The 61542-nt window shown below is 43.0% G+C and overlaps 1 protein-coding gene across 2 annotated transcripts; it reads left to right on the plus strand.

The window, feature by feature from the left end:
- The first annotated feature begins 7479 nt into the window (after positions 1-7479).
- On the plus strand, positions 7480-45279 carry spi1b (Spi-1 proto-oncogene b). 2 transcript variants are annotated; one of them, XM_048545111.2, is made up of 6 exons: positions 7480-7762; positions 7849-7942; positions 18407-18639; positions 34490-34646; positions 42469-42584; positions 42917-43098. In XM_048545111.2, exons 1-6 carry the CDS (start codon positions 7739-7741, stop codon positions 42977-42979), a joined length of 687 nt encoding a protein of 228 aa, XP_048401068.1. In that variant the 5' UTR covers positions 7480-7738; the 3' UTR covers positions 42980-43098. The 2 variants fall into 2 exon arrangements, with proteins under 2 accessions (XP_048401068.1, XP_048401066.1); XM_048545109.2 differs by lacking the exon at positions 42469-42584 and having other exon boundaries at positions 42917-45279.
- The last annotated feature ends 16263 nt before the right edge of the window (positions 45280-61542 follow it).

Here is a 61542-nt window from a genome sequence, read left to right on the forward strand (position 1 = left end):
GGGAAATGTTAAACTCCCGCTGAAACCCTCTAAATATTAATCTAGTGGGGAAAAAAACACTTAATATTTACAGGGGTGTTTAATATTTAAGCTCCCAGGAAGCCCCTGCAAACAGAAACTCCTGGGACTCTCATGAAAAATTAAACTCCTGGGAATTTTCCTTAAATATTGACCTCTCAGGAAACACTAAAAATATTAAAACTCATGGGAAACTTCTGAAAATATTATATGCCTGGAAATTGCCGCAATGATTAGATGCCCAGGAACACCCTGTGAATTCTAAATGACTAGGAAATCCATCTAAACATTTACATCCCCAGAATCCTCTCTAAACGTTAACCTCTTATGTACCTCCTTCAAACATTAATCACCTGGGAATCTCTAAGTATTAATTGCCTGGGAAACATGTATAAACATTCAACTTGCCATGAAGGATATAAATAGGGTGAATTGCAGGTGTCCTTTTCCTAGAGTGGGGCATTTCAAGAAAAGGGAATATATTTTTAAGGTGAGAGGAGAAAGATTTTTAAAAATAGACAGGAAGGGCAACTTTCTTAACAGAAAGTGGTTTGTGTTTAGAATGAACTTCCAGAGGTGGATGCGGTGTTAAAAGGACATTTGGATGAGTACATGAGTAAGAAATGTTTAGAGGGATACGTGCAGGCAGGTGGTACTAGTTTAGTTTGTAATATGTTCGACGTGGACTGTTTGGACTGAAGGGCCTGTTTCTAAGCTGTATGATTCTATGACTATAACTCCAACGAAACCAGAGTACATATTCAAATAAAACAAAGAACCGTCTAATTTGGAGATCTGAAACATACAAAAACAGAAATTGCAGTAGGCCTAGCAGTATCTGTGGAGAGAAAAGATAGTCAACATTTTGAGTCCTGTGACTGTTCTGAATAAGAGTTAACTCTGTTTTCTCTCCACAAATGCTACTAGACATACAGAGTTTCCTCAGAAATTTCAATTTTTGTTTGTCCCTGTGAATATTAAACTGCTGGATAACCCTGGCACTCCCTGTAAATATTACACTCTAAAGAAGTCCCTGTAGACATTAAACTTTTGGATAAAATCCTGTAATTATGAAACTCCTGGGAAATCCCTGTAAATATTAAGCTCCCACAAAGTCACTGTAAATATTAAATCCTTGGGAAATCCCTGCAAATATTAAACTCTGGATAAAACACTGAAAATATTAAACGCCTGGATAATACCTGTAAATATTAAATTCCTGGTGAAACCCTCTAAATATCAATCTCCTGGGAAAACCCTGTCGGTATTAAACACCTGGGAAACCACTTTCAATATCAAACTCCTGGGCATCACATTAATATTAATGCAAGGGATAAACTGTAAATATTAAAGCCTTCCATTCATACTAAACTCTAGGGGGAAACACAGTAAATATTAAACCCCTGGGAATCCTATGAAAATAGTAAAGTCCTGGAAAATCTCTGTAAATATTAAAATCCTGTTGAAACCCTCATAATATTAATTTCCTTGGAAAAGCACATAAATATTAAAGTCCTCATAAACCTCAGTAAATAATAAAGCTGTGCGTAAAAACCCTGTCAACATTAAACTCCTGGGCAACTCCTATAAGTATTAGTCTCTTGGGAAACCCCTGGAAATATTAATGTCTATGAAAAGCTCTAAATATTATATGCCTGTGGAATTCCCTGCAAATACTAAACACCCAGGAAAACCTGTAAATATTAAGATCCCAGGGAAGCCCTGTAAAGTGAAACTCCTGGGATTCCACTGTAAATAATAAACAGCCAGGAAAACCTGTAAATATTAAACTCCTGTGAACCCTCTGTAAATATAAACCTTTCGGGAAACATTCAAAGGTATAATCATCAGTTCACTACTATCAACATCCCCTTCCAAGTCCACATCCACTTCTATCTAGAACGACAAGGGCAATAGATACATGGGAACACCACCCCCTGAAAGTTATCCTCCAAACGTCTCATCATCCTTCGAAATATATTGCCGTTCCTTCAGTATTGCTGGGTCAAAATCCTGGAATTCCCTCCCTAACAGCATTGTGGGTCAATCCATAGCACATGGACTACAAGAAGGCAGCTCACCACTGCCTTAGGAATTTGGAATGGGCAATAAATCCTGGCCAGCCAGCAATCCTATGAGTGAAAGAAGAGTGCAAGAACTGCCAAATTCCAAATGACCTGATAATAGCCAGGTTTTCAGCTCAAGCCTTTGAATGCAGAGGAAGAGCTGTTGCTGGCCAATGGCAATGGCGTTCAGTGGGATTTTTCTGGACGAAGCAGTGTGGATCTTTCTCACTTGCTGATGAAACCCCTAATGTCTCAGTATGCTTCCGCTTGTGCTTCCTGTACTTTCCTGTTATTCATGTATCAGTACCAATCCTTAAAAAGTTCACTCTCTTGCCCTTCTCTAATCTGAGTGATATTGAAATTCACTATGAACATTACGAGTGATTCCACAGCTCTCATGTTGTATTCATTTCTTACTCAGGTCAAAAATTTGTGCTTATCTTCACATCCAGTCTGTGCTGTATTAGGAGTTGTGTCACTATTGATCAACTGCAGTGCAGGCTCACAGTGGCTTGATTTTTCTTTATTCATTCATGTGTGTGTGCCTGCTACATTTATTGCCATTAAACTAGCATTTATTATCAATCCCAAATTGCCCAGAGGGCAGTTAAAAGTCAACCACATTGCTGTGGCTCGCTAGCCTGATTCCATAAATGGATTAATTGTCTTCTGAGGAGAGCTGAATAAGTTGGACCAGTGCTCATTGGAACATATATAAGAATGAGAGGAGACATTATTGAAACATTGGAGATTCTTAGAGGACTTAACAGGGTAGATGCGGAGAGTTGTTTCCCTTTAGGGAGACTTTATAACCAGAGGGCATAACCTCAAAGTATGGAGTCACCCATTTAAATGACAAGGAATTTCTTCTGTCAGAGGGTTGTGAACCTATGGACTTTTTTTTTGAATGGTGGAGCAGATTCTGGGCTGACTGGTCTCTTTCTGGTCCACTCCTGTGTCTTATGGAGTCACATGTAGGCCAGACCAGGTAAGAACAGTAGATTTTCTTTTGTAAGAAAATTAGTGAACCAGATGGGATTTGCAACAATCGACAATATGTACATGCTCACCATTGGACTAGCTTTTTTTTGTTATTCCAGTTTTTCTTAAATTTAAAATTCACCATCTCCCATGGCAGGATTTGTACCCATTCTGGATTACCAACCAAGTAACATTTTCACAACACCACTACACAACACGCACACACACACCTTCTTCTAGAGTTAATCTGAGTGCAGCAGCTTTGGCCATCAAACTCCAGTTCTACCTTCCAAGCTGAGACCTGCCCTAGTATGATCAGGGCTCAGGTTAGGAGGTATGCAGAGTGAGTGCGTGACAGCTCTAAAGCAAAGAGCTTCCAAGGTGGCATCTTGAGCTTCCAAGTTCCTTTAGCTTCTGTTTACCAGAAAGCATCACCTTTGTAAAGAAGTTGAATTGAGTGGTAGGAATGACTAGGCAAATTGGGAAGGAGTTTTTTGTCATTTGCAATGTCTGTTGACAGTGATGAAAAAGACCACACATCATTCTACTGGATAACACTTGATCTAATGACCTCCCCCAACAGTTAGCAGCTGTTTGGGTATGAATATGGCAACCTTGTAGATTTTAGGTGCTACTTAAACATTTCATATTCACTTGCTGCTGGAAGTATGACCAAATTCTCTCAAACACATTGGGATATTTTCTGTATCAATTTGTCAGGACTTCATCACTCAAGCAGCTGTTGAGCTAGAAATTCTCTGAGGACTTCATCTGGAAAGAAAAGCACTGAGCTACTTCATCTTATTTTGTACCTTTTAGAAATTACCAGGGCAACAGGAGTGTGCAGTTGTCACTATCTCTCTTTGGCCTGTGTGAGGAATACAAGGACACTATGAGGACTTGGCATTGCAACGTAGGCTGAGACAGGAGAAAGAGTCAGGCAGACAAGGTGGATATATCATCTCACAAGTACAGAGGTGTACCTCTCTCTTTGTCCCAAATCTCTGAAACTTCCTGCAAACCTTTGCTGTGAACTCATTAATGAACCCTCCTGAATATACAATACTAGATTCAAAATAGCCTGCCCCTTAGTTGGTTGATTGTAATCAGGATTTTGAAAACTAAATTGCATGTGTACAATGACACATCTTGAACATTATTGCTGCAAATTTGCTTCCCCAGTCCAAATGTAGATTAATGCCCCCTATTTATCAGCTACATTTGACCAAAAATTGAATTAGTGTCAATTTCAAGGGTATTCCCTGTGGTTTTTCTCTTTATGATCTCTGGACTGTTATCTAACACTATTCTCCATTACTCAACCTCAAGTACTCAACACGCCTGCATGCTGTGGTGCCCTCCCCAGCTGTAGAAGTGCTTGCCACTACTGGGACCTTCCAAGATTCATACACCCACCACCGTGTGTAAATCCCGACTGTACTCCAGTTCAAATACCGCTAGCCAGGAGCAACTGAGCATACCAATTTGCTGACAGGGATCTGTGAATATATTATTAAGATGCTCAAGCCTCCACCCTTATTGTGCAAGTTGTTCTCTCTCATCTCATAGAGGGATAAAAAATAGGAGCAGGAGTAGGCCATTTAGCACTGTCCTACCATTCACTAAGATCATGGCTGATCATCTAACTCATTACCCTTTCCCATTCCTTTTCCCCATATCGTTTGATCCCTTTTGCGATAAGAACTTTATCTATACTTTAATAGAATCGCTACAGGTGGAAGAAGGCCATTCAGCCCATCAGGTCCACACTAAGTCTCTGAGGAGCATCCCACCCAGAGCCATCCCCCTGCCCTATCCTTATAATCCTGCATTTTCTATCGCTAATCCATCTAGCCTGCACAATTTAACATGCCCAGTCCACCTAACCTGAATATCTTTAGACTGTGGGAGGAAGCTGGAGAAACCAGGGGAAGCCCACACAGACACAGAGAGAATGTGCAGACTCCACACAGACAGTTGCCCGAGGATGGAATCAAACCCAGTCCCTGGCACTGTGAGGCAGCAGCACTAAACCACTGAGCCACTGTGCGGCCCCTATTTTCTTGCAAGTTTTCAATGTTTTAGCCTCAACAGTTTCCGGTGGCAGAGAATTTCATAAGCTCTCCACTCTCTGGAGGAAGAAATTCCCCCTCATCTCAGTCCTAAATGGCCTATTGTTTATCCTTAGATATGACCCCTGGTTCTGGACTCTCCCATTATTGGCAACATCCTTCCTGTGTTTACCCTGTCTGGTCCTGTTATAATTTCATAGGTTTCTATGAGATACCCGCTTATTCTTCTGAACTCCAGTGAAAATAATCCTGACTGATTCAACCTTTCAAAATCAGTCTTGCTATCCCAGTAATCAGTCCCGTAAACCTTTGCTACACTTCCTCCATACCCTTAGATAATATGAGACCAAAACTGCACGCAGTAGTCCAGGTATGGTCTCTCTAAGGCTCTGTACATTTGCAGCAACATTTCCCTGCCACTGTACGCAAATCCTCTCACCATGAAGGTCAACATATCATTTTCCTTCTTCATTGCTTGCTGCAACTGCACCACTACTTTCATTGAATCCTGTAGGCAGCAGCCCATGTGCAAAGTCTCTGCTTTAACAGGCCATCAAGACATTATGCCTTTCTCCACCTCTCAGGAAGAAGACATGGACCCCTTAGAAGGGCACAGCGTAACATAGAGGACGCTAGGTGGAACGCCATGCCCAGTTCTACATACACACACACATATTGCCCAATGTAGTCCAAAAGAGAAGCATTGTCAAGGCTATTCCCTGCACCCTCCCCCATCTTGGAATGGAAAGTGTCTGCAGAGTTTAACCTTTCTTTAATGGCTTGGCGACAGTTGTGTGATGTTATGTTTCAACAAAGATAGTTTATGTTTATACATTGAAAACCTTTAGCTAATAATCTTTATTTGAGGAAATTGTTTTTGTAATTATCTAGCTTTTATTTATTGTCCATAGAAACTTGGCTGACTTGTTTCCAATAAGTCTATTAATAAACACATTGAAAACTCAACTGGCACAGCACTGCATTCAGGCTGAAACTGCCAGTGGGATTTATTTGCACACTTGATAATTACATGGAAGCAGAGAAACAAAGTTGATGCTGAGCAATGCCATACTCCAACAATGTAAGATTTTAGAAGTGCTGCCTGACTTGATTCTAATACCGAGCTGTCTGCAGTATGGGCAATATCACTTTCCTTTAAATTCAACATTTGCTGTGGGACAACTGAATCCTCATAACTGGGATTTAATATATGGAATGATAAGAATATGATAAGTAGAGGAAATTAGCAAGAGTGTACATTAACAGGATGCTTGTAATGTCAGGAGTGTGCTATCTGGATCTGCATAGTATCAGAAGAATGTAATGACAAACTGTGACCTAGAAAAGTGTATGCAAGTAGTGAAAGAAAAAAATACAGGAGAATTATATTCATAATTTGTAAAAGTGAAAGTTCAGAACTAGTAGCTCAGCAGTCAGATGACAGCTGGGATTGTATAAACCAGAGGAAAGTAAACGTTAATACTGTTCTGTTGGAAGTGTTTTTTGGAATAAGGTGCTAAATCTAGGCCACATCTGCCTTTTCAGGTAGATATAAAAGATGCCTTAGCACTTTTGCGAAAAGAGGAGGGAACTTTCCCAGGATGTCCTGGGCGATATTTATTCCCCAACCAAAATCACTAAAAACAAACGTTGATCTAATTTCTTAAGGTGGGATTTTGTCATGCACAAATAGGCTGTTATATTTCCTGCAAACAACGAAGCAGAATTTCACTGACGTTTTCACGGAGAATGTGGTGAAGGTAGGTTCACTCCGGTGGATAGAGTCTGGAATGTAGTATCTGAGAGTGTGGAGATGCCATTTTAATTATTAAAACAGTACTGGAAACATCTGGAGAGAAAGAACAATGCAGGCACACTTGAGAAGGGCAAGGAAATGGGCCTAGCTGACTTGGTGTGCCAAGAGCCGCACATAAATGATTGGCCGAATGGCCTCTTTCAGTTTTGTGAGCGTTCTCTGTTTCTATGCAATGCCTCCCATTCTCTGGGTTGCAAATGTGGTGCCCCCTTTTTTGGGCAGGTTGAGTGTAATGTGTCGTCTCTCAAAGCAATCTTTCCCTTCAGTAAAGCCACCTTCATCAGCTGAGTACTTTCAGCAATCTCTTTTGCTGCAACCCCGGGGGGCAAGGAGAGAAACCCAACAAAGTTTCTTTCTATTAGCTAGTCCCAGAGAGTAAAGTTGTTGGTGAGGACCCTATAGGACAGCTGAAGCTTGGTGCTGCCTTGTACTGTAGGAGCAGCCGCTAAGGGGTGCTTGTGTCTGAGCTAGCGGGGTGCTTGCTGTGGTAGAGGTGGAGTCTGGTAACAGCAGCGTTGATCATGAAGTTCCTGTTTGACGGGTGCCGGTCCCCAACACCCTGGAAAAGAACAGTTTCTCACCGTCCACTGAACAAGCTCGGCACCCTCGCATTTGTGGACAGCTACAGGGAATCTCTTACCTCACTTTGCAAACCCGTCACTGGGGCAACGGGACGGCAAAGTGGGCACACTCTACCTGCTACTGGAGACCCTTGGAGGAAAAGTCATAGAGTATGTGCCTGGCTGCCTGAAGTCCGCAGAGGAACACGCACAGTCAGTTCGGCTATGGAAGGCTATCTGATTGCTCCCGTAAGTAAAAGTTTGTCACTCTCTGAAATCATGAGGTCCGCTGCTCTGTGGCTGGAGGTAATTGGGACTCTTTTTTAAACTTGCAGTACCCCGAAGATATTACTCCTTACGACAGCGAGGTGTACAGACAGCCCCATGAGTATTACACCTACCTGGGCAGCGATGGGGACAGTCATAGCGGTGAGTTAGCTCCTCTCTTTACACCCCAGCTCTGTACGGGATTTCTTCCTCACTGTTCGATAGCACCGCTAAATCGGTTTGAAACTGACCTTTTCATTTTTCGATAAGGCAGACAGGAGATACTTTCCAAGCGCTGATACCGTCTCCTTTTCACACAGAATCTGCGGTTGAAGGGAGTTGCTGCTCCTGTTGGCAGACTGAAATGACCGACTTGTCTCTTTCCCGCTGCGCCAATTCCTTCAAAGCGCAGAGAAATTCCTCTTCACGAGGATCTGCTCCTTAGCCCTTTGGCACAGCGTTACATAGCGAACGCAAGGTGGAATGCCATGCCCCCTTCTACATACACACGCATATATTGCCCAATACAGTCCAAAAGACATTGGAAACTAAACTGGCACAGAACGACTTTCAGGCTGAAACTGCCAGTGGGATTTATTTGCGCACTAAATAACGACAGGGAAGCAGAAAAACAAAGTTGACGCTGAGTTGATTATTCCGGCAATGCAAGACTTTAGAAGTGCTGCCTGGAAAGGTGTGGATAACAATTCAACAATAATTTTCAAAAGATAAACACTCAAATTAAGTGTGTGTAGGATTTGAGAGCAAGGGTGTGGAATAGCTAGATCTTTCAGAAAAGCACGCAGGCGGAATTAGCTGATGTGTGCAGCTTCAGTCTGTGAATCTATGGAAACTGCTCCAAAAAAAACAGAAGTAGAGAGTTGGGTATTTGCGAGTTAATGCACATGAATGTTGTGGCGCAAGTTTTTTACATAACTCATTCTGTTGCAGAAAACAAGACGTTCGTTAATACAGGACCGTTCCATCCACTAGATCCCGCTAAACCCTGTCAAGAATATTTTTAAAAAGTTAAAAGGGGCCTTCTAAATAGTCAGGTATTCAAGGATATTAATCACTTCCACCTCTTGGGCAGATTGGAGTCAGTAACAGCTCTGCGGTCGTCCAGAGTTTTGTTTGCTTTTCACATCTACGAGTGAATTCTGCAAGTCAGAGCTGCTAGTGAGAAATGTTGCGTGTAGGCCGGCAGTTGGGAAAGTGATAATGGGAACTGCAGATGCTGGAGAATCCAAGATAATAAAATGTGAGGCTGGATGAACACAGCAGGCCCAGCAGCATCTCAGGAGCACAAAAGCTGACATTTCGGGCCTAGACCCTTCATCAGAGAGGGGGATGGGGTGAGGGTTCTGGAATAAATAGGGAGAGAGGGGGAGGCAGACCGAAGATGGAGAGAAAAGAAGATAAGTGGGGAGGTAGGAGGGGGGATAGGTCAGTCCAGGGAAGACGGACAGGTCAAGGAGGTGGGATGAGGCTAGTAGTTAGGAGATGGAGGTGCGGCTTGGGGTGGGAGGAAGGGATGGGTGAGAGGAAGAACAGGTTAGGGAGGCAGAGACAGGTTGGACTGGTTTTGGAATGCAGTGGGTGGAGGGGAAGAGCTGGGCTGGTTGTGTGGTGCAGTGGGGGGAGGGGATGAACTGGGCTGGTTTAGGGATGCGGTGGGGGAAGGGGAGATTTTGACGCTGGTGAAGGCTTGAATGCAGACTGTAGTCTATTGGGGATGATCCGGGTCTGTAGGCAGGTGCTGAGGAAGGTGATGTGGCTGTGGTACCTGGTTTGCTTCAGGACATGGTCGAGCATGTCCTGAAGCAAACCAGGTACCACAGCCACATCACCTTCCTCAGCACCTGCCTACGGACCCGGATCATCCCCAATGGACTACAGTCCGCATTCAAGCCTTCACCAGCTTCAAAATCTCCCCTTCCCCCACCGCATCCCTAAACCAGCCCAGTTCGTCCCCTCCCCCACTGCAACACACAACCAGCCCAGCTCTTCCCCTCCACCCACTGCATCCCAAAACCAGACCAACCTGTCTCTGCCTCCCTAACCTGTTCTTCCTCTCACCCATCCCTTCCTCCCACCCCAAGCCGCACCTCCATCTCCTACCTACTAACCTCATCCCATCTCCTTGACCTGTCCGTCTTCCCTGGACTGACCTACCCCCCCCCCCCCCCCCCCCCAACCTCCCCACCTATACTCTCCTCTCCACTTATCTTCTTTTCTCTCCATCTTCGGTCCGCCTCCCCCTCTCTCCCTATTTATTCCAGAACCCTCACCCCATCCCCCTCTCTGATGAAGGGTCTAGGCCCGAAATGTCAGCTTTTATGCTCCTGAGATGCTGCTGGGCCTGCTGTGTTCATCCAGCCTCACATTTTATTATCCCGGCAATTGGGAAAGCTGTGTGCGTGACATTTGCACAGTATTGTAAAGTTATCTACAATGGGGACAATATTGAATTTGACTTCTAGAAGATAACAAAAATTCTGTAAATGTTTGTGGATTGACGTCAGCTCAGAAATGCCCAACAGAGCTGACTTTGTAAAGTTGAACAGAACCGACAGTCTCACCAGCACCTCCACCGGGAGGGTGTATGAAGTCCGACTGTACAATTGGTAACCGAGCAGGAACTGCTTTTCTTAATATTCCAGTCTGTATTTACATCGCAACCACTAAATAGACATCATCAGGCCGTTGTCACTTTACTGTTTGTGGTATCTTGCTGTGCTTCCTATACAATACTGGTGATGGCACTTGACACTACGTCATTGGCTGCGAGGCTATGGCTTAAGGATGCAAAGAATTATGCAAGTCTCTTTCTATTTTTGATAATTAATTTCAATCGATAGCACCAGAACCTTTAGCGTTTTCGATCAGGAGTTGTTCAATGACTATGTCAGTCATCACAAACCTGCCACTTTTCAAACACTAGCATTAAAAAGGCACCTCTTCAAGTTGGATGAAAAGTTTATAATGTAACCTCACCTTGAATGATTTACTTTGAAAGGCAGCACTTATAGAAGGGTACTCTGCAGAAAGTAGAAAAATCCAATGCACAGCAAGGAGATGAATAAACTGATGATACAAAAAGAAGACAGCAGAGAGAGGCCATCAAGGAGGAAATGTGCAAATTAGAGTTCAACGATAAAGAACAGAGAACTCTGATTTCAAGGGACATAAAGGTTAGGATTCAGGAAAAAATGAGAACAAATAGCAGAGTTCCTGGAGAAGTAAGTAGAGAGAAACTTAAAAAGGAAATTAGGAATGCTAAGAGAGTGTATGAGGAAGCATTGGTGAATAGAATAAAGTAAAAACCAAAAGGTTTTTATATAAATGGCAAAAGAATAGGGAAGGTAAAAAGGCCCAATGGTGTTACTACTAGACTACTAACCCAGTGACCCAGGTCATATTCTGGAGACTGGGGTTTGAATCCTGTCATGGCAGATGTAATTTAAATTTAATTAATACAAGAAATGGAATGAAGAGTGTAATGGTGACCATGCTGATTTTCATCTGCCCTTTAGGGAAGGAAATCTGACATCCATACCTGGTCTGGCATACACATGACTTTGACCCACAACGATAGGGTTGACTGTGAACTATCCTTTGGGCAGTTAGGATAGGCAATGACTGCTGGCTTAGCTAGCAATGCCCACATCCTATGAATTAAATTTAAAAAAAACTAATTAGGGAAAGATTAGAGCCAGGAGAGAAAATTGTATTTGGACCCAGAAGATGTGGGCACAGTCTTCAATGAATACTCTGTGCCAGTTTCTCAATGGAAAAGGACAATGCAGATATAGACATCAGAGCAGAGAGTTGTGAAATATTTGAAGAAATTAACATAAAGAGAGGGGAGGTACTGTCAGGTTCAACAGTTTTAAAAATGGAGAAATATGGAAGTCCAGATAAGATCCAATATCAGAGGCCTAGGCAGTAATTTTCAAATACTCTCTAGCCACAGGGAAGGTACCAGAGGATTGCAGGACTGCTAAAATTGCCCCACCATTTAAAAAGAAAGGGATAGACCAGGAAATGATAGGCCAGTCAGCCTAACATTGGTAGTGGAAAAGTCATTATAAAGTATTCTGAGGAACAGAATATATCTGCGCTTGGAGAGATGCATATTAATCAGGGATAGTCAGCATGGATTTGTTAAGGGAAGGTTGTGTTTGACAAATTAGATCAAATTTGCTAGGAATTGATGAAGGTAATGCATAATGTATGGTGTACATGTGGTTTAGCAATTCTTTTGACAAGGTCCCTCATGGCAGATTGGTCAAGAAAGTTAGAACCCAAGGGATCCAAGATTAAGTGGGAGATTGGATCCATATCTGAGTGGAAGGCAGGAAGCAAAGAATCATGGTAGAAGGATGTGTGACTGGAAGTCTGTTTCCATTGGGGTACCATAGGGCTTGGTGCTGGCACCCTTGCAGTTTATGGTGTCAGAGTCATAGGGCACAGAAAAGGCCCTTTGGCCCATTGAGTCTGCACTGACATAATTATCACTAAAGGCACACTAAACCCAATTGCCTGCACATGCCCTATATCCTTGAATATTATGATATTTCAAGTGCTCATTGAAATATTTTTCATAGGTTGGAAGGTTCCTGACCTCCACTACCTTCCCGGGCAGTGCATTCCAGATCCTCACCATTCTCTGAGTAAAAGTCCCCTCTGAATGTCCTGCCTCTTATCCTAAAATTATGCCCCCTTATGATTGACTCCTCAACCAAGGGGAACAACTGCTTCCTACTGCTCCCTGTCCGTACCCTCATAATCTTATACATGTCAATCATGCCCTCTCCCCTCAGTCTTCATTGCTGTAAAGAAAACAACCCAACCTTATCTAGCCTCTTCTTGTAGCTCAATTTCTCCATCCCAGGCAACATCCTGGTACAACCTCTAGTGCTATCACATCCTGTAGTGAGATAACCAAAACTACACACTGCACTTCAGCTGTGGCCTAACCAACACTTTGTACAACTCCAACATTACCTTCCTGTTCTTAGATTGTATGCCGCAAATGATGAAAATGACTGATGGCATACGTTAATGATTTGGATTTAAATGTAAGGGGCACAATCAAGATGTTTGTGGATTTATATGCATTGGTAGGGTGATAAGTAGTGAGTAGAATAGCTGTAAACTGCAGCAAGGTATCAATAGACTGGTCAGCTGGGCAGAGCAGTAGCAAATGGAATTCACTGTGGAAAATCATGAAATAATATACTTGAGGAGGACTGACAAAACATTTCACTAGGATTCTAAAGCATTGAAGATCAGAGGGACCTTGGTATGCATATTCACAGATCCTTGAAGAAAGAGCAGGAAGGGCAGGGGTGGCACCATGGCTCAGTGGTTAGCCCTGCTGCCTGATAGCACCAGGCGAGCCGGGTTCAGTTCCACTTATGCATAACCTTCTGTGTGGAGTTTGCATGTTCTCCCCGTTTCTGTGTGTGTTTCTTCCGGGTGTTCCGGTTTCTTCATACAGCCCAAATATGTGCAAGCTAGGTAGATTAACCATGGGAAATGCAGGGTTACAGGGATAGGTTGGGGGTGGGTCTGGATGGGATGCTTTTCACAGGGTTGGTGTGGACTCGATGGACTGAATGACCTGCTTCCACACTGTATAGATTCTGTGAAAGGGGATGGGTTAAAACTGCATATGGGTTACTTGCTTTTATTAGCCGTGGTATAAAATACAGAGCAGGGAGGTTATGCTGCCACAGTATAAAATGCTGGTTGGCCACAACATGAGTTCAGTGTGCACTTGTGGATATCACATTATAGGATGGGTGTGATTGCACTTCAGAGGGTGCAGGGAAGATTTACCAGGATACTGCCTGAGCTATGATAAAAGATTGGAAATCGCTGGGGTTGTTTGCCTTGGAGCAGTGAAGGCTGAGAGATGACCTGGTAGGAATCTGTATAAGATTATGAGGAGCTTAAATAGGGTGGATAGAAGGCACTTTTACCATTAGTAGGAGGGTCAATAACCAGGGACCTAGTTTTAAGGTAAGAGGTAGAAGGCTAGGAGGAGAATTGAGGACAATATCTTTCACCCAACGTGATGGGAAACTGAAACTCATTGCCTGAAAAGGTGTTGACTCAGAAGCTGTTCTAATATTTAAACAGTATTTAGATGGTCACTTCTGAAGTTTTAAGCCAAGAGCTAGAAAATAGAACTAATGTAATCAGATCTTTGTTGACCAGCGTAGATACGATAGGCTGAATAACCTCCTTCTCTGCTGTAAATGTCTGTGAGTGTGTCCTGAAAGGGCCATCCTACTTTTAAAACAGTGCCTGCTGGTTTAGGATTCACACACAGAGGGAAATATCTTTTCCACATCTACCTTGTCAACACCATTGAAGATGTTATACACTTCAATCATACCACCCCTCACTCATCTATACCTCAGTGGAAACAAACCCAGCCTGTTCAGCCTTTCCTCATTGGACCACCCAGAGATTCCAGGGATCAATTGGTGAAACCTTTCTGAACCGCCTCCAACACATATACATCTTTCCTTAAATAAGGAGACTAAAATTGCACACGGTATTCAAGATGTGGTCTCACCACTGTCCTGTATAACTAAAGCACATCCTTTTATATCAAATTCCTGTCGTAATAAAGGATAGCATCACACTAACTTTCTTGATGACACACTGTACCCATATATTAACTTTCTGTGACAGGTACACTGGAATACTAACCATTCTCCTCTAACAGGATTGTATTTGCTATCTTTCAGTCAAATGGAATTTTTCCTAAATCTGGGGAATTCTGGAAAATTAATACCCATGCATATACTACTTCACTGGCAATCTCTTTTCAGACTCAAAGATGAAATCCATTTGAATCTGGAGACCTCTCAGTCCACTACTGCAAGAGTTTGCTCAGTACCACTTCCCTAAATGATTGCAATTTCACTAAATTTCTTTCTCTGTTTCAGCTCCTGGTTTACAGCTATTCATGGAAATACTTTTGATTCTCTAAAATGAAGACAGAGCAAAATAGTTGTTCATTTGATCCACCATTTCCTTATAAACTACTATTAACTCCCCATTCTCGCATCCCAGAATACCAACACTCAATTCACTTTTTCATTCCTTATGTAAATAACTATAGAATGTATCTATGTTTTTGTTCCTGGCCAACCTCTACTCATATGCTAATTTCTTCCTCCTGATTAACCTTTTAATCATTCTGTGCTGTTCTCTATATTTTGACCAATTATCAAATCTGCCACTCATCTTTGCAAAGTTAAGTGCATTTTCCTTTAGCTTGATTCCTTCTCCAGCTTGTTCAGTTCTCTGCAGGTGCTGCATTCTCCCCTTTGACTTTTTCTTAGTAGCAGGAAAGGTGCTTAATCCAGTGGCTCTCGGAAGTATGCTCAGAACTTCCCATTATCTCGACAACCTCTTCTATTGAGCGGCCACCATCCATAAAGATGTCCAGCGTCAAGGCAGCACGTCAGTGCAGCTTTCTTCAAGCTGTGACAACTCGTCTTAAAGAGCCTGGCCTTGTGTTGTCCACCCACCTCTACTACAATGAAACGTGGATCATTGACAGTTATCAGAGTAGGAATATTGAGAGAGCTTCCACATGCAGTACCTACATTGAATCCATAGAATTGGGAATGAAATGCAGGGACCACTGGGCTAACTGCAAGGGTCTTCCACAAAGCTGCAACCACCAGCTTCTAAATCCTGCTTCTGAAGAACTAACTTCAGTGGATGGAACATTGTATCAGAGGGTCCTCCCCTCTCAACTCTCCATTGACCAATGCTCAAAGGATGGCCAAAGGAAAAGGGATAAGGATATGCTGAAGTTCAGCCTCAAAGCTCAAAGGCATTAACACCACTGACAGGGCCAGCAGCTTGCTCCTCCACTTGGCTTGGCGCTTCTGTATCCACCAAAGTGCAAGTCACTTTGACGCTTCATAATTTGACCTCAAATTGGAACAGCAGTGGCAGAGGAATGGGAAGGAGACCAACCCTCAGCTCAGCATTCCATTTTCCCACCAGCAACACAGCTCTTCTATGGACAAACCTGTGACTCCAATAACTTCAGTAAACTGAAGGACTTCTAACCTGGCAAACATCATCCTTGGTACTGATGAACCACTGTCAAAGATGATGTATCCTGAGTGTTCTGAAATAGCATCTTAAATGTCTGGCATTGATGTATTCCCAAGGCAATTTGCCAGATCATTTCAGTTAACTCTGGTTTCATGTCCACATAGTTTCCATTATTAAAAATATTAATCTTAGCTCCAATCATCTCCCTTTCAAACTGGATATAAAATTCAGTCAAAACTAGGATACATAGGGATGCCTGAACTCTGAGGCCATTATTTAATGTGTTAAATTGCACAATGCCAAGACTAATATAATGTGCTCTCCAATTTGTTCCAAAACATGCTGTTATAAAAAAATTCTCCAAAGCGTTTTGCTTCTACATCTTGATCTCCTGAACAAGGTCACCTCCAACTATTGCGCCGAGCGGTCAACTAATAGTGCTATCCCTTCACCTTTTACCTAACTCCGTATTGTTGATTGATTGATTTATTGTCATGTGTACTAAAATACAGTGAAAAGCTTTGTTTATGAGCAGTACAGGCAGATCACAGCAAGCAAAGGATGTACAGATCAAAAAGACTTAGAGGCGTACAGGTTGCATTGCAGGTTACATTATTTGAGATTAGAGTCCATTCAACAGTCTGATAACAGCCAGAAAGAAGCTGTTCCTGAACTTCCTCATTCATGTGCTCAGACATCTGTATCTTCTGCCCGGTGGAAGACATTGTAGTAGATCATTACCAGGGTAAGATGGATCTTTGATGATGTTGGCTGCCTTTCTGCAGCAGCGAGCCATGTAAATAGAGTCCATGGATGGAAGGTTGGCTTCCATGATGGTCTGGGCTGTGCACACCACTTTTGTTGTTTCTTACAGTCCTGGGGGGAGCAGTTGATGTACTAGGCTGTTGTGCAACTGAACATTATGCTTTCAACGGTGCACCTGTAGAAGTTGTTGAAGGGCCTTATGGGCATGCCAAATTTCTGGGAAGTCCAGGACAGTTTGTTGGTTATCGTCGCTCCAAGGAATTTGCTGCCGTGCACTCTCTCAGCCTCAATTCCATTGATGTAGAGGGGGGCATCTTCTCCTCCTTTCTTTCTGAAGTCGATGATCAGTTCTTTAGTTTTGCTGATGTTAAGAGACAGGTTGTTTTCATTGTACCACGTCACCAAGCCCTGTATCTCCCTTCTGTATTTTGACTCCTCGTTGTTAGTTATCCATCCCACTACAGTGGTGTTGTTGTCAGCGAACTTGTAGTTGGCATACATTCAGCATTTGGCAACACAGTCATAGATATACAGGGAGTACAGTAGGGGGCTGAGTGTGCATCCTTGGGTGGGGGGGTGGGGGCGCTCCAGTGTCGAATGTTACTGTGGAGGAGGTGCAGTTACCTCTCCTCACTGATTGCAGCCTATGGTTCAGAAAGCTGAGGATCCATTTGCAGAGGTCGGAGCCAAGACCAAGGTCACGAAGCTTTGAGATCAGTCAGGATGGAATATTGGTGTTGAAGGCGGAGCTGTAGACAACGAGCAGGAATCTGATGTAAGTGTCTTTTTTGACAGATGTTCCAAGGATGAGTGCAGGGCTAGGGATATGTCATCCTCTGTGGACCTGTTATACCGGCAGTGAATACAACCATCCTGCTTCTATCTTATCTATTCCCTTATATATACGCTTCAATATTCTGGATCCAATCCTTGCCATCCTGAAGCCAAGTCTGTATGATGATGATCATATTGTATTTGTTTCCTTCAATGCACACTATCAATTTGTTTACTTTGTTATGAATGATATGTGCATGCGGATACAGAGCCTTTAGTTGTCATTTTGTTATTGAGTAACATCTCGACTTGATTGTTGGTGTATTCCTAGTTCTTTTTTTCCCTTTCTGCCCTTTCCTGCCATTCTCTGATCCTCATTTCCCATTTTATAATTTTCCTTTCATCTATCACACCTTTCCAGACAAAGGGGATACGGTAAAAGGATGGTGCAAAAATGCAGGACAGGGGTGCAGTCCGGGCAGAGGGATTGATTCTGGATGTGGGGAGGGATTGGTGGTGAGCTTCAGGCAAGAAAGTGGACTCTGTGTGGGGTATGTGGTGAGCTCCAGGTGGGCGGGTGGCCTTTGGGTGGTAGGGATTTGGGTAGTAAGCTCCAGGCAGGAGGGCAAGTCAGGAGAACAACTTGGGATCGTAGAAGACACTAATTGTGTGCTATTTCTCTTGTTCTGTCTCTGTGTGCCTTTTGCCTTTCACTGTCTATCTCAGTGACGTTCATCTCTCTAAACCATCCTGTGTCTCTATTTTTATTCTCTGTCATACTCTCTATCCATCTCTATCTCTCCCTCCCTTGCTTTCTCACTCCCTCACGCTCTGTTTGTGTCCTCCTGTGTTTCACTTTCTTACTTTCTGTCTCCCATTTACATTTCTCCAGCTCTCTTTATCTGCCTGCTTCTTCTCTGACCCTATTTCCCTCTCACTGCTCCATTGTTTAATTCAGTTCCTTTCTCATTTCTCTACTCCCACTAACAGACTGGGATTACACTGGTGGCCACATCCATGGAGATTTTGAGCCATTTGTTGACCATCACTTCACCGAATTACAGAGTGTTCAACCCCCCCAACTGCAGCAGCTGTACCGACATATGGAGCTTGAACAGCTACACGGGTTAGAATCCTTACCAGCAACCAGCATTCCCATTGGAACAGCGATACATTACAATAAAACACAGCCTTCAGCAACCAGTGGCTTCACATCTCCCCAGGTATGTTGCACACTCAACAAGGAGAGAATATTTTACTGTCTTCTATCTTCATTGGAGCTGTTGGGGATTATTCAGATTTTCACATAGGCACCTCTCTTTACCCACCTCTTCCTCAACTTGCCGCATTACTACCTCATATTGATTTGTCCCCATTACCTTCTCCAATCTGATCCACTCCTGGATGAGCCCCCTAACATTTTTTACAATGCACTGGCATTGCAGGTTGTAAATTGAGCCCTGCTGTTCCTGGAGTTATACTAAATGTTCATGTTTTCTTCAAGGTATCCACAGTACCCCAATTTTCCTGACTTTCAGACCAAAGTTGATAGACAGCACAGATGGGGTTATTGAACCGAACAAGAATTATTTTTTTTGTAAGTAATTAGCCTTTAAGTAGGGTAAAACAATATAAACCATTGGTGTATAACATTACTAACTAAAATTGTAATCCGTGATAAACTCAACCTTACATGGAATCAGAGACAAACAAATAGGGAAAAGAGATTATTGGCAGAGGGAGAAAAACTGGAATGTCAGGTTGGTGGTATGTGCTTCCCAGTTCGGAGGGTGATATGATCCTTCACTGGCTAGCCAGACTTCTTGCTGTTCTGGATGCTTTTACTGGTTTGTAAGAAGGTCAGATTAACAGAATTTCTTGAAAAATGCCTTTGATTACTCAATACAAAAGCCACAGCTTATAACTGCTGCAGGAAAAGTTACTGTTTTCTTCATGTTTAAACTGGGCTTTTGACTGCAGAGAACATACAGTTTCTGCTCACTTCTTTCCCCATCGCTTTCTCTCTGTATCTCTGTAACTTGTTTCCAGCTCCAAGCTGCTCATTCACCTGAGCACCAATCACACAGTTGTTAGAAACTAATGCTCTCAGGCATCAAAAAGAATGCCAGGCCCATAAACTGAACAGCATCTTGTTGCGAGCCAGCTCCAACAGAATGATGAAACTCTAGGCTTCCCTTCGTGTGCAATTACTGCTTTTTCAAACCATTGTTTGCTTGATTTTTCCAAAGAATATTTGTATTTCAAAATATATAGCGCCCTTACAAAAATAGGTTTTAAAACAGTCATTTGTTATTTCAGTCTACAGATTTCAAAAACAAAAATAAAGAGGTAATACTTACAGATTCATTAATAGAAGGCCATCCCTGTGATTAATATGAGTCATTAAGATGCACTTGTAATACCTGATCAGCTCTATATTAGATTGTAATCTTTGAAATATGGCAATCCCTGCGTTTGATGTGAATACATTGTCAACTCTATATTTAATGTGAAACAATATTTGACTTGATTCTTTAATACATGGTCATCTGTATGTTTGATCTAAATCGTTAATACATAGCCATCTCTGTACCTGATGTGAATCTTAATACAGGGTCACTTCCATGTTTGATGTGAAACTTTAATTCATGGCTGACTCTATGTTTGACATGAATCTTTAACACATGGTCAGATTGATGTTTGATGTAAATCTTGAATGCATTGTCAGACCTGTTGTTTGGCATCAATCTTTAGTGTATGATGTGAATCTTTAACACATGGTCAGTTCTGTGTTTGATTGGAGTCTTTTAATACATGATCAGATTGATGTTTGATGCGAATCATAAACTCGTGCTCAGCACTGTGTTTGATGGAAATGCTTGTAACATGGTCAGTTCTGTGATATGAATCTTAATACACAATCAGTTCAATGTTTTACGTAAATCTTTAGTCTGCAGTCAGTTCAATATTTTATTTAAATCTTTAATCCATAGTCAGTTCAGTGCTTCATGTGAATCTTAATACAGGGTCAGTTCCATATTTGATGTCAATCTTTAACACTTGGACAGCTCTGTGTTTGACATGAATCTTTAAATGATGAAAAGCTCTGTTTTATATGACTACTTAAGACATAATCAGCTGTATGATTGATGTAAATCTTCAATACATCATTAGCTGTGTCTTTGACGTGATTCTTGAACATACGGTTTACATCTGTATTTCATGTGAATCTTAATAAGGGTCAGTTCCATGTTTGACATCAGTCAACATGTGGATAGCTCTATGTTCGACACAAATCTTTAACTAATGAAGTGTTCTATGATTGTTGTGATTCTTTCATACATGGTCAGATCTATGTTTATAGTGAATCTATAATGCATGGGCAGCTCTGTGTTTATTGTAAATCTTTAATAAATTGTCAGCTCTATGATTGATGTGAATATATAAGACATTATCAGCTGTCCATTTGAAGTGATTCTTTGACACACAATTACGTCTCTGTTTGATGTCATTCATAAATATATGGCCAGCTCTAAGTTTTACATAAATCTTTACACAATTGTCAGCACTCTGATGTGAATTTACTACAGGGTCAATTCCATGTTTGACTGCAATTCTTAACATGTAGACAGCAGTAATTTTGACACGAATCTTCAAATAATGAAAATTTCTATTTTTTATGTGAAAGTTAATATATGGTCAATTCCATGTTTAACATCAATCTTTAGCACGTACAGTTCTGTGCTTGATGTGAATCTTCATGACATTGTCAGCTCTATGTTTGATATGAAACTTTAATATAGGGTCAGTTCCATAGTTGTCATTAAACTTTAGCACATGGACAGCTGCATATTAAATGTGAACCCTTAATACATTATCAGATTGATGTTTAATGTGAATATTTAATAAATAGTTAGCTTTATGTTTCATGTCAATCTTCAACATATATTCAGCTCTATGTTTGATGTGAATCTTCACAGCATTGTCAGCTTTATGTGGGATACAAATCTTTAATGCAGGATGAGTTCCACATTTTATATCAAGCTTTAGGACATGGACAGCTGTACATTTGATAAGAATGTTTAATATGTGGACAGATGGAAGTTTGATTTGATTCTTTAATACATTTTCAGTGCTATGATTAACACATGGTTAGCTCTATGTTCGATGTAAATCTTTAAAACATTAATAGCTGTGATTGATATGAACCTTTAGTATACGGTCAGCTCCATGTTTAACTTGTGTCTTCAACATACGCTCGACTCTATGTTTGATGTGAACCTTTAAAACATGGTCAGCTCTATGTTTGATGTGATCCCTTAATGCAGGGCCAGCTATAATTTGATGTCACTCTTTAAGACATGCTGATTTTGTTGTTTGATATGAATCTATAATAAAGGGTCGGCCAAAAGTTTATCTTAAATGTTTAATAGGCAGTCAGCTCTAAGTTTGACATGAGTATTAAACACATGATCCGCTCTATGTTTGATGTGAATCTCTAATGCATAAACAGTTTGATGTTTGATATGAATCTTAGTGCAGGGTCATTTCCATATTTGATATCAATCTTTAACACATAGTCAGCTCAATGTTTGATGTGAATCTTTAATACATTGTCCATTGTATGTCTGATGTGAATCAGTATGTGGTTTTCTTTCTGGCTATCATCTGGTTGATGTGATTCTTCAATAGATTTTCAACTCTACATTTGATGCGAGTCTTTTGTATATAATCAACTTAATGTTTATTGTGCAACTTTAAGACATGGTCAGCTCTGTATTTGAGGTGAATCTTTAATACATGGTCAGCTCATGTTTGTTGCAGATCTCATAGATGATGAACTGTATTGTTGAGAGAATCATTTGCTTGGGGGAGAAATCACAGAAGTAGATGAGTATATTGTGCACAAGACAGGCAGATGTCAATGCAACTGTACAAGGCACTGGTGAGAGCACATCTGGAGCAGTTTTGGTCTCCTTATTTAAGGAACAATTTCATCTCATTGGAGGCAGCTCAGAGAAGGTTCACTTGGATGATCCCTGGTTTGGAAGGATTGTCTTATGAACGAAGGCTAAACAGGCTGGCACTCTACTCACTGGGGTTTAGAACAATGAAATGTCATCTCATTGAAACATTTAGGATTCTTAAGGGGCTTGACAAGGTAAATACTGAGAGAATGTTTACCCTCATGGGAGAGTATAGGAACAGAGGGCATAGTCTCAGAATAAAACGACACCAACTTAAGACTGGGATGAGGAGGAATTTCTTCTCTTGGAGCTTTGTGTGTCTTTGGAACTCCTTGCCTCAGAGAGTTGTGGGGGCAGAGTCCATGCATTCATTGAAAAACAGACAGATAGATTCTTAATAAGGCAGAGAACCAAGAGTTAAAATTAAATAGCAGAAGAATGGACTTGAATTTTGGATCAGCCATGATCCTCCTGAAAGGTGGAGAGAGCTCAAGGGGCCAAATGGCCTATTCCTGTTCCTAACTCTTTTGGTCTTATGGTCTATGATTGATGTGAACCTTTAATACATGGTCAGATCTATGTTTGATATAAAACTTTAAGACATCATCAATTGTATGTATGATCTGAACTTTTAAGCAGAACGTGTTTCTAACCATTGAAGGTATCTGATGCCCTGTTTCATAAGAGGTGGCAATCGGTGTGGGTGTTCATGCATTTCCTGCTACAATGGAAATATTGCTAAAGTCAGGAAGTCCTACAGTACCAGCTGAACCCAGGATATTGCCAAGCCCAGGAAGTGCACAGCAACAGTGAGTGTTACTATTGACTCTAACATCCAGAGAGACATGTGAAATACAGACATTACAACAGATAATCCACCTGCTCAACCTCTCCTGTCCCTGTCAGCATTCTTCTCAATGTGAATAGTTCTAAACACACTAATTTATCATCTTCCATGTCCCCATTTTGTACATCCATCCAAATATCACAGCCCAACAGCTGATAAAGTATTCATCTCAGACATTGTCCCTGGATGGGATATTGTTAGACTAGGTGAAGAGGGAAAACTCTGGCAGATGAATTTCAATGTAAGTAACTGTGAAGTTATTCATTTTAGACTGAGAAAGGATAGAACATAATTCTTTTCAGATGGTACAAAGTTAAATATGATGAATGTCTAAAAAGATTGGCTTTCAGCTACATATATCTTTAAAATATCATAAACAGATACAGAAAATAATTAAGGTGGCTAATAGAATGCTGGCCTTTATATCAAAAGGACTAGAGAACAAGGATGCAGAGGTTATGCTGCACTTATACAAAATCCTGGTTAGACCCCACTTGAAGTACTGAGCAGATACAGGCCCAAACCTTAGGAAGGTTATATTGGCCTTGGATAGAGTACAACATAGCTTTACAAAAATAATACCTGGGCTTCAGGGGTTAAATTAGGAAGTCAGATGATACAAATTAGGCCAGTTTCTCTAGAATTTAGAAGGTTAAGGTGTGATCTGATTGAAATCTTGAAGACATTAACAGGAAAAGACAGGGTAGATAAAGATTAACTATTTTCACTGGTTAGGGATTCTAGAACAGAGGGCACAGTCTGAGAATTAGGAGACCATTCAGGAGGGTTGTTAGGAATCACTTCTATACAGAAAGGCTGATAGAGGTTTGGAACTCTCTTCCACATATGGCACTAGATGCTGGATCACTTGTTAGTGTTAAATCTGAAACAGGTGATATTTGTTCAGCAAAGGTATTAAGGGATGTGGGTCAAAGGCAGGTATGTGTAGTTAAGCCACAAATCAACTATGATTTCATTGAATGACTAAACAGGCTCAAGTGGCTGAATGGCCTACTCCTGTTCCTATGTTCCTTGGTTCCTAAGGAAGTGAATCCCACAGCTTCACATGTCTGTGTGGGCATCACCTTCTCATGTCTTCTTTTGTAACCTCTCTCCGTTTAGTATCTGTCAATTGTCCCTCATTTTTAGCACTTCTACAACCTCAAATTGACTGCTTATACCACTCCTTCTCTAACATCACAGGAGGATTACAGTGCAGAATGGGGCCATTTGGTCCACTTTGTCCCTACCAGCACTTCAAATGAGGTTATGGTTTAGTACTATTCTCCTGCCTTCTCCCTATAACCCAACACAAGCCTGCACCACAATTTCAGACAGTACATTCTAGACCCTAACCATAGAGTCATAGAGTCACAGAGTGGTGGAGCATGAAAATAGATCCTTTGGTCCAACATGTCATTGCCAACCAGATATCCTAAATTAATCTAGCCCCATTTGCCAGCATTTGGCCCATATCCCTCTAAACCCTTCCTGTTCATGTATTTTTCCAGATTCCTTTTAAATGTTGAAATTGTACCAGCCTACACCACTTCCTCTGGCAGCTCAATCCACACATTCACCACCCTCTGTGTGAAAAGGTTGTCCATTAGGACCCTTTTAAATCTTTCTCCTCTCATCTTAAACCTATGCCCTCTAGTTTTGGACTCCCCTACCCTGGGAAAAGACCTTGGTTTTTCATCCTATCCATGCTCTTCATGATTCTAAAAGACATCTATAAGGTTCACCCCTCATCATCCAAAGCTCCAGGGAAAATAGCCCCAGCTTATTCAGCCTCTTCCCATATCTCAAACTCTCCAATTCTGTCAACGTCCATGTATATCTTTTCTGAACCCTTTCACATTTCACAACGTCCTTCCTATAGCAGGGAGACCAAAATTGTATGCAGAATTTCCAAAAGTGGCCTAACCAATGCCCTCAAGTGAACCTACTTCCACTACACTCTCAGACAGCACATTCCAGACACTAGACAATAGAACATAGAACATTACAGCACAGTACAGGCTCTTCAGATTTCAATGTTGTGCCGACCTGTCTTACCAATCTGAAGCCCATCAAACCTACACTATTCCATGTACATCCATATGCTTGTCCAATGACGACTTAAATGTACTTAAAGTTGGCGAATCTACTACCGTTGCAGGCGAAGCGTTCCATTCCCTTACTACTCTCTGAGTAAAGAAACTACCTCTGACATCTTTCCTATATCTTTCACCCCTCAATTTAAAGCTATGCCCCCTCATGCTCGCTGTCACCATCCTAGGAAAAAGGCTCTCCCTATCGACCCTATCTAACCCTCTGATTATTGTATATGTCTCAATTAAGTCACCTCTCAACCTTCTTCTCTCTAACAAAAACAGCCTCAAGTCCCTCAGCCTTTCCTCGTAAGACCCTCCCTTCATACCAGGCAACATCTTAGTAAATCTCCTCTGCACTCTTTCCAAAGCTTCCACATCCTTCTTATAATGCGGTGACCAGAACTGTACACAATACTCCAAGTGCGCCTACACCAGAGTTTTGTACAGCTGCAGCATAACCTCATGGTCCCGAAACTGGATCCCTCTATTAATAAAAGCTAAAACACTGAATGCCTTCTTAACAACCCTGTCAACCTGGGTGGCAACTTTCAAGGATCTGTGTACATGGACACCGAGATCTCTCTGCTCATCTATACTACCAAGAATCTTAGCATTAGCCCAGTACTTTGCCTTCCGGTTACTCCTACCAAAGTGCATCACCTCACACTTGTCCGCATTAAGCTCCATTTTCCACCTCTCAGCCCAGCTCTGCAGCTTATCTATGTCTCTCTGTAACCTACAACATCCTTCGTCACTATCCACAACTCCACCGACCTTGGTGTCGTCTGCAAATTTACTAACCCATCCTTCTACGCCCTCATCCAGGTCATTTATAAAAATGACAAACAGCAGTGGACCCAACACCGACCCTTGCTGTACACCACTAGTAACTGGTCTCCGGGATGAACATTTCATCAACCACCACCCTGTGTCTTCTTTCAGCAAGCCAATTTCCGATCCAAACTGCTATATCTCCCACAATTCTATTTCTCTGTATTTTGTACAATAGCCTACTGTGGGGAACCGTATTGAACGCCTTGCTGAAATCCATATACACCACATCAACCGGCTTACTCTCATCTACCTGTTTGGTCACCTTCTCAAAGAACTCAATAAGGTTTGTGAGGCACGACCTACCCTTCACAAAACCGTGCTGACTATCCCTAATCGAATTATTCTTTTCTAGATGATTATAAATCCTATCTCTTATACCCTTTTCCAACACTTTACCAACAACTGAAGTAAGGCTCACTGGTCTATAATTACCAGGATTGTCTCTACTCCCCTTCTTGACAGGGGAACCACATTTGCTATCCTCCAGTCGTCTGGCACTATTCCTGTAGACAATGACGAGTTAAAGATCAATGTCAAAGGCTCGGCAATCTCCTCCCTGGCTTCCCAGAGGATCCCAGGATAAATCCCATCCAGTCCAGGGGACTTATCAATCTTCACACTCTGTAGGATTTCCAATATCTCTTCCTTGTGAACCTCAATCCCACCTAGTCTAGTAGCCTGTATCTCAGTATTCTCCTCGACAACATTGTCGTTTTCTATTGTGAATATTGTCAAAAAATATTCATTTAGTGCTTACCCTATCTCCTCTGACTCCACACACAACTTACCACTACTATCCGTGATTGGCCCTAATCTTACTCTCGTCATTCTTTTATTCCTTAAATACCTATAGAAAGCCTTAGGGTTTACCCTGATCCTATCCGCCAGCAACTTCTCATGTCTCATCCTGGCTCTTCTGAGCTCTCTCTTTCGGTCTTTCCTGGCTACCTTGTCACCCTCAAGTGCCCTAACTGAGCCTTCACATCTCATCCTAACATAAGCCTTCTTCCTCTTGACCAGAGATTCCACTTCCTTCGTAAACCACGGCTCCCGCACTCTGCAGCTTCCTCCCTGCCTGACAGGTACATACTTATCTAGGACACACAGGAGCTTTTCCTTGAACAAGCTTCACATTTCTAATGTGCCCATCCCCTGCAGTTTCCTTCCCCATCCTATGCCCCCTAAATCTTGCCTAATCTCATCGTAATTGCCTTTCCCCCAGCTATAACTCTTGCCCAGTGGTATACACCTATCCCTTTCCATCACTAAAGTAAACATAACAGAATTGTGATCACTATCACCAAAGTGCTCACCTACTTCCAAATCTAACACATGGCCGGGCTCATTACCCAGTACCAAATCTAATGTGGCTTCGCTCCTTGTTGGCCTGTCTACATACTGTGTCAGGAAGCCCTCCTGCACACACTGGACACTAACCACTAATTGTGTTAGCTTTTCCTCATATTGCTCTTGTTCCATTTACCAATTAGTTGAAATCTGTACCAGTTTGTTTTCCATCCTTCCAACACAATTAACTTTTTCTTCCTCTCTACCCTGTCCAGACAAATCATGATTTTGAACAACTCAAGCAAATCACCATATGTTTTCTCATGAAGGGTCTAGGCCCAAAACGTCAGCTTTCCTGCTCCTAAGACGCTGCTTGGCCTGCTGTGTTCATCCAGCTCCACACCTTGTTATCAAGCAAATCCGTCTCAGCTTTCTCTTCTCCAACAAAAACAGTCCAAGTATGTCTGATACATGGTGCGTGTTGTATCTGCAGGTAGTTAGAGAAAACAAGACTTTGAAGAAGGGCTACCTAGGTGCTGTCTCCTATTTATAGCATAAACCCCCTCTTGAGTTCAGAGTGAAACCTGTTTTTGCTCTGGTAGAATGTTTGCAGGAACTTTTCAACATTGTATTTCCCGAGCAAGATGCAACTGCCAAGACATCAGTAAGAACCACGCTTGATAAGTCACTTGACCACAAATACTAGAATATCAGAATGACAGATTTTTGAATATTCTATGCTTTTTTTTTACCTTCAAGAATAACCTTGATGGGCAGAAGGATTTTTTTAAGCAAACCTTTCTTATTTGTTTTTTCCAAAGATGGACCTTGTATGTTTTGGATTATTTAGAGGAAGGACAGGTATGCTTCCGTATTATCGGCTGTGTATGTTAAGCAGTTATTGTACCATCATTAAATAAGTCTTGTTTTGATAATAACCACATAATTACATTTACAAAAAAAGCCTGTTTGGTTGATGTTTTGATTTAAAACCTTATGTAGGTAAGGTATTTAATTGACTATCTTGGTAACAGGAAAATGTATTTTTCTTTTATGTTGTGACTGAGGAGGAGTGAAAGAGGAGCAAGAATACATTCCTCCAGCCATGATTATCTTTTTGTAGTTCTGTGCTAGCCCCTTGCATTTGGTAATGTGTACAAGGTTTGTATTGTGCACAACATTTAAAATTGTGAACAGTGCAGCAAAGGCATAGCGAGAAGCATGACATGAAACTCTTAATTATTCCATGGGAAAGATAAATTGTCTACTGTCACCAGTCAGTAACCTGGTGGGTCTGCACAGAACAACGCAATACCATTCGTGTCGTGGGGAACTCAATGCTTCACTTACTCCATCCCAGATCCTCTTCTAGTTTTGTAGACACTCAGAGAGCATAGAGCTGTGCAACACAAGAGTGTTGTGCCAAACATGACGTCAAATTAAACTAATCCCTTGTGCCTGTCCTTGGTCCATATCCCTCCATTCCTTGCATATTCATGTACTCATCTAAAAGTCCCTTAAATGCCCCTATCACATCTGCCTTCGCTACCATCCCTAGCATGCCCCCTAGTATTAGACATTTCAACTCTGGGAAAGGAAATTCTGACCATCAGCACTATCTATGCTTCTCATAATTTTATAGACTACTATCAAAGTCTCCCCTCAGCCTCCGCTGCTCCAGAGAAAAAAACCTGGGTTTTTTTAGCCTTTCCTTTTATCTCAGACCCTACAATCCAGGCAGCATCCTGGTAAACCTCCTTTGCACCCAGTCCAAAGCCTCTACATCCTTCCCGTAATGTGGTGACCAAATTGAATGTCATACTCGAAGTATAGCCTAACCAAAGTCTTATAAAGCTGCAACTTGATGTCCTGACTCTTGTACTGAATTCTCCCACCATTAAAGGAAAACATGCCATATGCCTCCTTCACCACCCTATCCACTTGGGTGGCAACTTTTGGGGAGCTACGGCCTTCATCCCAAAATCCCTCTACATCAGTGCTGTTCAGGGTCTTACCATTAACTGTATAATTTTCCTTAACGTTTGAATTCTCAAAGTGCAGCACCTTGCATTTACCCAGATTAAATTCATCTTCCATTTCTTCACCCATATCTGCAACTGATCTATATCCTCATGTATGCTTTAACAAACTTCTACACTATTCACAACTGCACCAATCTTTATACTGTCGACAAACTTACTAACCCCCCATCTACGTTTTTGTCCAAGTCATTTACATATACATCATAAACAGCAGAGGACCTAGTATGGATCCCTGTGGAACAGCACTAGTCACGGACGTCCAGCCAGAGAAACACCCTTCAACCACTACTCTCTGCCTTCTATGGGCAAGCATATTCTGAATCCCAGCGATCAAGTCACTGTGGATCTCCTGTATCTTAATCTTCTTCTGGACGAGCCCACCATGAGGAACATTAGCGAAAGCCTTACTAAAATTCATGTAGACAACATTTTTTGTTCTAGCCTCATTGATCACATTTGTCACCTCCTTGAAAAATTAAATCAAGCTAATAAGACATGACCTGCTCTGCACAAAGCCATGCTGACTGTCCCTAATTAGGTCATACTTTTCTAAATGTGCATAAATCCTGCTGCTAAGAATACTCTCCAATAGCTTCCCAACCACCAATTTGAGACTCACCGGTCTGTAGTTTCTTGAATTATCCCTATTTCTCTTCTTGAACAGAAGAACAACATTAGCTACTCACCAGTCTTCCGGAACCTCTCCAGTGCCTAGCGAGGATATGAAGATCTTGGTCAAGGCCCTAGCAATCTCCTGTCTTGCCTCTCTCAATAACCTGGGGTTGATATCATTGGGCCTTGGGGACGAATCCACCTTAATGCTCTTCAAGTGACCCAACACCACTCGTTTTGATCTCAAAATGCACTAAATATCAGCATGCTCCACACAAATCTCATTATCCTACATATCGTTCTCCTGGATGGATACCGATGCAAAGTACTCAATTAGGATCTGGCCCATGTTCTCTGCCTCCAAGCACAAGTTCCTTCCATTATCCTGAGTGGTCCTACCTTCCCTCTATTTATCCTCTTGTTTTTAATGTATGCAAAGAATGCCTTGAGATTCTCTTCAGTCTGACTTGGCAAGGTCATTTCATGACCCCTTCTTGCTCTCCTGATTCCCTGTTTGAGTACTTTGCTGCTTTCTTTATATTCCTCACGAGCCCTGTCTGATTTTAGCTTCCTAAACGTTACATAGCTTCTTTTTCCTTCTTGACTAAATTCACAACCTTCTTCATTATCCAAGGGCCCCTTCCTCCTTGTTGGAACATGCTGATCCTGAACTCTGATCAGCAGGCATTTAAACAACTCCTACATATCAAATGCGGATTTGCCTGATATCGGCTCCTACCAATTAACATTCCCCAGCTCCTGCCTAACACTGATGTAATTTTCCCTTCCTCAGTTCAGTACCTTCACAGAAGGTCCTGACTTCTCCTTATTCATAGCTATATTAAAAAGTAAGGAGTTTGTTTCAGCAGCTTGTATTCTCTACCAGGTGATAACCTAAAGTTCTTTAAGCTTCTTTTATAGCTGAAGGGTCTATTTCTGTATTGTATGACTCTGACTCTTCAGTCTTCAGTATTCCACAATCCTGTATCCATGACATTCTAATTCCGCAGGAACAGGTGAATTCCCATTCACATTGTATTTGCTGCAGCTATCTTAAAACACTAAAAATATGCTCAGCACTGTGGCACTCCCTCAGTGCTGACCTTCCAACTGTGTAGCACTCTCTCAGTACTGACCCTCTGACAGTGCAGCACTCTCTCAGCTTTGACCTTCCAATAATGCAGTGCTGTCTTGATACTGGTCCTCCGGCAGTGCAGCACTCCTTCAGTACTGACCCTCCAACAGTGCGGCACTCCCTCAGTACTGACTCTCTTACAGTGCGGCACTCCCTCAGTACTGACTCTCTGACAGTGCGGCACTCTGTCAGTACTGACTCTCTGACAGTGCGGCACTCTCTCAGTACTGACCCTCCAACAATGCAGTGCTGTCTCGGTACTCACCCTCTGACAGTGTGGCATGCCCTCAATACCGTCATCTGTCACACCTTAAGTTCTCAATTTTGGTCTGCCTCCCTCTACTCAAGTCAAATCACAATCTGTGACAAAATTTTCTATTAACTGCCTTAATTTTATATTTAAATCACAGAAAGACTCATTTTGTCAGTGACTTCAGAGTCCTGAGAAGTTTGAATGTGTTCCTTAGAAAGGTAGAAAACTGGAGGAGGCCCGTACAGTGTTGCCTGCCATTTAACATAATCGTAGTCGAGTCTTTGATGTATTCCTGGTCACTCCCCATTGTTTCTACAAGTGTATCTATCTCTTTGCTTAATATAATCAATAACCTGGCATCCATTACCATCTGTGGTTGAGAAATCTAAAGGTTCACCATCCTCTAAGTGAGGACATTTCATCTCATCTCAGTCTGAAAAAGCCTGTTGTGTGGCTTGAGACCATGCCCTTGCCCTTCTAGATGGAATTGATCATGGCTTTAAAGGTACTGTCTGAGGATCTTTGGTGAATTTCTGCTGTGCCTCTTCTAGATGGCACACACACTACTACTGAGCATCGGTGGTGGAGGGAGTGGATGTTTGTAAATGTGTCAGCCAAGTGGCCTGCTTTGTCCTGAATGGTGTCGAGCTTCTTGATTGTAATTAGAACAGCATCCAGCCAGGCAAGTGTGGAGTATTCCATCACACTCCTGACTTGTACCTTGTGGGTGTGGACGGGGTTTGGGGAGTCAAGGTGTGAGTTGCTTGCTGCAGGATTCCTAGCCTCTACCTGCTCCAGTAGCAACTGTATTTATGTGGTGAGTCCCGTTGTGCTTCTGATGAATCATAGCCACAGGATGTTGATAGTGAGGGATTTATTCTGTCCCATTTAGCACGATGATAGTGCCACACCACACAATGGAAGGTATTTTTAATGTGAAAGTAGGACCTTATTTTCACCAGGACTGTGTGGACTCTTACCAATATTGTCATGGACAGATACATCTGCAGCTGGCAAATTAGTGAAGATTAGGTCAAATACATTTTCTCTCTATATTCCTTCGTCATCCGTCTCAGACCGAGTCAAGCAGCATTCTTTAGGGCCCTACCAGCTCGCTTGGTAGTGTTGCTGCTGACCACTCTTGTTGATGGTGAGACATTGAAATCCCCCAGGACATTTTGCACTCTTGCCACCCTGAGTGCTTCCTCTAAGTGTTGTTCAACGTAGAGAAGTACTGATTCTTCAGCTGAGGAAGGACGGAGAAGGCCATGTTTAATCTGATAATATGAGATGTCATGGTGTCAAGAGTCTATGTTAAGCATTCCTGGGGCAACTCCTCCCAGACTGTATAACACTGTGCCACCAGTTTTGCTGGGTCTGACCAGGACATATCCGGGGATGGTGATGGTGGTGTCTGGGACATTGTCTGTAAGATACAATTCCATGAGTATGACTGTGTCAGACTGTTGCTTGACTAGTCTCTGAGACACTTCTCCCAAGTTTGGCACTAACCCCCAGATATTAGTGGGGAGGATTCGCTGGGTCAACATGGATGTTTCTACCATTGTCTTTTCTGGTGGCTAGATTGACACCAGGTACACGGTCTGGTTTCATTTCTTTGTTGAGACTTCATTGCAATTGATACAGCTCCATGGTTTGCTAGACCATTTCAGACGGCAATTGAGCATCAACCACATTGATGTGTGTCTGGAGTCACATGTAGGCCAGACCAGGTGACAATGTCAGATTTCCTTCCCTGAAGGACTTTAGTGTATCTAATGGGATTTTAGAGTCATAGAGATATACAGCACGGAAACAGTCCCTATGGTCCAACTCATCCAGATATCCTAAATAAATCTAGCCCAGTCTGCCAGCATTTGGCCCATATTCCTCTAAACCCTTCCTATGCAAATACCCATCTAGTTGCCTTTCTTGTAATTGTACCAGCCTCCACCACTCCAGACAATTAACAATGATTTCATGGCCACCAATGAATTCTCAGTTGCGGATGCTTTTTATTGAATTGGTCCCACCATCTGCCATGAACTTCTGGATTGATCATCTGCTTATAATACCACTAGACCATCGTCTCCCCTATCAATACCTTGAATCTCAAAGGGCGATCGTTAAATTCTTTCCTGTTGGAAATGTCATTGCCTGACATTTGTGTGGCATGAATAATTACTTTCCACTTTTAAACCTACACTTGAATATTCTCCAGATCTTGTTGCATTTCATAGAATCATAGAATCCCTACACAGCAGAAACAGGCCATTTGTCCCATCAAGTCCACCTAACCAACCAAAAAGCATCCCACACAGACCCACCCCCCTGCATTTCTCATGGCTAATCCATCTAGTCTGCACATCCTTGGATACTTTGGGCAATTTGGCATGGCCAATCCACCTAATCTGCATATTTTTGGACTGTGGGAGGAAACCAGAGCATCTGAAGGAAACCCACACAGACACAGTGAGAATGTGCAAACTCCACACACAAAGTACCAGAGGGTGGAATCGACCCTGGCTTGCTGGGGCTGTGACACAGCAGTGCTAATCACAGAGCCACCAGGCTGCCCTTTTGGACATGGACCACATCAGCATCTAAGGAGATGTGAATGATGCTGAACATTATGCATTCAAGATCATAGAATCATAGAATCCCTACTGTATAGAATCAGGCCATTCAGCCCATGTAGTCCATAACAACTTTCTGAAGATTATCCCACCCAGACCCGCCCCCGTATTTCTCATGGCTAATCCACCTAGCCTGCACATCTTTGGCCTATGGAAGAAACCCGTGCAGACACAGGGAAAATGTGCAAAGGCAGGCTGCCACCCAAGGGTGGAATCAAAGTTGTTCTATGAATTGAGTTCTCTCTGTGCTACTAGGCACAACCAGGTGAGTTCACATGTTTTTATATACAGTTACCTGTTCAACTCAGTGAATAACCATGTCCACAGGCATTTGGACACTTCACAGCTCCTCTCTCCTCCACAGGTGCCCTTTATGTCACACTGGTGCCCACAGTACACGTCCTCAGCTGAGCGGAGTTCTGATGAGGAAGAGCTTGAGAGGAGAAGTCCACCGTTAGAAGTGTCGGATGGAGAAACAGAGGTTACAGATTCTTTTCCCCACATGGGTGGTGCAGATTCAGGTGGGTATGAGGAGGAAGATTAAGGCAAAAGGAGATTGTGCAGACAGCAATTGTATCAGCACTGAAGGAATTGGTGAGGGGAATAGAGGTGGGATTCAATGGGGAATACACAGGAAAGATGGAACTAAGGGGGGATAAACAAGGAGTCTGGAATCGTTTGGGATTTTTTATTCATTCACCAGATGAGGGTGTCACTGACTGGGCCAGCATTTATTGCCCATTCCTAATTCCCCAGAGGGCAGTTAAAAGTAAACCACATTGTTCGTGATCTGGAGTCACGTGTAGGCTAGACGGGGTAAAGATGGCAGTTTGCTTCCGTAAAGGAAGGTTATTAATGAACCAGATCCCCATCATTAGACTCTTAATTCAGATTTTTAATGAATTCAGATTCCATCATCTACCATGGTGGGATTCAAAACCAGATCCTCAGAACATGACTTGGGTCACTGATTAATAGTTCAGCAATAATACCACTAGACCATTGCTTCCCCTACAGTTATAGTAATGTTAGAGTAATGATGATAGCAGTGCACTGTATGCAGAATGTTCCCTCTACCTTTTTTCAATGGGAGTGTACCCTTTGCAATCAGCCAGTCTTCTGGGAACCCATCTTGAAGGATTTGTCAGAAGATTAGAGACCTGGCAATTTACTGCCCTTTCTCAGCTCAGAGACAACCCACCTGCAATGGGTACCCTTTCTATTTTGAGGATTATTAAAAATCAATAAAATCAAGAGGTGTAAAAGATTATCAGCTCTTGTATCATTACTCTGCTCATGTGGGCAGTGTGGTCTTCTGTAGTGAAGACAAATGCAAGGGACTCACTTTCCAGCTTAAGGAAATGGGGTAAGTGGTGTATATGAAGGTAAAGGGTTTTGCAGGAGAGAGGGGGGCTGAGGGTGTAATATATTGCAAGTTCTAAACATTGTGTTGTGTTGTCCTCTATGCTGGAAAGGTGTTCATGGAGTTAGTGCAGTCATGGCTCCAGCAACTGAGGAGCTGTAGATCTCACTCAGGGCTAAATACAACTGAAAGATGGTAATGAGCTGGGTGTTTCATATTTCATTGAGAAATTAAGGCTGAAGAAGATTGTGAAATGAGTTTTTGGAACTCCAGAAGTTGATTTTGTGAAAGTGTAGACATTGAATTCAGGCGGAACAGTCGGTCATTGAGGGAGTTTGGCTTTCTCAGGAATGGACTGACTAGCAGAATTACAAAAAAATGTTACTGATATGGCTAGAAGTGAATCAAGTAGGAGATAAGGATAGTAGCAATGTCTGGTTCACTGAGATGGGGCCAGGTATTGTCGAAATGGTGCCTGTGAGACTCTGGATTATTAGTCATGGATTATGTATTTAAGGGAAGGCGATGGCCTAGTGGTATTATTACTGGACTGTTAATCCAGACACCCAGATAATATTCTGGGGACCAGCTTCGAATCCCACAATGGCAGATATTGAATTTAAATTCAATAAGTGTTTGGTGTTAAAAATCTAGTGATTAATCCATTGTCAATTGTTGGGGCAAAAACCTATCTGGTTCACTAATGTCCTTTAGGGAAGGAAACTGCTATCCTTACCTGGCCTGGCCTACATGTGACTCCAGACGGATGGCAATTTGGTTGACTCTTAAATGCCCTCTGGGCAATTAGGGTTAGGCAATAAATGTTGGCCTAGCCAGAGATGCCCTCAACCTGTGAATGAATAAAGGGAAAAAGTAATTTTGACATTAATGTGATTCTAGGTTGATAGTATCACACACAGCCCAGAATGAGATTGCATTGTATTCAGTGAAAGAAGGCCATTGCCAAGTGAAATAGTTGCAGATTATGTGATGTGAGCTTAGTGAGTAAGTACAGTAAGAGTATTCTAGTGTTAGTTACAGTTACTTTCAGTTGCAATATGATGATACATCCTGTTGCATTCCATAGTCATAGTCAGAACAAATGCAGTTTTTCAATGAGAAGGAATTGGGTTAAACAGATCTGAGTCATTTACAATTGCAATCAAGTAAGAATATGTCTGACATTGAGGAATAGCGAAGTGAGCACAAAGTGTTCTTTGTGAGCAAATGGGACCAGGCAATAAAATTAGGCAGTCAGGGTGGAGCCAGTTGTAGAAACATAGATTTATACAGTATGGAAACAGACCATTTGGCCCAACTCACCTGCGCCAACCAGATATCCTAACTGATCTAGTCCCATTTGCCAACATATGGCCCGTATTCCTCTAAACCCTTCCTATTCATGTACCTTCCAGATGCATTTAAAATGTTCTAATTGTACTCACCTCCACCACCTTCTCTGCACGCACCACCATCTGCATGAAGAGGTTTCCCTCACGTTCCTTTTAAATCTTGCCCCTCTCACCTTAAACCTATGCCCTCTAGTTTTGGACTTCCCTATCCTGGAGAAAAGACTTTGCCTATTCATCTTCTTCATGCCCCTCATGATGTTATAGATCTCCATAAGGACCCACCTTAGCCTCCAATACTCAAGGCAAAGAAGCCCCAGTATATTCAGCCTCTCACTGTAGCTCAAATCCTCCACTCCCAGCGACATCCTTGTAAATTTCTTCTGATCCCTTTCAAGTTTAACAACAGTTACTGAGGAGTCAAATGGGATTTTTCTATCTAAGATATCTAGGGGCATTATTTGAGTAAATCATTAACTAGTGTCCCAAGTCTCTGGCTTTAACAATGAGAATGAGTAGATGTCACTTTCTTGGAAGTAAGTAGGAATGGTGATCTTATTTTGGTCAACAGCAATAACAACTGAATACCATGTGTGCCAAAACTATTTAATGTTTGAGAAGTTGCTTTGCAATAGGTTGCCAGGTGTGTTGGTGTTGGAGAACAGGCCATAATTTTCAGTAGGAGACTTTGAAGTATTTCTGAAGAGTGGTGTTGAGCACTTTCTAACATGACTCAGTGGCAGAAAGTATAGATATCAAGAAGTCTTTGCTCAGTGACATGATTTTCTTTGTCACAGCTAAAACTCTCAGGACTCCCCTTATGAGTTTTTGAGCAAAATTTCATTTGTTTAAGACTGACATCAGTAGTGAACATACAAATTAGGAGCAGAAGGAGGCCACTCAGCCCCTCAAGCTGCTCCGTCCTTCAACAGCCCATGGCTAATTTGATTACTCCAAATTCCTGAATTTGGAGCTCTCGGCCCCACTATTTAAGTTAAAACCCTCTCTCCCCTTCCCTGTTTATGCAGCTCCATAGAACATCAGTCCCAACACAGTTTCAGAGATGGTATATCCAAATGGTTGTAAGCCCATACTTTCCCCAGTGCTGGTGCCACTGACCCATAAATCAGAACCATTTCACCCACACCAGTTATTTCTCTAACCTTGACTTCTATCAATTGGTAAGTAAAAGGTAACTGGAAAACAAGACAAAGAGAGGTTGAGTCCTGAAATGGGTGGCATGAAATGGAGAGAGTTTAGTGCTGGTCAGAAGTTCATGATAAGAAAGAGGAGGGGATGAGTTGAAGGTGGTGATTGAAGTCGTTGTGAAAAGACCAGTTACAGTGACACACTCTGTGAAGACCAGGGAGAGACTCTGTCAATGTAACCTCGATTACTTGCTGAAAGTGGAAATCCGACAAAGGGAGAACAGAGAAGCTCCCGACCATCCAGATCCCTCCCATAACCTAACGGGAAATTCAGAAAGAAAGTGAAAATCAGAAAGAAATTGAAAACTTTCTGGAATAACACAATCTACCACGAGAGTGAAACAAGTCAGCGTCTTTGGTTAAAACAAAATCAATGTCACAACCCCAATTATTGTGTAGATTTGGTCGTCAAAATCAATACTGAGATTCTATCCTTTCAAAGACATTGAGAGAGCAGGGTCACAGGAATAGCAGGCATTATTCAGATAGAAACCAAGTAAGTTAACTGCGAGTATGTAGCAGAGGAGAAGCTAAAAGTTGTTTAATTCATTATTTCTTGTCAAAATGTGATCTACACATGCTGGTGTGAAGGAAAAACCTTATTTGCATTTAACTCACCTTGGAAGTAATAGTTCTATGTTTTAGTATTGATTACAGTAAAAACGTACAAGCAAATCAAATTATTAATTTTTCAAATATTGTTGATATTGGCTTAGTCATATTACTTTGTGGAAAATTACATTCATGTATTATTTTATCATATTAATGTACCAGGTTTTTTGAGTGGGGAGTATAGTTCATTGTAAGAGCTGATTATTTTTTACACTGCCTCTTTTGCAAAGGAGGCGCAATTAAAGTTAGTTCTGTAACAGCAGTCTGCAGCTGATTATATCCTTCATATACTGATTGATTTGTTGTAGTCATGTGATTTCTGCTCTAAATGCCTTTATATACAGTCTGTTGGAGCCATTAAATATAGTTCACCTGAAACTCAGGTGCAGCTGGAAATGTGAGGATTTTCGCAGTTCTAAAGGAGGTTGTAACTGAAAGAACCAGCAAGAAGGTAAAATAAACAGCAGTTTGACACTTTGAATTACTGGGTGAATCCAAATGACTGTGGAAATTAAAGAAGATATGAGACCGACTTCAATGTATTATCCACTTGTAATGGTAAAACTATGAAAGTTACAAAATAATTACTGTTAAAGAACCTTGGTATTTAAAAGTAACAACCCTGTTATCAGTATTGGTAAAGAGTGTCACAAGCTGTATTACAGCCTAAACCTCACTAAGGAGCAGAAAAGACAGACTACAAAAGCTTTGAAAGCTTTGAAAACACTATGAACTACAGCTCAATATTATTTATGAAACATATTCGTTCAAAATTAGAATTCAAGCAGCGGGGGAGACTATTGATCAATATGTGACCAAAATGATACATTTAGTTGAATCCTTAGAGCTTGGACAATTCAAAGATGATCTCCAAGATAGGATTGCCTGAGGCATTAGAGATCCTGTCATGAGAGCACATCTGCTGAGAGAGCAGGAAGTTGCTGTCAAGAAAGGTATCATGTGCTGAAGTTCTAAGCTAGAGTGTATTAATGGGCAAAGCATTTTATATGCTGAGAGACATTTCAGGCCAAATGAGAATATAAATTGAGGAGAAAAGGAAAGCAAAATGTTTATAGAAAAATCAGCAGAAAGATCAAGGCCTGAGTTTAGGATGTAGCATTGCAAGGACATCACACAAAAGGACGGCATGAGGAAAGCAGTGCTATAACTCCAAGAAGCTGAATCACTTTGCACAGCAGTGTTCAGCTAGAAAGAAGCAAAGTAAGCCCATGAAGATGCCTGCTGAAAATAATTCAGACAAATCACTGTAAACCATGTAACCAGTTGGGGTCATTAGGTATAAAGGTGGTAAATGGTTTGTGACTGTCGCAATGATGACTGCAGAAGGAGAGCATCAAGTTTTTGTGACGTTTCAGATGGACACTGGTCCTTCAAGAAAGTGACAACTCCTACAGACTGAATTAACGGAACAGTAGCAGTGAAGAAAACCTGAGAAACAGCAATGCAAAGATCTCAATAGAAGATCTCAATATTCCATTCTAATTATTGATAAAGTGTTTCCACAGCTTGCCAAGGCAAAGTCCCTACTATTGATGCAAAGGATGGTTACTGGCAAGTGAAGCTAGAGGAAAATAACAATTTTCTGACTACATTCTGGTTGCCTTCGGGGAGATAAAGATAGTTGCAAATGCATTTCCTCTGCACGAGACAAGTATCAATGCAGATAGCATGAGACAGTCAATAAATTTCCTGGAGTGAGAACAATTGTGGATGATCTGCTGGCATATAGATGTGAGATACAATGGAAGAAGCTTTTGTAGATCGCAATCAAAATCGAGTGCAACTACTAGAGAGAGGTTGCTGAACAAATAAAGGATGCAATTATAGATGCAGAAATCATGTGCTGACTGTGACAGGACTTCAGCCAGGTCATGGCAAGGTTAGAGCTGTAAAAAAGATTCAAGGATCAATGCATGTGAAAGAGGTGCAATGACTTGATGGATCTGTGAACTATTGAGTGAAGTTCTTGCTTAAGTTGACATCACAATATGAATCAAGCTCGCTGCTCAGGATATGCAGGTATTGGGGCACAGAATAAGAGGCAGGTTTCACTAGAATGAAGCAACTGACAATGATAACACTATGCTGCAGCACTACAATGTCAATGATGAAGTCACTTTACAATGTGATGCCAGTGAGACAGGACTTGGATCAAGCTCCATGCAAGAAAGAAGAGCAGTAGTATTTGCATCTCGGATGTTAATGCAAACTCAACAATGTTACATTCAGATTGAGGAAAAGTGCCTTCCTATTGTTTGTGCTAATGAGCATTATCATCAAGACCTATTTGGGACAGATCATAATGATGAATTCTAACCACAGGCCACTTCAAAATATTTTTCTCAATATTATTTATGAAACATATTCGTCCAAAATTAGAATTCAAGCTGTGGGGGAGAGTATTGATCAATATGTGACCAAAATGATACGTTTAGTTGAATCCTTAGAGCTTGGACAATTCAAAGATGATCTCCAAGATAGGATTGCCTGAGGCATTAGAGATCCTGTCATGAGAGCACATCTGCTGAGAGAGCAGGAAGTTGCTGTCAAGAAAGGTATATTTGCTCCTAAGCATTTGCAAAGAATGTTACTTCATTTGCAGAGAAAACATCTGGATTGGATATATAAGTAAGGGAAACAGGCTGTCAAATGCTGTTGAGAAAGTTCAGGGTACTGAGGCAGGGTGTGAAATTTTCCAGATTCAACAAGAAGCTTGACGTGCTCTGCAAATCATCAACCCAACAGCCACACTGAGTAGGAAAGAGGAGGCAAACTGTGGAACAAGATGTCACTCTCAAGTTGCTCCAGGAAATAGTGTTGAAGGGATGACCTGATAGTTTTAAGGACACATATGTCGCTATGAGAAAATATTGGGCAGACAGAGATGAAGTGATTGCCTAAACAATAGTTATCTTTATAAAGGAATTTTTTTTTATATCTAAGAAGATGAGAAAAGAGATGCTAAAGTATAGCCACATGAGCTGTCAAGGAATTGAGTCTAATCTGAGAAAGACAGGTCCACATCAGCCAGTTAAGTGCCTGTAATGATAGATGAATTAAGCATGCTAAAAAGACATTAATGAAACACAACATCCCAGATAGACCATGGATGAAAGTTGGAGTAGACCTTCTCACTGTTGCAGGGAGTGATCATCTTGTTGCAATCAACTACTATTTTGACTTCAGGATGATGTCAAATGACCATCCGTGAGATTGCAGAATACTATAAACACATTTCATTTGGTACAGTGTTTCAGATGTTGGAATGAATGACAATGGCTTTCAACTCACAAATGAAGAATTCAACTGCTGCATGAAGGATTTTGAAATTCTACACTATACATTATCTCCAGACAATCCCTGGTCAAAGGGAAAAAACAACAATTGTACAAGGTATTCCTTGACTGGAAAACAGCACCTTCTGAAGGCAAAGAAATTTGTCAGTCTAAAGATGCCCAAGCTCCACTTCCAAGAATGAAAACTGGTGAAGCAGGCAGTAGTAACAGGGGTGAGTGATAAAATCAGGTGAAATGACGAAAAGCTAAATTTCACTTTGATAGAACTGCAGTGCTAATGTCAGAACTGAGCATTGGAGGAACTGGGGGATGTAAACATTCAACGTTCTCAATATAAGTCAACACCTGTGCAGAGCAGTTGTCACCCAATTTGTAGCTGGTGAACATAATCAACCAATCCAATCTGCAGACATTTATATATGACCGGAAAACTTGTCTTGGAACTGACCATTCTGGGTACTAGTCAGGACGATGTGACCTTACTGCCTTTGCAGAGTACAGAATGATTATCAGTCCCAGAGACCCAACACTCCCCAGCAACGATAAGGTACCAGCAGCAGAGGTAATCATGGCAAGTGCACTCACCACAGGAAGATGCTCCCCAGAGAAGGTATGCATTGCATGTGCAGAGACTGATGAAAATGGAACTGACAAATTAACACATGCTTCTGTTAATGAATGAGCATTTTCTTTGTGATCTGTTTTGGGTAACTTCTGATAATTTATAACTGCAAATGATAGTGCATGCCTTTTTTATATGAAAGGGGGAGTGCTCGGAGAAATGCAATTGTGCTTAGTGCAGTAGCTGGCTTGCTGTGCTGATGTGACTTCCAACTCTGCTATAAGTGCTAGAATAGTACCAGCAGTGGGGAGGAAGGGTTATAGATGTGCAGCTGTTCCAATATTTACAAAGTCTCTTGTGATGATATCCACCCCCAACAGGGAACAAGAAGAAGATCCGACTTTACCAGTTCCTTCTGGATCTGTTGCGGAGTGGAGATATGAAGGAGAGTATCTGGTGGGTGGATAAAGACAAGGGGACATTCCAGTTCTCCTCAAAACACAAGGAGGAGTTAGCAAATCGCTGGGGGGTACAGAAGGGCAACCGCAAGAGGATGACATACCAGAAAATGGCCCGCGCTCTGAGAAACTACGGCAAGACGGGGGAGGTGCGTAAGGTGAAGAAGAAGCTGACATACCAGTTCAGTGGCGAGGTGATGGAAAGAGTGGACTGGAAGCGGTACCCGTAATGTTCCCCTTACTCCTCTACCTCTGCACGCTCACAGCAACAATGATCACTCTGCCCCTTCCTGTCTGTACTGTTTCTCCATGAGAAATGGGGGAGCCCCTCAGTCAGAGACATTAAGGAATGTTGAAAACAAGACAAATACCCACAACTATCTGGAAATATCTGGGATCAAGAATTTATCTCACTGCTCCTCAATAGTGCCTCCCCTCCTCCTCCATTTGCTCTGCCACCCACTCTATCCACAAACCCTTTCTGCCCTTAGCCTCCCCTCCCCCTCCAATCCCATTGCCAACTAGATCCCATCTCCTTAGACTGCCCTCTACCATACCACCTCCTCCTCGCCCACCTCCCTGTTTCCTCCAATCCCACTCCCTACTCCTGCCCCCTCCTCAGAGCCCTCCTCTCCATCCCAACCACTTCCTCATCCACGCTTCAGCCATTTTCTACTCCTCCTCAAACCTTTCTTCCCTTCACCTCCAACTCCCTCTCCCTCAGCTCATTCACCGACTTGCTATTTCCTCTATCTCTCCATAGTTTACCCTGCTGCCCATGCACTCCTTCCCCTTCCTCATTCCCCTTTTTCTCTCTCTCTTCTTGTCACCCCGCTCCTACTTACTGATGCCTGTGGTTGATGGAGAAGGGTCTTGGGCACATCTCCAAGTTGTTCAGTTCAGGGGCAAAGGGGAGTGGGGATTGTGAGAGAAAATAGGTGTACCTATCTGCTTGACTCTGTTTTGTGCCACTGGGTCTGGTCTCTGTCTGCATGTAACTATAGAATAAACCCTCATTATATACCTTTACATTCCACTGATTCCATCACTGACCTCTCTCACTCACTTGACTGTTGGGAACGGTGTATGTGAGCCAGTTCAGTAATTGGCCTCTCCATCAAGGCCTAGAGATGCCTGCCTCAGGGAGCAGCCAAAGAGCCAAGAGACCATCATGCAACACCCAAAAACCCCTCCAGAAACAACAGGCAATGACCATCTCCAAAAGACACAATCTAATCACCGATCCTTAACAACCAATGCTGTTACCGTCACTGAATCACCCAACAACAACATTCTGGGGGTTACCATTGACTAGAAATTGAACTAGACTCACCACATAAACATGATGACTACAAGAGCAGATCAGAGGCTGAATACTGTGGTAAGTATCTCACTTCCTGAATTGTCAAACCCAATCCACAATCTACAAGGCACAAGTCAGGAGTATGATGGAATACTGTCCACTTACCTGGTTGCACACAGCTGCAGCAACACTCCTGAAGCTTGACACTATCCAGGAAAAACAGCCCACTTGATTGGCACCACTTATTCAAGCATCCACTTCCTCTGCCACTGATGCTCAGTAGCAGCAGTGTGTACTGCCTACAAGATTCAGAAATTCACCAAAGATCCTCAGACTGCACCTTCCAACCCATGACCACTTACATCTAGAAGGACAAGGGCAGCAGACTCCTGGGAACATGACCACCTGCAAGTTTCCCTTCAAACCATTCATCATACTGACCTGGAAATATATCACCGTTCCATCAATGTCGCTGGGTCAAAATCATGGAATTACCTTCCTAAGAGCATTATAAGTCTAATTATACCCCGAGGGCTGCAGCAGTTCAGGATGACAGCTCACCACCACCTTCTCTGGGACAAATAAGTGCCAGCAATAAATGATGCTTTGGCCAGCAAAACCCACATTCTGTGAGTGAATCAGCAAGAAAAAGTCCACTTCTGATCCAAGAGACTGAGCCTTCTAACTCCCAGCCAAAGCTTGGACCCAACCGACCCTGGTTCAACATAGTGCAAATATTTCTAGTCCCTCTTCCCTCTTGCAGGTCACTTTACATGAGCAGATCCCTTTCAGAGACTGGTAATTAAAGCAGCAAGGGAAATGATTGTATTTCTCCACTGTACAATTGTCCTCCCAGAACCAGTAGTTACGCCCCTTTGTCCTGCTAGGTGGAGCCTTAAACAACTGGGAATAAAACCCAATGAAGGCACCTCAGAGAGGTGTGAAGTTTGGGCTTAAATGCTTTAGCTTTTCTACTGTAACAATGGATAAATACCTGTTTGAAATAAACTGCTGTAAATTCACATGTGATCAATGCGTGTTCATCCGAGAATGTTGTTAATCAGAATTGCCTTGGTCAAAAATCAAATGACACCAGATCATAATCCAACAGTTTATTTGAAAAGGCACGTTTTCGGAGCTTAGCTCTTTCCTCAGGCATAGTGTGTGAGAGAGGGTATAAGACACAGAATTTATAATCAGAAAGGTAACAATCATAAAACTGACTGACTTGTTGAATTTTTAATCAGTTAGGAAGGAGACTCATGATTAAAATGAAAAATCCAGATTCCTCTTACATCATTGTCTCAAGCTAATTAAAGGTCTTACCAATGTATTAGAGAGGTGATTTCTCAGGTCAGACGATGCATTTTAGGTGAGAGGACCTGCTTCGAACTTGTCTGTTTTAACCTGGGGTCAAGTGTTTTTTGAGCAAAACAGAATGTATCTGCAACTACACAAACATCTTGGATGAAATAATTCATGTGCGTGTCTGTATGTGCATGTGTGTCTCTGTCTGTGTGTTTGTGTGTGTGAGAGAAAGAGGTGGAGAGAAAGGGAGGGAAAGGGAGAAAGTGTGCGCATGCGTGTGTGCTTGAGAAAGTGAGGGAGTACATGTGTGTGCATGTGTGAGTGTGTGTATGAGAGAGAGCGTGTGTGTGAGAGTGTCTGGGTAAATGTGTATGTGTGTGTTTATGTGTAAGTGTGCTTGTATGTGTGTGGGAGTATATATTGTGGTGGGGTCACTTATAGTGTGACATGAAGCCAAGATCATGATTGAGGCTGCCCTCCTGGGTATCGAAGATAATGAAATGTGAGGCTGGATGAACACAGCAGGCCAAGCAGCATCTCAGGAGCACAAAAGCTGACATTTCGGGCCTAGACCCTTCATCAGAGAGGGGGATGGGGTGAGGGTTCTGGAATAAATAGGGAGAGAGGGGGAGGCAGACCGAAGATGGAGAGAAAAGAAGATAGGTGGAGAGGAGAGTATAGGTGGGGAGGTAGGGAGGGGATAGGTCAGTCCAGGGAAGACGGACAGGTCAAGGAGGTGGGATGAGGCTAGTAGGTAGGAGATGGAGGTGCGGCTTGGGGTGGGAGGAAGGGATGGGTGAGAGGAAGAACAGGTTAGGGAGGCAGAGACAGGTTGGACTGGTTATGGGATGCAGTGGGTGGAGGGGAAGAGCTGGGCTGGTTGTGTGGTGCAGTGGGGGGAGGGGGCGAACTGGGCTGGTTTTGGGATGCGGTGGGGAAAGGGGAGATTTTGAAGCTGGTGAAGTCCACATTGATACCATTGGGCTGCAGGGTTCCCAAGCGGAATATGAGTTGTTGTTCCTGCAACCTTCGGGTGGCATCATTGTGGCACTGCAGGAGGCCCATGATGGACATGTCATCTAAAGAATGGGAGGGGGAGTGGAAATGGTTTGCGACTGGGAGGTGCAGTTGTTTATTGCGAACTGAGCGGAGGTGTTCTGCAAAGCGGTCCCCAAGCCTCCGCTTGGTTTCCCAATGTAGAGGAAGCCACACCGGGTACAGTGGATGCAGCATACCACATTGGCAGATGTGCAGGTGAACCTCTGCTTAATGTGGAAAGTCATCTTGGGGCCTTGGATAGGGGTGAGGGAGGAGGTGTGGGGGCAAGTGTAGCATTTCCTGCGGTTGCAGAGGAATGTGCCGGGTGTGGTGGGGTTGGAGGGCAGTGTGGAGTGAACAAGGGAGTCATGGAGAGAGTGGTCTCTCCGGAAAGCAGACAGGGGTGAGGATGGAAAAATGTCTTGGGTGGTGGGGTCGGATTGTAGATGGCGGAAGTGTCGGAGGATGATGCGTTGTATCCGGAGGTTGGTGGGGTGGTGTGTGAGAACGAGGGGGATCCTCTTTGGGCGGTTGTGACGGGGGCAGGGTGTGAGGGATGTGTTGCGGGAAATGCGGGAGACACAGTCAAGGGCGTTCTCGACCACTGTGGGGGGTAAGTTGCGGTCCTTGAAGAACTTGGACATCTGGGATGTGCGGGAGTGGAATGCCTCATCGTGGGAGCAGATGCGGCTGAGGCAGAGGAATTGGGAATAGGGAATGGAATTTTTGCAGGAGGGTGGGTGGGAGGAGGTGTATTCTAGGTAGCTGTGGGAGTCGGTGGGCTTGAAATGGACATCAGTTACAAGCTGGTTGCCAGAGATGGAGACTGAGAGGTTCAGGAAGGTGAGGGATGTGCTGGAGATGGCCCAGGTGAACTGAAGGTTGAGGTGGAAGGTGTTGGTGAAGTGGATGAACTGTTCGAGCCCCTCTGGGGAGCAAGAGGCGGCACCGATACAGTCATCAATGTAACGGAGGAAGAGGTGGGGTTTGGGGCCTGTGTAGGTGCGGAAGAGGGACTGTTCCACATAACCTACAAAGAGGCAGGCATAGCTGGGGCCCATGTGGGTGCCCATGGCCACCCCCTTAGTCTGTAGGAAGTGGGAGGAATCGAAAGAGAAGTTGTTGAGGGTGAGGACGAGTTCGGCTAGGCGGATGAGGGTGTCGGTGGGGGGGGACTGGTTGGGCCTGTGGGACAGGAAGAAGCGGAGGGCCTTGAGGCCATCTGCATGCGGAATACAGGTGTATAGGGACTGGACGTCCATGGTGAAAATGAGGTGTTGGGGGCCAGGGTATTGGAAGTCCTGGAGGAGGTGGAGGGCATGGGTGGTGTCACAGACATAGGTAGGGAGTTCCTGGACCAAAGGGGAGAAAATGGAGTCAAGATAGGTGGAGATGAGTTCGGTGGGGCAGGAGTAGGCTGAGACGATGGGTCGACCAGGGCAGGCAGGTTTGTGGATTTTGGGAAGGAGATATAAACGGGCTGTGCGGGGTTGGGGAACAATGAGGTTGGAGGCTGTGGGTGCGAGGTCCCCTGAGGTGATGAGGTCATGTAGGGGGTTGGAGATGATGGTTTGGTGATCGGGTGTGGGGTCATGATCGAGGGAGCGGTAGGAGGTGGTGTCAGAGAGTTGGCGTTTGGCCTCGGCGATGTAGAGGTCAGTGCGCCATACTACCACTGCGCCACCCTTGTCTGCGAGTTTGATGATGAGGTTGGGGTTGGAGCGGAGGGCTGCCCATTCTGCGGGGGAGAGGTTGGAGTAGGTGAGAGGGGTGGAGAGGTTGAGGCGGTTAATGTCTCGACGGCAGTTGGAGATGAAGAGGTCGAGGGAAGGTAGGAGGCCTGGGGGTGGTGTCCAGGAGGAGGACTTGTGTACAGCCCAATGGTATCGATGTGGACTTCACCAGCTTCAAAATCTCCCCTTCCCCCACCGCATCCCAAAACCAGCCCAGTTCGTCCCCTCCCCCCACTGCACCACACAACCAGCCCAGCTCTTCCCCTCCACCCACTGCATCCCATAACCAGTCCAACCTGTCTATGCCTTCCTAACCTGTTCTTCCTCTCACCCATCCCTTCCTCCCGCCTCAAGCTGTACCTCCATTTCCTACCTACTCACCTCATCCCACCTCCTCGACCTGTCCGTCTTCCCTGGACTGACCTATCCCCTCCCCACCTATACTCTCCTCTCCACCTATCTTCTTTTCTCTCCATCTTCGGTCCGCCTCCCGCTCTCTCTCTATTTATTCCAGAACCCTCACCCCATCCCCCTCTCTGATGAAGGGTCTAGGCCCAAAACATCAGCTTTTGTGCTCCTGAGATGCTGCTTGGCCTGCTGTGTTCATCCAGCCTCACATTTCATTATCTTGGATTCTCCAGCATCTGCAGTTTCCATTATCACTGATACAATTTTACACCTCCTGGGTATCGAACTTGGCAATCAGCCTCTGCTCAGCACTTCTGCATTGTTGTGTATCCCAAAGTCTGCCTTGGAGGAAGCATACCCAAAGGTCAGAGGCTGAATCTCCTTGACCCCTGAAGTTCTCCCACTGGGAGAGAACACCCTGTCCAGTGATAGTTGCACGGTGTCCATTTATCTGTAGTCATAGCATCTGCATGGTCTTGTCAATATACCATGCATCATATGAAATAGACAACATTGGCCAAGTCACATGAATATTTGCTGTGTATGTGGTGGGTGGATGTTCCCACGTGTGATAGTAGTGTCCACGTTGATGAGCTGACATGTCTTGCAGAGGTTGCCATGGCTGATTTGTGTGGTGTTATGATCCCTGTTGTCTTGAAGGCTGTGTAGTTTGCTGCAAGCAATAGTCTGTTGAAGATCTGGTGGTCATTTGAAGGTGAGAAGTGGAGGCGTAGGGAAGATTATGGTGAGTACTCATTGTTGTCGATAATGTGTTAAAGGCTGCAAAGAACATAGTGTAATTTCTCCACTCTGGGGACGACAAAGGGTACCCTATCGGTCGTATCGCATGTCTGTCTTCTGAGGAGGTCGTTATGATTTTTTTGCTGTGGCATGACAGAATTGACGACCAATGAGTTGAGCATCATATCCTGTTCTTGTGAGGGCATTCTTCAACACCTTCAAATGTCCGTCATGTACCCCCCACATCTGAGCAGATCCTGTGCGTGTACAGGGCTTGCCCATAGGGGATTTTTTTTTAATATGTTTAGGGTGGAAGCTACAGAATTGCAGCATCATGAGGTTATCGTGGGCTTGCAGTCAAGTGAGGTATTGAGTTGTCTGTCCCTGATGGAGATGCATGCATCCAAGAATGAGACTGATTCTGAAGTTTTCATCCCACATCAGACTTAACATGGACTACTCTTCAGAACCTAAAGGTGTTGAAGGATGCTGTCATAAAATAGGATACGATGCTCAACTCACTGATCGCCAATTTCATCAACTCACAGCGAAAAACCATAATGACTTTCTCAGAACACAAACACATGATACAACTGATAGGGTACCCTTCATCATCCAGTACTTCCCTGGAGCTGAGAAACTACACCAGGTTCTTTGCAGCCTTCAACATGTCATCGATGATGATGAGCATCTTGCCAAGATCTTCCGTACACCTCCCCTTCTCCCCCTTCAAACAACCGCCAAACCTTAAGCAGACCATTGCTCGCGGCGAACTACCCAGCCTTCAAGATGACATCAGCCAAGGCACCACACAACCCTGCAATGGCAACCTCTGCAAGACGTGTCAGCTCATCAACAGAGATCCTGCCGTCTCACAAGGGAGCACCATCCACTACATATATAGCAGTTACTCATGTGACTTGGCCAATGTTGTCTATCTCATATAATGCAAACAATGATACCTGGAGGCATCGTATGTATGCAGATGCTACAACAACAGATGAACGGACACCGTGCATTTTGCAGTTTAAATAGTAGTCTCCTTCCTAACTGACTAAAGATTCAACAAGAGGTGGCCAGGTTTAGGATTGTTGCCAATATGCCTGAGGAAGGAGCTGAGCTCCGAAAACTTGCCTTTTCAAATAAACCAGTTGAACTATAACTGGAGCCATGTGATTTTTGACCTTGTCCACCCCAGTCCAACACTGGCAAGCCCACAAGAGAATTGCCTTGCACAGCAGTAATACTGAAAAGAAACAATTATATGATCAACTAACAAAGTAGGAAGCATTGGAATTTTTCTGCTGCAAAAGACAACAGATATCATAACAGCTGACAATGCACTGCAGGCTAAATCTCATAACTGGATATATTTATATATAAGAAAATTCAGAGAAACATTAAGATAAAACTTGGTTACTTATTTTTAAAAAATAGAGAGGCATTCAATCTTAACTGTATCAGAAAATATTTTAGTAGATGTTAAAAGATAACTTATTAATATGGATTATTTAGTAACTTACTTATTAATATGGATTTATGTTGACATAACCCTATATGTAGAGCCAAAGTGACAATTATAGAATATACAATGGAACAGCCAAGGAAATGCTGAGTTTCACATAATTCTACGGTGCAGAAGGAAGCCATTAAGCCATAAAGTCTCCAAATATAGGTCAGGAGAGAAGTTTACAGTTTCTGCTGGTTAGGACTAAAGAGAAATACAATCTACAGGACCCTTCCTGCTCCTCTGATTCTGCTTGGCCTACTGTGTTCATCCGGCTGTACACCTTGTTATCTACAGGGACCAAAAGCTGTTCTCTACACCCACGCTCTCCCCTTAGAGGCAGCAGGACCCAGAGTGATATCATGGTCAACTCTCAGTAAGTTCTGCTTTCACAACCCAGTCCAGAGATATTAGTATATGACACTCACCAACACATGAAACCATGGGCATATCACATTGTCAGATTAACGGTATTGGGAGTGCAGCAATGATGAAGGGTACTGCGCTATCGGAGGGTCATTACTGAGGGAATGATGAAGGGTGAGCACTGAGAGGGTGCTGCGCTATCGGAGGGTCATTGCTGAGGGAGTGCTTTACTGTCAGAGGGTCAGCACTGAGGGATTGCCACACTGTCAGAGTATTAGTACTGAGGGAGTGCCACACTGTCAGAGGGTCAGTGCTGAGAGAGTGCTGCACTGTTGAAGGTGTAATGTTGAGGGAGTACTGCACTGTCAGAGGATCAGTGTTGAGCCAGTGAGTAGAGGGTCAGTAAATTGTGAAGCTGGAGGGTTGGTAAAATGGGTAGCTGAGGTGCCCTCATTTGTCCAGGAAACCTATGTGAAGAAGAGTACAAACACAACTGAAACACAGATTGTCTAGCCATTTGTGGAATCTGACATGCTGAAACTGACCTTTGCCTTTCTACATCACTGCAGTCAGTAAAGATGTGACTGGAATAGCCAGACATGGTGAATGATAATCAGTAAAAACAAGCCCTCCTTTTTATTCTTCCACTTCTACCTTCCTTTCTGTTTTGACCATGACTGAGATCATTCCTTACTGTGGTATTGGAATAAGCAGATAGTTCCTCTTTTACGGCTCAGCCACGTGGTGAGTGGGGGCTGTGCACAGTCTTAGGAAAAGTTTGTGAACAAACTAACTCCGAAATGCTCACTCACTTCCTCCTAAAAGGTGGAGTCTGCAAGAATTAAACAGCACACAGACATGGCTATTTCAGTTCACATCTACATTTAGCACAACTTTATTCCCGGAAATTTGTAAGCAGAAAAGTACTATTGGAGACTAAATCAGATTGTACACAAATTGCTTCAAACATGTCACATGTCAGGATAAAATTACACCCAAACACGAACTCAGGAGCCTTCCAGTTTGTTGTACAACATTCAAATTTTCCTGTACACTTTAAAATGAAAGTAAGGCCCCTTCTACACTGGCCCTATCAAATAATCCTAGGACAGGGTTAGATACAGAGTAAAAACTACCTCTACTCTTTAAACTGAAATTAAACCTTTCTCTACACTATTGCCGTCAAATGCCCCTAGGACCGGGACAGCACGGGGTTAGATACAGAGTAAAGCTGCACCTACACTGTCACCATCAAACACTCCCAGAGGATCAGTACTGAGGAGTATTGCACTGTCGGAGTGTCAGTGTTGAGCCAGTGAGTACTGCTAGAGGGTCGGTAAATTGTGAAGCTGGAGGGTTGGTAAAATGGGTAGAATGGGTAAAACACGGGGTTATAAATGGTGTAACTACTCTACACACTGTTCCTTAACTGAGGAAGCAAATAAAAATGATATGAATGAGTTCATGCAAGAAGAGGATTTGCTCCATACTGCTCTGACAAATTGCCTCTTTAATGAGATTTTATTTGTTGCAACCAGACTCCACTATTTGAAGCAGTTGTGGCGAAGACTAGCAATTTGTATCAGCGATATGGGAACTGCAGATGCTGGAGAATCTGAGATAACAAAGTGTGGAGCTGGAGGAACACAGCAGGCCAAGCAGCGTGCTCCTAAGATGCTGCTTGGCCTGCTGTGTTCCTCCAACTCCACACTTTGTTAGCTAGCTATTTGTGCTAGTCTTTGCTGCCCTCTGGTGGCCCTGCTGTAAATTGCTCAATTTCCTCTTTGCCCTGTTTGCTCCCTCTTTGATAATCTTGCTCCCTCATTTTGCCCCGTTTACTTCCTCTCTTCCCCTCATTACCTCCCCTTTTATCCCCTTAACCCCTCTGACTATATCTTGTCCCCTAATTCCCTTCTTACACTTTATCCCATCTTTCCCCCTCTCCCCCTCTATATTTCCCCCTCTTTTTGCCCCCTTTTTCCCTCTCTTCCCTCACTTTTCCCTCTCTTTATCCCCTTTTATGTCTCTTTAGTCTTTTTCTCCTTTGTGTTTTTTGAAGAAGTGATGAAGAAGATTGATGATGCAGACTGGTGGACATTGTCTATATGGAACAAAAACAGAAGTTGCTGGAAAAGCTCAGCAGGTTTAGCAGCATCTGTGAAGAAAAATCAGAGTTAATGTTTCAGGTCCAGTGACCCCTCATCAGAACCGAAGATATAACCAGAAAAATGTCAGTTTATATGCAGACGATAGGGAAGGGGAGGGGTTAAGGAGTAAACGATAGTTGGGGATAGAGCCCAAAGAGAGAGAAGAGCAGTTGGACAGACAATGGAATAAACAACCTGGTGAGGAGGGTGAATTGCAAAGGAACCTCTGATAAGTGGGAGGCCTTTAAAAGTGTGATAGCTAGAGTCTATATGTTCCTGTGAGGGTGAAAGACAAGGTTGGCAGGAGTAGAGAACCCTGAAAGACAAGATATATTGAGGCTTTGACCAGAAAAAAGAAGGAGGCATGACTCAGGAACAGACAGCTGTTATCAAGGGGATCCCTGGAAGTATATAGGGGATACAGGAGTTTAGTGAGGAGGATGAAAAGGGGACACGAGATAACTTTGGCTGAGAAGATTAGGATGAATCCAAAGGGATTCTTTAAGTAAATTAATGGAATAAAAAATAACTACAGAGAGAATAGAACCCCTCAAGAACCAAAGAGGACATGTATGTGTGGAACCACAGGAGATGGGCAAGGTCCTCAATGAATATTTCTCCTCTGTGTTTACCTAGGAGAAAGACATTAAATCTTTGGAACTTGGGGTAGTTATTGGCGATATCTCGGAGACAGTCCATATCATAGTAGAGGAGGCGTTGGAAGTATTAGAATGTATGAAGGTGAATAAATTTCCTGGCCCTGATCAAGGTACATCCAAGAACTCTGTAAGAAGCTAGAGAAGAAATTGCAGGAGCCCTGGCTGATATATTTGCATCATCGTTAGCTATGGGTGAGGTCCCTGAAGACTGGAGGATAGTGAATGTTGTGCCCTTATTTAAAAAGGACTGCAAAGAAAAATCTGGGAATTATAGACCAGTAAATTAAACATCTGTGATAACACGGTGTGAGGCTGGATGAACACAGCAGGCCAAGCAGCATCAGAGGAGCAGGAAAGCTTGACGTTTCAGTTTGGGAGAAATGAAGGGTCCCAACCCGAAACGTCAAGCTTTCCTGCTCCTCTGATGCTGCTTGGCCTGCAGTGTTCACCCCGCCTCACACTGTGTTATCTCAGATTCTCCAGCATCGGCAGTTCCCTCTATCTCTGTAACAATTAAATGTCTGTGGTAAGTAAATTTCTTGAGAAGATTCTGAGGGATAAGATATGCATGCATTTAGAAAGACAAGGTTTGATTAGGAGTAGTCAGCATGGCTTCATGCATAGAAGATCATGCCTCAAAAATTTGCTGGAGTTTATTGATGAAATGACTAGGAACACTGATGAGGATAGGGCGGTAGATGTAGTCTATATGGATTTCAGTAAGATCTTTGATAAGGTTCCACATGGTAGGCTGCTCCAGGAAAAAGTGGAAAGCCCTAAGACCATTCTGATGGTGTAAAAGGATTGATATCCGTGATAAAGAGGTGGTGGCTGGGCCTGCAAACTGGAAGTTTTGAAACTGGTGTAAAGTGTCAGAGGAATTACAGATATATGTGGGCAGAAGAATTCAACGTCATGTCTTGCTCAAAATTTATTAAGGTGGGGATATGGAAAAATAAAGCTCAGAAGTTTGCTGTCTACAAAACGTTCAGCATCAGAGAGCGGAAGCTTGGGTGGTGAATACCCAACAGGAGTTGGTGTTGGGGGAGGAAATGGATTCAGAAGGAAGGGGAGAAAGGTTCCAGAGGGCCATTGGTATCTCTGAATTTTTTCATCTGAGTGCCTTAATGCCTGAAAGTTTCTTGTTAGCATGACAAACGAGCTGGAGGATGAAGTGAAACTGTGAGCCAGCATGTTGCAATGCTGTTGGAAAAAAAAGGTCAAGAGTGCGCACGTGACACTACATGGCACTGAGTGTGGATCTCAGCATGCAGCGAGACCAGCTGTCTGTGGACCGTTGAACTTCACAGAGATATCTGTGATCCTGGGTGGATTCAAAGCCTATTTATTCAGAACCCTCTTCCCATCCCCCTTTTCTGATGAAGAGTCTAGGCCCGAAACGTCAGCTTTTGTGCTCCTAAGATGCTGCTTGGCCTGCTGTGGTCATCCAGCTCCACACTATGTTATCATGGGGGATGAAATTTCAGTTGGAACCCATGACGGGTGAGTCTGAGCCGGAGGCAATCACTGAGGAATGTGATATGGTTAGGGAAATAAGTTTTAGCAAATTGATGGTGTAGTGGACAGGGAAGGAGCTTATGTCAGAATACCACAGCACATTGATCAGGTGGGCCAATGGGCCAAGGAGTGACAGGTGGAGTTTAATTTAGATATATGTGAGGTGCTACAGTTTGGTAAGGCAAATCAGCGCAGGATTTATTCACCTAATGGTAAGGTCCTGGGCAGTGTTTCTATACAAAGAGACCTTAGGGTACAGGTTAAAATTGTATCAGAGATAATAGGAACTGCAGATGCTGGAGAATGCACGATAACAAGGTTTGGGGCTGAATGAACACAGCAGGCCAAGCAGTATCTTAGGAGCAGGAAAGCTGACATTTCGGGCCTAGACCCTTCTGATGATCATTCTTGCTCCTAAGATGATGCTTGGTCTGCTGTGTTCATCCAATTCCACACCTTGTTATCTTAAAGTGCAGGTTATTAGTTTTTTGAAAGTGGATTTGCAGTAGACAGGGTAGTGAAGGAGGCATTTGGTACACTTGTCTTTATTGGGCAGTGCCTTGAGTATAGGAGTTGGGAGGTCATGTTTCAGCTATACAGGACATTGGTTCGGCCACTTTTGAAATGCTGCGTTCAATTCTGATCATCCTGCTGTAGGAAAGATATTGTTAAACTTGGAAGGGTTCAGAAAAGATTTACCAGGGTTGAAGGTTTGAGCTTTATGGAGAGACTGAATAGACTAGGGCTATCTTCCCTGGAGCATCAGAATCTGAGGGGTGACCTTATTGAGGTTTATAAAATGATAAGAGGCATGGATAAGGTGAATAGCCAAGGTCTTTTCCCTAGGTAGGGTGTCCAAAACTAGAAGCCTTAGGATTAAGGTGTCAGGGGAATGATTTAAAAAGGACCTCGAGGCAACTTTTTCACGCAGAGGGTGGTCCATGTATGAAATGAGCTACTGGAAGAGGTGGTAGAGACTGATACAATTACAAAATTTAAAAGGCACTGGGATGGTTACATGAATAGGAAAGGTTAAGAAGGATATGAGCCAAATTAATTTAGGATATCTGGTTGGCATGGAAAAGTCGGACTAAAGGTTCTGTTTCAATGCTGTACATCTCTATGTGTGTAATTCCATAAAGGCTTCCCCTGTCCTTTCAGTTCTATCATTTCTAATTGCATGAAATGGTCTATTAACCAAGAGCTCACATTAACTAATAGAAAATCTCAATTGATGACAACAACTTTATATGTGTAAGGTGCCTTTGGAATAGTCAGATGACACAAGTGGGAGGGGATGGCCTAGTGATATTATCGCTGGATTGTTAATCCAGAGACCAAGATAACATTCTGGGAACCCGGGTTTGAATATCACCATGGCAGATCGTAGAATTTGAATTCAAAACATATCTGGAATTAAGAGTTGAATGATATTGGGTGACACAGTGGCTCAGTGGTTAGCATTGCTGCCTCACAGTGCTGGGAACCAGGTTTGATTCCAGCGTCAGGCGACTGTCCATGGAGTTTTCACATTCTCCCCATGTCTGTGTGGGCTTCCTCCAGGTGCTCTGGATTTCTCCCCACCCCACATTCCAAAGTTGTGCAGTTTAGGTGGATTGCCTGTAATAAATTGCCCATGGTGTTTAGGGATATGTAGATTAGGGGATGGATCTGGGGGAGATGGTGTGGACTTGTTGGGCTGAAGGGGCTTTTTCCACACTGTAGGGCTTCTATTATTTAAATTCATATCCAACATACACATGTACCTTGAATGCAAAATGCTGGTCAACTGGAAAGGTTTTAGGGGGCATCTTACTGATACTGGAGAGGGACAGGTAGGGCGAGAAGTCTAAAACTTGAATCCTTGGCAACTAAAAGCACAGCCTCCAAGCAAAGACATTTAAATTGGAAGAGCACAACAGAACAAAGTTCAGAGAAGGCAGATATTTCAAAAGTTTTAAATGATCAAAACTGAGGTATGCACTGGAGACTGTGTTAGTGCCAGCACAGACTGGGTCTATCCCTGCACAGATAGGGTCAGTCCTGGCACAGACTGGGTCAGTCCAGGCACAATCTGGTTTAATGCTAGCTCAGATTGGGTCAGTCCCAGCACAGACGGGGTCAGTCTCTGCATCTGCTGGATCTGTCCTGGCACAAATTGGCTCAGTCCTGGCACTGACTGGGTCAGTTTCTGCACAGGGTAGATCTATCCTGGCACAGACTGGGTCAGCCCAGGCACAGAAAGGGTGCAGCAGGAGATAGTGGCACATAGAGATAGTCACTGTATGAGTAATCCCGAACCACAAAACAATAGTCAGAATATTTGATTTCAAATCAAACTGTGGCTGATGGTGTAATTTTAATGCAGGAAACTCTCAAAGAAAAAACCCTGACCTAACAAGATCATATTGATGCTGTAAAAACACTAATATCTCCTGAAAAAAACCTATCATTTTTACTGGTTCTGGCTTATTCTGTAAAAACACAAGATATTCAGGAAGAGTCAGCTTTGTTTTGTGAAAGGGTGATTAAACTTAACTAATTCATTTATGTTGTTCAAAGTAGTAACATGTTCTGTTGACAAAGGGGTGGCCAAATGATACACTTGGATATCCAAAAGATACTTGACAGGATGTGGAAGCTTTGGAAAGGGTGCAGAGGAGATTTACTTAGATGTTGCCTGGTATGGAGGGAAGGTCTTACGAGGAGAGGCTGGGGGACTTGAGGCTGTTTTCATTAGAAAGAAGAAGGTTGAAAGGTGACTTAATTGGAGCATATAAAATAATCAGAGGGTTAGATAGGGTGGATAGGGAGAGCCTTTTTCCTAGGGTGGTGACGGCGAGCACAAGGGGGCATAGCTTTAAATTGAGGGGTGAAAGATATAGGACAGATGTCAGAGGTGGTTTCTTTACTCAAAGAGTAGTAAGGGTATGGAACGCTTTGCCTGCACCGGTAGTAGATTCGCCAACTTTAGGTACATTTAAATCGTCATTGGATAAGCATATGGACGTACATGGAATAGTGTAGGTTAGATGGGCTTGAGATCGGTATGACAGATCGGCACAACATCGAGGGCCGAAGGGCCTGTACTGTGCTGTAATGTTCTATGTTCTATGTAAGACTCCACACAAATGGTCATGGCTGAATTTACCTGTCTGACAAACTCAATTTAAAATAAAACACTCACCGCATTTCTGTACTTAACAAGACAATAACTGTTTGTTATGGATAAAATGTCTTTAAACAATGGTTTGGTAATTTATCACACTTTATAACTTAATCTCTACCCCTTCTTTAAACTCCTCCTGCACAAGCAGACAGCCAAACAAAGACAGCCAAGGGAGGAAAAGGAAAATAATTTGGGTAATTACAATTCTGTAGCACCAGTCCAGGTCTCAGGAGGAGATGAGTTGTTGTTTTTCAGCTTCTTCCAATTCCTTTCTGTTCTTTATTGTAGTCATGAGGTTGTTTACAAGATGACGCTGTCTTTTATTCATTGCTTAGAAATTCATCTTTCACTGTCTTTTGAAGGCATCATTTTTCCCTAATGGCAAATTTGCTGTTAAAAGTTGAGTAGAAGCTAACTGTTACTGGAGACTTTCTCTCCCTATCTCTCTGTCTTCTCTCTCACATTCTCTCCCCTCACCCCACCCCCATCCATTCATGTGCTGACATCAGAAGCAGAGATTTTGTTACTTGCTGTTAGCAGACTGCAATGTCTGCTGCACTAGCCTCTCACACAGTCATCTGGTCAGCAGCCCATTGTTTTCAGACAGTTGCCCCTCCCCTCTTCCATAGTTTACAATATGCTCCATTAAAAATGACTTTTTTTAAACTGCACCATCTTTTTGCACAGACTCCTTGGTTTTAAGCAGTACTTTCCTTTGGTATTTTGTTTCTTTTTAGACACTGGTGCTCTTGGCCATGATGAAAGATGTGCAATGATGCAGAGAGGTTATATGAGTAGGTGAAAATCTGGCAGGTAGAATACAATTAGGGCCAGTCAAGGACAGTAGTGGGAAGTTGTGCGTGGAGTCCGAAGAGACAGGAGAAGCACTAAATGAATATTTTTCATCAGTATTCACACAGGAGAAAGACAATGTTGTCAAGGAGAATTCTGAGATACAGGCTATTAGACTAGATGGGATTAAGGTTCACAAGGAGGAAGTGTTAGCAATTCTGGAAGTTGTGGAAATACGTAAGTCCCCTGGGCCAGATGGGATGTATCTTTAGATTCTCTGGGAAGCTAGGGAGGAGATTGCAGAGCCTTTGGCTTTGATCTTTATGTCGTCATTTTGTTCAGGAATAGTGCCAGAAACTGGAGGATAGCAAATGTTGTCCCATTGTCCAAGAAGGGGAGGAGGGACAATCCTGGTAATTACAGACCAGTGAGCCTTACTTCAGTTGTGGGTAAAGTGTTGGAAAGGATTATAAAAGATAGGATTTATAATCATCTAGAAAGGAATAATTTGATTAGGGATAGTCAACACGGTTTTGTGAAGGATAGGTTGTGCCTCACAAACCTTATTGAGCTCTTTGAGAAGGTGACTAAACAGGTGGATGAGGGTAAAGCGGTTGATGTGGTGTATATGGATTTCAGTGGAGCATTTGATAAAGGTTCCCCATTGTAAGCTATTGCATAAAATACGGAGTCATGAGATTAAGGGTGATTCAGCGGTTTGGATCAAAAGTTTGCTCATTGGAAGAAGACAGAGGCTGGTGGTTGATTGGAAATGTTCATTCTGTAGTTCAGTTACTAGTGGTGTACCACACGGATCTGTTTTGAGGCCACTGCTGTTTGTCATTTTTATAAATATCTGGATGAGGGCGTAGAAAGATGGGTTAGTAAATTTGCAGATGACACTCAAGTCGGTGGAGTTGTGGATAGTGCGGAAGGATGTTGTAGGTTACAGAGGGACACAGATAAGCTGCAGAGTTCAGCTGAGAGGTGGCAAATGAAGTTTAATGTGGAAAAGTGTGAGGTGATTCACTTTGGAAGGGAATAGGAATACCGAGTACTGGGCTAATGGTAAGATTCTTGGTAGTGTGGATGAGCAGAGACATCTCAGTGCCCATGTACATAGATCCCTGAAAGTTGCCACCCAGGTTGATAGGGTTGTTAAGAAGGTGTACGGTGTGTTAGGTTTTATTGGTAGAGGGATTGCGTTTCGGAGCCATGAGGTCATGTTGCAACTATACGAAACTCTGGTGCAGCCACACTTAAAGTATTGTGTACAGTTCTGGTTGCCGCATTATTGGAAGGATGCAGAAGCATTGGAAAGGGTGCGGAGGAAATTTACCAGGATGTTGCCTGGTATGGAGGGAAGGTCTTATGAGGAAAGGCTGAGGGACTTGAGGCTGTTTTCGTTAGAGGGAATAAGGTTAAGAGACATACAAGATGATCATAGGATTAGATAGCGTGGACAGTGAGACCCTTTTTCCTTGGATGGAGATGGCTTGCATGAGGGGACATAGCTTTAAATTGAGGAGTGATAGATGTAAGACAGATGCTCAGGGTAGATTCTTTACTCAGAGAGTAATAAGAGCGTGGAATGCCCTGCCTGCAACCATAGTAGACGCTCCAAGTTTAAGGGCATTTAAATGGTCATTGGATAAACATATGGATAATAATGGAATAGTGTAGGTTAGATGGGCTTCAGATTGGTTTCACAGGTCATCGCAACATCGAGGGCCGAAGGGCCTGTACTGCGCTGTAGTGTTCAATGTTCTATGTTCTATGATCTAATTGGGAAACATGAAGTTATTCACTTTGGCAGGACAAATAAAGGAGTGGAATATTATTTAAATGGAGAATAACTG

The sequence above is a fragment of the Stegostoma tigrinum genome, chromosome 17, assembly GCF_030684315.1.
Source record: "Stegostoma tigrinum isolate sSteTig4 chromosome 17, sSteTig4.hap1, whole genome shotgun sequence".
Classification (NCBI taxonomy): domain Eukaryota; kingdom Metazoa; phylum Chordata; class Chondrichthyes; order Orectolobiformes; family Stegostomatidae; genus Stegostoma; species Stegostoma tigrinum.

Coding starts and splice junctions, on each gene's coding strand:
- spi1b (XM_048545109.2), top strand. CDS start 7,739: ATGGAAGGCTATCTGATTGCTCCC. Junction 7,943..18,406: donor CGATGGGGACAGTCATAGCG/GTGAGTTAGCTC, acceptor TCCCACTAACAG/ACTGGGATTACACTGGTGGC. Junction 18,640..34,489: donor GTGGCTTCACATCTCCCCAG/GTATGTTGCACA, acceptor TCTCCTCCACAG/GTGCCCTTTATGTCACACTG.